General features: G+C 45.2%; 1 protein-coding gene and 3 pseudogenes across 3 annotated transcripts; 2 read left to right on the top strand and 2 right to left on the bottom strand.

Annotated features, from left to right (window-relative positions):
- The first annotated feature begins 38,899 nt into the window (after positions 1 to 38,899).
- Positions 38,900 to 41,229, top strand: LOC125533613 (uncharacterized; annotated as a pseudogene). Its single transcript, XR_015615153.1, has 3 exons — positions 38,900 to 39,243; positions 39,349 to 40,275; positions 40,519 to 41,229. The product of XR_015615153.1 is annotated as an uncharacterized LOC125533613 (transcript).
- Positions 41,230 to 41,564: 335 nt separating this feature from the next.
- Positions 41,565 to 41,946, bottom strand: LOC125537255 (glyceraldehyde-3-phosphate dehydrogenase A, chloroplastic pseudogene; annotated as a pseudogene).
- Positions 41,947 to 45,662: 3,716 nt separating this feature from the next.
- LOC125538675 (uncharacterized) lies at positions 45,663 to 62,036 on the top strand (annotated as a pseudogene). Its single transcript, XR_015616900.1, has 8 exons — positions 45,663 to 45,737; positions 45,841 to 45,876; positions 54,632 to 54,802; positions 59,311 to 59,397; positions 59,633 to 59,680; positions 59,761 to 59,806; positions 59,982 to 60,012; positions 60,844 to 62,036. The product of XR_015616900.1 is annotated as an uncharacterized LOC125538675 (transcript).
- LOC125538674 (glyceraldehyde-3-phosphate dehydrogenase A, chloroplastic) lies at positions 61,858 to 63,793 on the bottom strand. Its single transcript, XM_048701944.2, has 4 exons — positions 63,556 to 63,793; positions 63,345 to 63,452; positions 62,707 to 63,259; positions 61,858 to 62,619 (listed from the first exon to the last, which is right to left on the bottom strand). Exons 1-4 carry the CDS (start codon positions 63,595 to 63,597, stop codon positions 62,117 to 62,119), a joined length of 1,206 nt encoding a protein of 401 aa, XP_048557901.1. The 5' UTR covers positions 63,598 to 63,793; the 3' UTR covers positions 61,858 to 62,116.
- Between the last annotated feature and the right edge of the window lie 8,296 nt (positions 63,794 to 72,089).

Below are 72,089 nucleotides of genomic sequence, written 5' to 3'. Positions count from 1 at the left end.
TCGATGTGGGCGCGGGCGGCGGCGAGTGGGAGGCGGACACGTGGCAGCGGCGGCTGGGTCGGACACGTCCGGCCTGGTTCGGACATGTCCGGCGGCGCGGGGGAGACGGATCTAGGGGTTTCGGGGGAAGGAGACGTGAAATTTCGGAGGGGGCTATTTATAGGCATAGAGGGAGCTAGGAGTGTCCAAATGAGGTGCGGTTTTCGGCCACGCGATCGTGATCGAACGCTCTAGATGATGGAGAGGGTTAAGGTGGGTTTTGGGCCAAATTGGATGGGTGTTGGGCTGCAACACACACGAGGCCTTCTCGGTCCCTCGGTTAACCGTTGGAGCATCAAACGAAGTCCAAATGGTACGAAACTTGATAGGCGGTCTACCGGTGGTAAACCAAGGCCGCTTGGCAAGTCTCGGTCCAATCCGGAAATGTTTAACCCCCACACACGAAATAAAGGTAGAAATGACCACCGGAGGAGAACGGAGCGCCGGAATGCAAAACGGACAACGGGGAAAATGCTTGGATGCATGAGACGAACACATATGCAAATGCAACGCACATGATGACATGATATGAGATGCATGACAACGACAACAACACACGGAAACAAAAACCCGAAGCCGAGAAAATAAAATAACTTAGTGCCGGAAACGGCAAGAGTTGGATTACATATTAGGTAAATTACAACCGGGGTGTTACAACACTCCACCACTACGAAAGGATCTCATCCCGAGATCTAGGAATGGAAGAACGCCGGGTACTCAGAACAGAGGTGATCCTCGCGTTCCCAGGTGGCTTCACCGTCGGAATGGTGTGACCACTTGACTTTGAGGAATTTGAATGACTTATTGCGAGTCTTGCGTTCAGTCTCTTCAAGAATAGCAACGGGGTGCTCACGATAAGAGAGATCTTCTTGGAGATCAATTTCTTCGAAGTTGACGGTGCGGTCAGGAGTCTTAAAGCACTTGCGGAGCTGAGAGACATGGAACACGTCATGCACATTTGCAAAGTTTGAAGGAAGCTCGAGTTGATAGGCGAGATCGCCTCTCTTGCTGACGATCTTGAAAGGTCCCACGTATTTAGGGGCAAGCTTCCCTTTGATACTGAAGCGACGAGTACCTTTCATTGGAGAGACGTGGAGGTAAACATGATCTCCGATCTCGAAAGCCAAATCACGGTGCTTACTATCATAGTAGCTCTTCTGGCGTGATTGCGCTGCTTTGAGGTTATCTCAAATGACTTTGCACATTTCCTCTGCCTCTGTTATTAAGTCATTACCCAAAAGTTGACGTTCACCGGTTTCAGACCAGTTGAGAGGGGTACGGCACTTCCTGCCATAGAGAATTTCGAATGGGGCCTTGCCCGAACTGGCTTGAAAACTGTTGTTGTAGGAGAATTCGGCGTATGGAAGACAATCTTCCCACTTCATGCCGAAGGAGATCACACAAGCCCTAAGCATATCTTCAAGAATCTGATTGACACGCTCGACTTGACCGCTAGTTTGAGGATGGAAAGTTGTACTGAAGTGGATGTTGGTGCCCATGGCCTTCTGAAAAGACTCCCAAAACTTGGAGGTAAAGATGCTGCCACGGTCTGAAGAGATCACCTGTGGAATACCATGCAGCGAGACAATCCGAGAGGTATACAGCTCTGCCAATTGAGCTGCAGTGATTGACTCTTTGATAGGCAGAAAGTGAGCCACTTTAGTGAGTTTGTCGATGACAACGAATAGAGCATCATTGCCACGCTTGGACTTTGGAAACCCAGTAACGAAGTCCATCTCAATGTGGTCAAACTTCCATTCTGGAATGGCAAGAGGTTGGAGGAGACCATCTGGCCTTTGGTGTTCTGCCTTCACTCTTCTGCAGACATCACACTCATTCATGAATTGAGCAATCTCGCGCTTCATTCGAGTCCACCAATAAGCCTGCTTGAGGTCCTGATACATCTTCGTACTCCCAGGGTGGATGGATAGGAGTGAATTGTGAGCCTCATTCATGATCACTTTACGAAGGTCACCTTTGGGCACAACAATACGATCCTCGAAGAAGAGAGTATCCTTGTCATCAAGGCGGTAGCACTTGTACTTGGGTTGACTCTTGGCAATCCCAATCTTCACCTTCTTCACCATAGCATCAAGAAGTTGAGCCTCGCGAATCTGGTCTTCCAAGGTAGGAGAGACTTGAAGGTTGGCGAGGAAACCTTGAGGAACAACTTGCAGATTGAGTTTGTGGAAAGCTTCACAAAGCTTGGGTTGGTAAGGCTTGAGAATCAGACTATTGCAATAAGCCTTCCTGCTCAATGCGTCGGCAATCACATTGGCCTTGCCTGGAGTATACTCGATACTCGGATTATACTCTTGAATCATTTCGACCCAACGAGTCTGCCTGAGGTTGAGATTAGGCTGAGTGAAGATGTACTTGAGACTCTTGTGGTCAGTGAAAATGTCCACTTTTCTTTCCAATAAGAGATGTCTCCAAGTCAAAAGAGCATGCACGACTGCTGCCAACTCGAGGTCATGAGTGGGGTAGTTTTTCTCGTTGGGCTTCAACTGACGAGAGGTATAAGCCACAACTTTCTTCTCTTGCATCAACACTGCACCAAGACCTTGAAGAGAGGCATCGCAGAAGACCTCGAACGGTTTGGATTCATCAGGAGGAGTCAGAACTGGAGCAGTGACCAATTTCTCTTTTAAAGTGTTGAAAGCGATGTCACATTCCGGAGACCAAACGTACTTGACGTGCTTCTGGAGAAGGTTTGAAAGAGGCTTCGCGATCTTAGAAAAGTTCTCAACGAACCTTCGACAGTAGCTTGCGAGACCGAGGAAGCTACGGAGTTGCTTCACGTTCTGAGGTGGTTCCCAATTCACAATTGCAGACACCTTCTTAGGATTCACCGCAATGCCCTTGTCAGAGATGATATGCCCAAGATATAGAACCTCATCGAGCCAAAACTCGCACTTTGAGAACTTGGCGTAGAACTGGTGTTCCCTGAGCTTATCGAGTACCAAACGCAAATGCTTGGCATGATCTTCCTTGTTCTTCGAAAAGACCAGAATGTCGTCGAGATAGACCAAAACAAAGTCATTTGTGTAGGCGTTGAAGATGAAATTCATCATGCGAGAGAAAGTCGGAGGAGCGTTGACGAGGCCAAAAGACATGACAGTGTATTCATATGAACCATAGCTTGTCCTGAAAGTCGTCTTGGGAATATCTTGCTCACGGATTCGAATCTGGTGATAGCCCATATGGAGATCAAGCTTGGAGAATACTTGGGCACTTTTGATTTGTTCGAACAGCTTGTTGATGTTGGGAAGTGGGTACTTGTTCTTAATAGTCTTCTTGTTCAATGGACGGTAGTCAACACAAAGTCGGTCCGTTCCATCCTTCTTCTTCACAAAGAGTACTCCACAACCCCACGGAGAGGAACTAGGTCGGATGAGACCCATTCGCTCTTGAATATCGAGTTGCTTCTTCAGCTCCTTCAACTCTTCAGGTCCGAGCTTGTAGGGACGCTTGCAAACCGGTTCCGTGCCAGGCTCAAGATCGATGACGAATTCGACTAGCCGGTGCGGAGGCATTCCTGGAAGCTCTTCTGGAAAGACGTCTTGATATTCGCAAACGACTGGAATTTGTGAGATGGCATCCAGTTCACCCTTCTCATTGAGAGAAAATAGACGGATTGTATCGTCATTAGCGGCAAAGACAATTACATCCTCAGACGAATGGGTCAATTGAATCTGCTGGCAGCACAATCAAGCTGAGCCTTGTGCTTAGAAATCCAATCCATTCTGAGAATAAGATCAATATCCGAGTTACCAAGGACTATTGGAGAAGCCAGAAACTTGAAATCACCCATCATGATAGAAACATCCGGGACTATTGAAGTAGCCCTCATAGACTTAGCCGGAGAAACCACTCCCATAGGTTTACCCAACATTTGCGAAACGAAGTCATGCTTGGAAACAAATGATCTTGACATGAAACAATGCGATGCACCAGTGTCCAAAATAACTTTTGCGGGAAAAGAGTTAACTGGAAAGTTACCCATGATGACATCTAACGAGTCCTCTGCTTGAGCTGCATTCAGCAAGTTGACCTTGGCGTGCTTGGGGTTATGCATGACCACAGCTGTACTTGCCGATCTCATGGGAGGAGGAGGGCGACGCCTTTGATTGAAGCATTTGTTGGCATAGTGACCCTTCTGTTGGCACTTGTTGCACGTGACCTCTGAAAGCGGACGGTGATACGGAGCACTCGATCTTGGAGCTTGAGATGAAGTCTTGTTCTGAAAGCCAGGGTTGGGTGGGTGGGAAGATCCACTGCCACCATTGCTCTTCTATTGATACGGCTGACGGGACGGAGGAGGAGGAGGAAGCCAATACTTCTGCTGCTTGGCCACTTGAGTAGAGGAAGAAGGAGTAGCATCTCTGACTCGCTTCTTGGAAGCATCACACTTCAGTTGAGCAGCCTCTTGCTTCAATGCCATGTTGTAGAACTCATCGTACCTCAAGGGCTCAAAGTGAACAAGAGCTAGCTAGAATTCTTCTCTGAGACCACCCCTAAACTGGTATATCATGCTCTTCTCGTCAGGGACGTCCTGCTTAGCAAAACGGGCGAGCTTCTGAAACAACTTGTTGTAGTCATAGACAGACATAGAACCTTGCTTCAGGTTGCGGAATTCCTCACACTTGCTTTCAACCATGCTCTGAGGAATATGATGAGCTTTGAAGTCTTGACGGAATTCATCCCAGGTAATCACACGGCCTCCTCTGGAATCCTTATACTCCTGGAACCATTCTGCGGCTTGGTCTTTGAGTTGGAAGGAAGCGAACTTGACAAAGTCCTCAGGCCTGACGTTACTGCACTCGAAATGCTTGCACAAGTCCACAAGCGAATCGTCAGCATCAGTTGCCTCAACACAATTGCGAAAGGTCTTTGGCTGGTTAGCAAGGAACTGGTTGAGTGTAGCAAAGTGATTCTAATTGTTTCCTTGGTTGCCTTGGTTCGCTTGGTTGCACTCTTGAAGAATTTGCATGATCAACTGCGTGTTTGCATTGCTAGCAGCCATCACAGCTTGCCATGACTCCGGAGGAGGGGGAGGTGGTGGCGGATCCTGATTCTGATTTTGATTGTTGCTCTTAGCGGGAGCCATCCAGAAGAGGGTGACATCCGTTAGCACATTGACAGATAAAATAGAAGCTGAATCAAGCGGGTTGAAATTGCAACATATAGTCTTCACATCCGAACATAAGAACGAATGCATTCCACTTGAAATGGTCACATATCCATAAATTGAGAAGCCACTTAGAATTTAGGTAGAGGAATAAATCAACAAGGTACGGATCACGAACGAATACTCGGTAAAGATCACCCAATCTCAAACCAAATATCCGTGGAAGAAGAGCTAGAGCTACAAGAATTCCCACCTATGAAACTCCCGAACCTTTCCGGTTATGCAATCAGGTGTTGGGGATACAGGGGAAGCATAATATCTCACCCAAATATAGCAATTCCTACATCCAGCTGTATCCATCCTTCAACACATAACCGAGAAAACTTCAGAAACCATCTACCTCAACCTTCGAAAAGCATCCGTTATACAAGTTATGGCAATACTCCCGAACTCCCGCCCCAGTACTGAGTGGTGTCGAGGTTATCTCACCAACAACTGCATAAAAGAGATTTTCGATGTCGGCATACTAAACTCAGGTATTCCAGAACTGCAACGATAAAATTGTGAGGACAACACCTCGGAGCTCAACTCCCCGGGACACTGCCACAACCCCTAAATGACAGGAGGCACCAAGAACAATGTTCTCGTCACAAATCCATCGGAACGATTCCAAGATACCCGCGTGATCCTAAAAAAATTTAGTGAAATTTGAGAAGAGAAGAGTCAAAACTCTACGTCAGGATGCCTTACCAGAGTGATGAAGGGACTGAGGAGTAAAAAGAATTCCTAAACTCTCCGATATATAATTCCTAAATGACTCAAAACATTTTTCTAGACTCAACAACGGCTTCTAAAAACAATCAAGCAGTGGGGGCTCCTAAGGTCAGGGAAGGCTCTGATTACCAACTTGTAACATCCTTGATGCGGCTATATCTCCCACGTGTCGAAGCATGACTTAGAGGCATAACCGCATTGAAAGAAATGTCGCAAGTAAGGCAATCTTCACAACATCCCATGTAAATAGATAAAAAAGGGAAGGTACATAGTTGGCTTACACTCGCCACGTCAAACAAAGTACATAAATAGAATTACATCATCCAATCACTCATGGCCCGACTATGGTGCCTAAATAAAAGATCAACCCAACATGCAACACGGTCCCGATCGCCCCAACTGGGCACCACTACTGATCATCAGGGAAAGACACATAGTAACGACGGGAAGCTTCATCGAACTCCCACTTGAGCTCAAGCGCATCATCTGGAACGGAGTCATCGGGCCCTGCATCTGGTTTGGAAGTAATCTGTGAGCCACAGGGACTCAGCAATCTCGCACCCTCGCGATCAAGACTATTTGAGCTTATAGGTAAGGTAAGGTAATATGTGGAGCTGCAGCAAGCAACTAGCATATGTGGTGGCTAACCTGTTCACAAAAGAGAGCGAGAAGAGAAGGCAAAGCACGAACGAAGAACTAGAGAACAACCTACGACAAGCATTACTCCAACACCGTGTTCACTTCCCGGACTCCGCCGAGAAGAGACCATCACGGTAACACACACAGTTGATTCATTTTAATTAAGTTAAGGTTCAAGTTATCTACAACCGGACATTAACAAATTCCCATCTGCCCATAACCACAGGCACGGCTTTCAAAAGTTCAAATCCCTGCAGGGGAGTCCCAACTTAGCCCATGACAAGCTCTCACGGTCAACGAAGGATATACCTTCTCCCGAGGCATTCCGATCAGACTCGGCATCCCGGTTCTACAAGACAACTCCGACAATGGTAAAACAAGTCCAGCAACACCGCCCGAATGTGCCGACAAATCCCGATAGGAGCTGCACATATCTCGTTCTCAGGGCACACCGGATAAGCTAAGCGTATGGGAGCCAACGTAACCCAAGTTGCCAAGGGACGGCCCCGCACGGTGCTCTAGGTTGGACCAACGCTTAGAGAAGCACTGGCCCGGGGGTTTAAAATAAAGATGACCCTTGAGTCCGCGAAACCCAAGGGAAAAAGGCTAGGTGGCAAATGGTAAAACCAAGGTTGGGCATTGCTGGAGGAGTTTTATTCAAGGCGGACTGTCAAGGGGTTCCCATTATCACCCAACCGCGTAAGGAACGCAAAATCCGGGAACATAACACCGATATGACGAAAACTAGGGCGGCAAGAGTGGAACAAAACACTAGGCGAGAGGCCGAGCCTTCCACCCTTTACCAAGTATATAGATGCATTAAGATAACAAGATAATATACTGATAACCCAACAAGTAAACAATGTTCCAACAAGGAACGGTCTCCAATCTTCACCTGCAACTAGCAACACTATAAGAGGGGCTGAGCAAAGCGGTAACATAGCCAATCAATGGTTTGCTAGGACATGGTGGGTTAGAGGTTTGACATGGCAATTTGGGAGGCCTGATAAGCAAGTGGTAGGCATCGTAGCATAGGCATAGCAAAAGAGCGAGCATCTAGCAAAGCAAAGATAGAAGAGATTTCGAGGGTATGATCATCTTGCCTGCAAAGTTGTCAGAGTTGACTGGATCCTCGAAAGCAAACTCAATGGGATCCTCGTTAGCGAACTCGTCTCCCGGCTCTACCCAAGCAAGACAAACAAGCAAAAAGGACACAATCAACCACGTGCAAAACTCAAACAACATGATGCAAACATGGTATGCTATGCGGGATGCGATATGTGGTGCATATGCAAGATTTGACAAGGGATGAATGAACCTGGCCTCAACTTGGAAATACAAGAGTGCCACTAGAAAGATGAGGTGATTTTGGTTGAAATCGATATAAAGAACACCAGAATCGGAGACACGGTTTGGAAATGGCAAGCAAAACAAATATGGCACCGATCTGCGATAAACAGCAAGTAGCCATCTAAATGCAACAAGACAAACATGGTACAACACTCAAAATGGCAACAAAATACACGGCAGGGATCCACTCATAATTCTTAACAAAAGATGAACACTGAGCTACGGTCAATTCATCCATTAACAGGTTCAAACAAGCATGGCAAAAGTGCAATTGGTAAACAGATTTCAGACTTAGTGAAATTAACACTAGTCTGGAATTTCAGATCAGGTAGCACACTTTGGAGCATGAAAACTATATGCTACAGGAACTTAACATGGCAAAGTAAGGCATGGCATGGACCTACTCAAAGAGCTTAACAAAAGTCCCTTAGTGACCTTGAGCCAAAAGGGATCAGAAAAATACAATTGCAAGCATGTGAACATGGCAAAAACATAATCAGATCACAGACTTGGTGAAAAACTGGAGCATGCAAATCAGATATCAAGTAGGCATGTTTACGAGCTCGATGCACTCACTACAGAGCATGTCATGACAATATAAGCATACATCCATCAGGAATACACATTGTATAAGCTAGAAATGGCAAGAACAACAACATAGCATGCACGGATCAACTACAACATCCTCGGCAAAATCGCTAATAAGTAGACAATCTGCCCAGATTCACGAAATAGCAAAAGTAGAGCTCGATTGACTCAAGCTAGGGTGCTCCATAATTGCAAACAAAGACATGGATGGATAGAGCACTACAAGATTAACAAAACATCCTTACTGATCATCCTCAAAAGAGACATGGATCACTAGGAAACAACATGAACATATGGCATATTGATAAAAACAGATCAAGGACTTAGTGGAATTGCTAAGTCCCTGAAATCAACATTAACGAATGCACCACTTTGCAAGCTTGTGCTAGTCACCACACATATCACAAAAATACATGGATAGCACCTCTGGAATGATGGCAAAGCATATAACAAAACACATGTAGAGCTCAGGGGCATATCATGCACACATTAATCATGGCAAAAATGACAAATAGCTATTTGGTGTAGCAGATCTGACAATTAACTCAAATAGCACTCTTCCAACAGCATTTTGGGCATCAAGATGAACTCAAATAAAAATGATGCAATTAGCTGAAATGATGTACTCTCTGAGACAAACATTTTTATATGCTACATGCCCAAAACGGAGCTACGGATGCGGAGATATAGCAGGTCAAAGTATGCAAAATAATTTGGGTTTCGGGAGAAAGTCAACCGAGGCAAAGTTCCAGATCTGGATCTGGCACGGTTCCCGATGCACCTCGCTGGAGTTACTGTAGCAAGATCCACCAGAGTTGGAGGGGGCCGGCCGGTGAGGGAGGTCGAGGAGGAGACGCGGGCCTGGGTGGCCGCGGGCGGCGCCGGCGATGGCCGCGGCGGCGAGGGGCGGCGCGGCGGAGCAGCGCCTGAGCTCGCCGGAGCTCGGCCGGCGAACGGCGCCGGGGAAGATGGGCGCGGGGCGCTCGGGCGCGGCCGTGAGGAAGCTCGGGCCGCGGGGGCCGGCCTTGGGCCCCGGCGGGCCCGCGCAGGATGGCGGCGCGGTCGATGTGGGCGCGGGCGGCGGCGAGTGGGAGGCGGACACGTGGTGGTGGCGGCTGGGTCGGACACGTCCGGCCTGGTTCGGACGTGTCCGGCGGCGCGGGGGAGACAGATCTAGGGGTTTCGGGGGAAGAAGGAGACGTGAAATTTCGGAGGGGGCTATTTATAGGGATACAGGGAGCTAGGAGTGTCCAAATGAGGTGCGGTTTTCGGCCACGCGATCATGATCGAACGCTCTAGATGATGGAGAGGGTTAAGGTGGGTTTTGGGCCAAATTGGAAGGATGTTGGGCTGCAACACACACGAGGCCTTCTCGGTCCCTCGGTTAACCGTTGGAGCATCAAACGAAGTCCAAATGGTATGAAACATGACAGGCGGTCTACTGGTGGTAAACCAAGGCCGCTTGGTAAGTCTCGGTCCAATCCGGAAATGTTTAACCCCCACACACGAAACAAAGGTAGAAATGACCACCGGAGGAGAACGGAGCACCGGAATGCAAAACGGACAACGGGGAAAATGCTCGGATGCATGAGACGAACACATATGCAAATGCAATGCACATGATGACATGATATGAGATGCATGACAACGACAACAACACATGGAGACAAAAACCCAAACCCGAGAAAATAAAATAACTTAGTGCCGGAAACGGCAAGAGTTGGATTACATATTAGGTAAATTACAACTAGGGTGTTACAGATCCACTCCTGGATTACTTTGGTACCTCCCTGCTAGACTAATAGGAAGGCACACATCAGGTCTGGTACACAACATTGCATACATGATAGAGCCTATGGCTGAAGCATAGGGAACAATTTTGATTTTCTCTCTATCTTCTGAAGTGGTCGGGCATTGAGTCTTACTCAACTTCACACCTTGTAACACAGGCAAGAACCCCTTCTTAGCTTGATCCATTTTGAACTTCTTCAAAACTTTATCAAGGTATGTGCTTTGTGAAAGTCCAATTAAGCGTCTTGATCTATCTCTAGAGATCTTGATGCCCAATATATAAGCAGCTTCACCGAGGTCTTTCATTGAAAAACTCTTATTCAAGTATCCTTTTATATCATTTCCAATCAACAATATGCCATCCACATATAATATTAGAAATGCTACAGAGCTCCCTCTCACTTTCTTGTAAATACAGGCTTCTCCAAAAGTCTTTATAAAACCATATGCTTTGAACACACTATCAAAACGTTTATTCCAATTCCGAGAGGCTTGTACCAGTCCATAAATGGATCGCTGGAGCTTGCACACTTTGTTAGTAACCTTTGGATCGATAAAACCTTCAGGTTGCATCATATACAATTGTTCTTCCAGAAATCCATTCAGGAATGCAGTCTTTACATCCATTTTCCAAATTTCATAATCATAAAATGCGGCAATTGCTAACATGATTCAGGCAGACTTAAGCATCGCTACGGGTGAGAAGGTCTCATCGTAGTCAACTCCTTGAACTTGTCGAAAACCTTTCGCAACAAGTCTAGCTTTGTAGACAGTAACATTACCGTCAGCGTCAGTCTTCTTCTTGAAGATCCATTTATTCTCGATGGCTTGCCGATCATCGGGCAAGTCAGCCAAAGTCCACACTTTGTTCTCATACATGGATCCCATCTCAGATTTCATGGCCTCAAGCCATTTTGCAGAATCTAGGCTCATCATCGCTTCCTCATAGTTCGTAGGTTCGTCATGGTCAAGTAACATGACTTCCAGAACAGGATTACTATACCACTCTGGTGCGGATCTTGCTCTGGTTTACCTACGAGGTTCAGTAGTAACTTGATCTGAAGTTTCATGATCATCATCATTGTCTTCCTCACTAATTGGTGTAGGTGTCACAGGAACCGGTTTTTGTGATGAACTACTTTCCAATAAGGGAGCAGGTACAGTTACCTCATCAAGTTCTACTTTCCTCCCACTCACTTCTTTCGGGAGAAACTCCTTCTCTAGAAAGGATCCATTCTTAGCAACGAATGTCTTGCCTTTGGATCTATGATATAAGGTGTACCAAACAGTTCCCTTTGGGTATCCTATGAAGACACATTTCTCTGATTTGGATTCGAGCTTATCAGGTTGAAGCTTTTTCACATAAGCATCGCAACCCCAAACTTTAAGAAACGACAACTTTGGTTTCTTGCCAAACCGAGTTTGGTAATAAGCTAACCAGAGAGTTGGTCAGGTAAACTCGGTGGGACCGATTTGCTCTTTCGGTGAGACCGAAAAGTTACAAAAAGGAAACATAGAGTTTACACTGCAATCTCGGTGGGACCGATTCGCTCTTTCGGTGAGACCAAAAAGTTACGAAAGGGAAACAAAGAGTTTGCAATCCCATCTCGGTGAGACCGAGATCCCTATCGGTAGAACTGAATTGCTAGGGTTTGGCAGTGGCTTATGACAAGTGAAACTCGGTGGCGCCGGATAGAAAGAATCGGTAGGACCGAGTTTGGCTTAGGGTTTAGGTCATATGTGGATATGGGAAAGTAGTTGAGGGTTTTGGAGCATATCACTAAGCACATGAAGCAAAAGGCTCATTAAGCAACACCTCATCCCTCCTTGATAGTATTGGCTTTTCCTAAAGACTCAATGTGATCTTGGATCACTAAAATATAAAATGAAGAGTCTTGAGCTTTTGAGCTTGAGCCAATCCTTTGTCCTTAGCATTTTGAGGGTTCCACTTTCACATCCATGCCATGCCAATCATTGAGCTTTCCTGAAATAGTCATCTTGGAATAGCATTAGCTCAATGAGCTATATGTTGTTATGAATTACCAAAACCACCTAGGGATAGTTGCACTTTCAATCTCCCCCTTTTTGGTAATTGATGACAACATATAGATCAAAGCTTCGACAAATGATAATAAGCATGAAATATATCGTCGCTTTGAGAAGTATGTGACAAGTAAGAGCTCCCCCTAAATTTGTGCATATTTAAAATTTGCTTTGGACTGCAAATGCACAAAGAGTTAGAGTCATGGGTTACTCTTCCATGTCACATACATCTTGGTGGAGCGCTTAAAATGATAAGAATGAAATATATGCACTCATCACCAAGAATAGTGAATGATCACATAAGATAGATAAGGTGATAATATCAAGCAAACATTAAGTGTAGCTTATGATCAAACACATGATCATCAATGTCTCACGAGCAATGACATAGTATCTCACAGAAAAGCAAACAAAGTTCGAAAAACCACCAAATAAAACAAGAGAGAATAAAAGCAACACTCTCTCTCGAAGCCTATGATCTATACATTTTCTCCCCCTTTGGCAACAAGTTACCAAAAAGTTCCTAGAAAATGCATAGTGCTAAGTCGACACTCAGGCTTGATCTTCAGGTGGTGGTGGAGTCCGGAGCACTCCATGGACGAAGCCTTCTGTAGACGTGGTCGGAGTCGAGGCTGAAGTGGACGCTGGAGCTGGTGGAACTGAGTCTGTAGCTGGTGCAGACGCCTCTTCTTCTTCATCCTCATCAGAAGAATCTCTCCTCATGGAAGGCTTGCCAACAACTCTGGCAGTGGTAGTTCTGGCCCTCTTCTTTTTCTTGTCCTGGCCAATTTCTTCCTCTTCAGATTCCATAGTGAGTTTCATAGTTTCCTCAGGAACAGCCTTCCCAGGCTTGGAGGTAGGAACTCTCCTAGTAGGTGCCTTTTTGTGCATTCCTGGCTTGATGGCTGCAGCTGAGCCATACTCTTTCTTGAGCACAACTCTCTTGGAAGTTGCTTCCTCTTCTGCCACATAATCCTCATCTTCTGAGTCTGAGGTTCTCTTCTTTCTCTGTCTTGTGGCAGCTTTAGGCAGATTGCTAGGGGTGCTCCTGCTGCCATCATCTGAGGAACTTGAGGGACTAGTGCCCTCACTCATCTGCACTTGCTGCTCTGACAAGTTCTGGCTATCACTTTGGTCTGACATGATGCAAACTCTGACTGCAGACCTTGTGAATAGGTTATAGATGAGATAGAGTGGATAAGCATCACAAAATGCAGAGATTTTTGAAAAAGAATAATTCAAAAACTTAGTTTTAGTTTCCCACTGAAAGCATCTCGGATCTACCGATTTCTAAACTCGGTGATACCGAAGCAGTTTTGGCACCTAAACTAGTGAACTCGGTCAGACCGAGTCATAGTTCGGTGGCACCGAGACTGCTAGGGTTTCACAGAGTTCCAAAATCGGTCACACCGATAAGTAATTCTCGGTCAGACCGAGTCTCACTTGTGCAATGGCATAAGCCAAATCGGTGGGACCGAGTTTTTCAACTCGGTGGGTCCGAGATGGTTTCGGCGGAAACCTAACCCTAAAATTTTCGAATTAAACCTAATCTACGAGTTCATTGATTGGATAGAAGTTTAACAAACGTGGCAAGAATCATGATGATCACAATGTGCTAAGAATCGGATTGGGGAATAGCACAAAGATCGAGTCCATACCCTAGTTCGGCGGAGACTCGCTACGGCGGCAACGGCGGGGTTGAATTTCCGTTGACGGTGATGGAGACCAGCGACTGGAGGCGGCTGGCGGCGAGGAGACGATCCGGAGACCAAGTTGGCAGAGCAGGCTATCGCGCGGGCGAAGGGGTTCGGAGAAATTTCCAAATTTTTGCCCGTGACTATATATAGCCCGACCCTGTCGGTGTGACCGAGTGGAACAACTCGGTGGCACCGAGATGCAAAACTGTATACAGTTGTTGCAACTCAGTGTGACCGAATGGTTCAAATCGGTTGCACCGAGATTGAAAACCTAGATCAACTTAATGATCTCGGTAGGACCGAAAGTAGGGTATTGGTCAGACCGAGAATCATAAAGAGGTTTTGGAAGTTTAAGTCTATGACGAATCGGGGACTCCGAGCGCTCCTCACACAGAGTGGTTCAAATCTGACTTGATCAAATTTTGTGATGTAGCATGAATAGAGTTTGAGACGAGAAAAGCATAGATAGCTAGAGGAGGTTCTTAGGCATTCTTGTCCATCCACTTGGCAAAAGGAAATAAAACCAAACAATAAAAACAACAAGTGGATGTCCTCGAATGAGTAAAATATGCAACCAGCATGCTCACACAATAAGATGGCAAATGAAATATGTGACAAGGCATGCACAACCAATTCTAGCATCTATCAAGCAATTTGCGATGACAAGGTCATCTATATATGAGTATATTGACTTAGGAGTCAAGTGAGAACACTTGATCATAGGTCATAAGCTCAAGTGGGGTTACCACTTTTACATAAAGCATTGTTGTGTTCACATCTTTAGAGTTGCTTTAGCTCAAGTCTTAGAGTAAAGCTCCCCCTAGATGTGATATCCCCCCTTAGAGGGATGAACTAACCTCGGGTTTTGTCGATGATGACTTCATGTAGATGTTGAAGATGTGGATGCTCAATGTTGATGTAGATCACTTGGAGCTATCCATTTGAGTGAATTGCACTTTCAATACCTACATGGGTTAGTCCCACAAGGAACAAACAAGGATATCCATAGACATAGAGTGATGCAAACACAAGATGATGTCCATGAAAACTTTTAGGTTACCTTGTCCCTTGTCTTACCAACAAGAGGGTTTGTGACTCCTTGAACTAGTGCAAGATGTGGAAGTTGATTGCACTTGTTCTTGCCAAAATGATAAGAGTGAAGTATGTTGGCGGAGTCACCCTCAAGAACTCTCTAGTTCTTCTTCTTTTGGATCCACACCATCTTGATGGGAATCCTTGGAGTTGTAGTCGTACTTGATGAAGTGGAACTTGAAGTAGTCTTGGGAGTCCACTTGACTAAGGTCTTAGGAGCTTCTTCAAATGCATCAATTTCCTCTTGAAGCTTGTCCTTCCCTTTTTGCTTGTAGTCTTGTGGTGGAAGATCATCTTGAGCTTGTGTCCCCTTGAAAGAAGTATCATACTTCTCTTGTTGAGGAACAAACTTTGTCTTGGGGTATTGATCTTCTTCCCACTCAACTCCATTGGCATTGAACTTTCGTTCAAAACCAACACCTTGATTCTTCCGGTGCATTCCTTGCTTGCGCACAATTTCCTCGAATTGCTTACTCCCGGCAAGGCTTTTGTACACTCCTTTCTCTATAATTCCCTTAAATAAGCTATTTTCTTACTCAAGTGTAACTTGGCTAAGAGAATCATTAGTGGAATCAAGAGAACTACTAGAAGCAACAATATTGGATTTAGCATGATCATTGTTACTGCTAGAGGAAGAATCTTTCTTGTTCTTGTTACTAGACTTGACTTCAGGCATGTAAGTGGATAAGAGTAAATGCTTGGCAATGTAAGAAGAACTTTTCTTGCGGAGATCATCATTGATTGCTTTTAAGAACTTTTCAAAGCGTAATTTCTCATGAGCTCTTAAAAGTTCTCGATGATCTTCGAAGATAGTTTCATGAGATAACTTAAGAGTGTTTAGTTCTTTAGTTAGAGCCTAAATCTTCTCCTTATCATTGTCATTCGTTTTATCTTGATTAGCATGATTAATTGACGTTTCATCATAGTATTCATCACTAGAGTTGTCAACAAGCAAATCATCACCTAACAAGTCATCTTCATCACTATTGAATTCAACATACTCGGGGTGTGTTACCTTAGGACCTTTGGCCATGAAGCATCTTCCAATTCCTTCATTTGGTGAGTCAAATATGTCGTAGGAGTTGGTTGACACAAGTGCTAGACCGGCAACACCTTCATCTTGAGTATCTTCGGAGTCGGAGTGATAACTTCTCTCGGAGTGGCTGTCGGAGTCGGAGCCGGATACCCATTCACCAACATGAGCTTGATGTCTTCGTTTGGTGTAGCTCCTTGATGATTTTTCCTTCCTTTCCGAATCCTTGCTTCTCCGTGAGTATCTTCGTTCATAACGATCATCTCTACTCCTTCTCTCTCTTGGTGGTGATTCTTTGCTTCTTCTTTTTGGAGAATCTTCTCTTCTCTTGTAGGGAGCCGTACACTCATTGGAATAGTGTCCGAGTCTTCCACAACTGTAGCAGTTTCGCTCTCGACTAGAAGATCTTTTGTCATTGTAGGACCTTGACTTGAAGCTTCTATCTTTGCTTCTACTCTTGTAGAACTTGTTGAAGTTCTTCACCATTAAGCTCAATTCTTCATTGAAGTTTTGTTTCTCACTTGATGATGTAGGGGCTTCACATGAGGCTTTGTAGGCACCACTTGATTTGTTGTGCAGTTCCTCTTTATCCTTAAGTGACATCTCATGAGCAACAATTCTTCCAATCACCTCCGTTGGCTTGAGATCTTTGTAATTGGGCATCATTTGGATCAATGTGCACACGGTATCATATTTTCCATCCAAGGCTCTTAGAATCTTCTTGATGATGAATCTATCGGTCATATCTTCACTTCCTAAGCCGGCAATCTCATTTGTGATGAGAGCAAGCCTAGAGTACATTTCAGCGACACCTTCACCATCCTTCATTTTGAACTTGTCAAGTTGACTTTGAAGCACATCCAACTTGGATTCCTTGACGGAGTCGGTACCTTCGTGCATATCAATCAAAGTGTCCCAAATTTCCTTTGCATTCTCAAGACGGCTGATTTTGTTGAATTCTTCGGGGCACAATCCGTTGAAGAGAATATCACAAGCTTGAGCATTGTATTGGAACATCTTCAACTCATCCGCGGTAGCTTCACGGTTTGGTTCTTTCCCATCAAAGAAGTCACCTTGCAAACCAACACACACAATAGCCCAAACGGCGGAGTTATGTCCAAGAATATGCATTTTCATTTTATGCTTCCAACTAGCAAAATTAGTACCATCAAAGTAAGGACCTCTACGGTGATAATTTCCCTCGCTAGCCGCCATACTCTCCTAGGTTGTGAAACCAAGGCTATGACCACCAAAAGCTATGGAGATCAAAGCAAATGGAGACCAAGCTCTGATACCACTTGTAGGATCAAAAGTATGTCTAGAGGGGGGGTGATTAGACTACTTGACCAAATAAAAACTTAACCTTTTCCCAATTTTAGTTCTTGGCAGATTTTAGCTATTGTAGGACAAGTCAAGCAATCATCACACAATTCAAGAAAGCATGCAAAGAGTATATTGGCAGCGGAAAGTAAAGCATTCAACTTGCAAGAATGTAAAGGGAAGGGTTTGGAGAATTCAAACGCAATTGGAGACACGGATGTTTTTCCCGTGGTTCGGATAGGTGGTGCTATCCTACATCCACGTTGATGGAGACTTCAACCCACGAAGGGTAACGGTTGCGCGAGTCCACGGAGGGCTCCACCCATGAAGGGTAATGGTTGCGCGAGTCCACGGAGGGCTCCACCCATGAAGGGTCCACGAAGAAGCAACCACCCACGAAGGGTCCACGAAGAAGCAACCTTGTCTATCCCACCATGGCCATCGCCCACGAAGGACTTGCCTCACTAGCGGTAGATCTTCACGAAGTAGGCGATCTCCTTGCCCTTACAAACTCCTTGGTTCAACTCCACAATCTTGTCGGAGGCTCCCAAGTAACACCTAGCCAATCTAGGAGACACCACTCTCCAAGAAGTAACAAATGGTGTGTTGATGATGAACTCCTTGCTCTTGTGCTTCAAATGATAGTCTCCCCAACACTCAACTCTCTCTCTCTCATAGGATTTGGATTTTGTGGAAAGAATATTTGAGTGGAAAGCAACTTGGGGAAGGCTAGAGATCAAGATTCATATGGTAGGAATGGAATATCTTGGTCTCAACACATGAGTAGGTGGTTCTCTCTCAGAACATATGAGTTGGAATTGTGTATGTGTTCTGATGGCTCTCTCCACGAATGAAGAGGAGGTGGAGGGGTATATATAGCCTCCACACAAAATCCAACCGTTACACACAGTTTTCCAATCTCGGTGGGACCAAATCAACAAACTCGGTCGGACTGAAAAGGTAAACCTAGTGACCGTTAGAGATTTTCGGTGGGACTGACATGCAACTCGGTAGGACCGATATGGTTAGGGTTTGGGCATAACGTAATCTCGGTGAGACCGATTACACAAACTCGGTGAGACCGAGTTTGGTAATAAGCTAACCAGAGAGTTGGTCAGGTAAACTCGGTGGGACCGATTTGCTCTTTCGGTGAGACCGAAAAGTTACAAAAAGGAAACATAGAGTTTACACTGCAATCTCGGTGGGACCGATTCGCTCTTTCGGTGAGACCGAAAAGTTACGAAAGGGAAACAGAGAGTTTGCAATCCCATCTCGGTGAGACCGAGATCCCTATCGGTAGAACCGAATTGCTAGGGTTTGGCAGTGGCTTATGACAAGTGAAACTCGGTGGCGCCGGATAGAAAGAATCGGTAGGACCGAGTTTGGCTTAGGGTTTAGGTCATATGTGGATATGGGAAAGTAGTTGAGGGTTTTGGAGCATATCACTAAGCACATGAAGCAAAAGGCTCATTAAGCAACACCTCATCCCTCCTTGATAGTATTGGCTTTTCCTAAAGACTCAATGTGATCTTGGATCACTAAAATATAAAATGAAGAGTCTTGAGCTTTTGAGCTTGAGCCAATCCTTTGTCCTTAGCATTTTGAGGGTTCCACTTTCACATCCATGCCATGCCAATCATTGAGCTTTCCTGAAATAGTCATCTTGGAATAGCATTAGCTCAATGAGCTATATGTTGTTATGAATTACCAAAACCACCTAGGGATAGTTGCACTTTCAGGGTGGCGTGAGTTGTGAGACTATTCCGCATTGTTTCAAATGTAGACCAAACTCGTAGCTCAAATATTCTCCTCCACGATCAGATCGTAGAAACTTTATTTTCTTGTTACGATGATTTTCTACTTCAGTCTGAAATTCTTTGAACTTTTCAAATGTTTCAGACTTATGTTTCATTAAGTAGATATACCCATATCTACTCAAATCATCTGTGAAGGTGAGAAAATAATGATACCCGCCGCGAGCTTCCATATTCATCGGACCACATACATCAGTATGTATGATTTCCAATAAATCTGTTGCTCGCTCCATTGTTCCGGAGAATGGCATTCTAGTCATCTTGCCCATGAGGCATGGTTCGCAAGTACCAAGTGATTTATAATCAAGTGATTCCAGAAGTCCATCAGTATGGAGTTTCTTCATGCGCTTTACACCAATATGACCCAAACGGCAGTGCCACAAATAAGTTGCACTATCATTATTAACTCTGCATCTTTTGGCTTCAACATTATGAATATGTGTATCACTAATATCGAGATTCAACACAAATAGACCACTCTTCAAGGGTGCATGACCATAAAAGATATTACTCATATAAATAGAACAACCATTATTCTCAGATTTAAATGAATAACCATCTCGCATCAAACAAGATCCAGATATAATGTTCATGCTTAACGCTGGCACCAAATAACAATTATTTAGGTCTAAAACTAATCCCGAAGGTAGATGTAGAGGTAGCGTGCCGACGGCGATCACATCGACTTTGGAACCATTTCCCACACGCATCGTCACCTCGTCCTTAGCTAGTCTTCGCTTGATCCGTAGTTCCTGTTTCGAGTTGCAAATATTAGCAACAGAACCAGTATCAAATACCCAGGTGCTACTGCAAGCTCTAGTAAGGTACACATCAATAACATGTATATCACATATACCTTTGTTCACTTTGCCATCCTTCTTATCCGCCAAATACTTGGGGTAGTTACGCTTCCAGCGACCAGTCTGTTTGCAGTAGAAGCACTCAGTCTCAGGCTTAGGTCCAGACTTGGGTTTCTTCTCCTGAGCAGCAACTTGTTTGCCGTTCTTCTTGAAGTTCCCCTTCTTCTTCCCTTTACCCTTTTTCTTGAAACTGTTGGTCTTGTTGACCATCAACACTTGATGTTCTTTCTTGATTTCTACCTCCGCTGCCTTTAGCATTGCGAAGAGCTCGAGAATTGTCTTATTCATCCCTTGCATATTATAGTTCATCATGAAGCTCTTGTAGCTTGGTGGCAGTGATTGAAGAACTCTATCAATGACACTATCAACAGGAAGATTAACTCCCAATTGAGTCAAGTGGTTATGATACCCAGACATTTTGAGTATATGTTCACTGACAGAACTATTCTCCTCCATCTTGCAGTTGTAGAACTTATTGGAGACTTCATATCTCTCAATCCAGGCATTTGCTTGAAATATTAAATTCAACTCCTGGAACATCTCATATGCTCCATGACGTTCAAAACGACGTTGAAGTCCCGGTTCTAAGCCGTAAAGCATGGCACACTGAACTATCGAGTAGTCATCAACTTTACTCTACCAGATGTTCTTAACATCATCAGCAGCATCTGTAGCAGGCCTGGCACCCAGCGGTGCTTCTAGGACGTAATTCTTATGTGCAGCAATGAGGATAATCCTCAAGTTATGGACCCAGTCCGTGTAATTGCTACCATCATCTTTCAAATTTGCTTTCTCAAGGAACGCATTAAAATTCAACGGAACAACAACACGGTCCATCTATCTACAATAACATAGACAAGCAAAATACTATTAGGCACTAAGTTCATGATAAATTTAAGTTCAATTAATCATATTACTTAAGAACTCCCACTTAGATAGATATCCCTCTAATCATCTAAGTGATCACGTGATCCATATCAACTAAACCACAACCGATCATCACGTGAAATGGAGTAGTTTTTCAATGGTGAACATCACTATGTTGATCATATCTACTATATGATTCATGCTCGACCTTTCGGTCTCAGTGTTCCGAGGCCATATCTGCATATGCTAGGCTCGTCAAGTTTAACCTGAGTATTCTGCGTGTGTAAAACTGACTTACACCCGTTGTAGATGAACGTTGAGCTTATCACACCCGATCATCACGTGCTGTCTCGGCACGACAAACTTTGGCAACGGTGCATACTCAGGGAGAACACTTTTACCTTGAAATTTAGTGAGAGATCATCTTATAATGCTACCGTCAAACAAAGCAGAATAAGTCGCATAAAGGATAAACATCACATGCAATCAATATAAGTGATATGATATGGCCATCATCATCTTGTGCCTTTGATCTCCATCTCCAAAGCACCGTCATGATCACCATCGTCACCGGCGCGACACCTTGATCTCCATCGTAGCATCGTTGTCGTCTCCCCAACTATTGCTTCTACGACTATCGCTACCGCTTAGTGATAAAGTAAAGCAATTACAGGGTGATTGCATTGCATACAATAAAGCGACAACCATATGGCTCCTGCCAGTTGCCGATAATTTGTTACAAAACATGATCATCTCATACAATAAATATAGCATCATGTCTTGACCATATCACATCACAACATGCCCTACAAAAACAAGTTAGACGTCCTCTACTTTGTTGTTGCAAGTTTTACATGGCTGCTACAGGTTGAGCAAGAACCGTTCTTACCTACGCATCAAAACCACAATGATAGTTCGTCAAGTTAGTGTTCTTTTAACCTTCGCAAGGACCAGGCGTAGCCACACTCGGTTCAACTAAAGTTGGAGAAACTGACACCCGCCAGCCACCTATGTGCAAAGCACGTCGGTAGAACCAGTCTCGCGTAAGCGTACGCGTAATGTCGGTCCGGGCCGCTTCATCCAACAATACTGCCGAACCAATATGACATGCTGGTAAGCAGTATGACTTGTATCGCCCACAAATCAATTGTGTTCTACTCGTGCATATAACATCTACGCAATAACCTGGCTCTGGTACCACTGTTGGGGAACGCAGTAATTTCAAAAAAATTCCTACGCACACGCAAGATCATGGTGATGCATAGCAACAAGAGGGGAGAGTGTTGTCCACGTACCCTCATAGATCGTTAAGCGGAAGCATTATCACAACGTGGTTGATGTAGTCGTACGTCTTCACGATCGACCGATCCTCAGTATTGAACGTACGGCACCTCCGCGTTCAGCACACGTTCAGCCCGGTGACGTCCCACGAACTCACGATCTAGTAGAGCTTGGGGAAGAGTTTCGTCAGCACGACGGCGTGGTGACGATGTTGATGAAGCTACCGTCGCAGGGCTTCGCTTAAGCACCGCTACAGTATGACTGAGGTGGATTATGGTGGAGGGGGCACCTCACACGGCTGGGAGAGATCAATGATCAACTTGTGTCTAGAGGTGCCCCCCTGCCCCCGTATATAAAGGAGCAAGGGGGAGGCCGGCCGGCCCCTGTAGGCATGCCAGGAGGAGGAATCCTCCTCCTAGTAGGAGTAGGATTCCCCTCTTTCCTACTCCTACTAGGAGGGGGAAAGGAAGGGGAGAAGGAGAAGGAAAGGGGGCGCCGCCCCCCTCTCCTAGTCCAATTCAGACCAGAGGGGGAGGGGGTGCGCGGCCTGCCCTGGTCGACCCCTCTTTCTCTCCACTAGGGCCCAACAAGGCCCATTAACCCCCGGGGGGTTCCGGTAACCCCTCCGGCACTCCGATAAAATCCCGATTTCACCCGGAACTCTTCCGATGTCCAAATGTAGGCTTCCAATATATCAATCTTCATGTCTCAACCATTTAGAGACTCCTCGTCATGTCGGTGATCATATCCGGGACTCCGAACTACCTTCGGTACATCAAAACATATAAACTCATAATACCGATCGTCACAGAACTTTAAGCGTGCGGACCCTACGGATTCGAGAACTATGTAGACATGACCGAGACATGTCTCCGGCCAATAACCAATAGCGGAACCTAGATGCTCATAACAATATACGTTGTTCCCTTTGTCATCGGTATGTTACTTGCTCGAGATTCGATCGTCGGTATCTCAATACCTAGTTTAATCTCATTACCGGCAAGTCTCTTTACTCGTTCCGTAATGCACTATCCCACAATTAACTCTTTAGTTGCATTTCTTGCAAGGCTTATAGTGATGTGCATTACCGAGAGGGCCCAGAGATACCTCTCTGGCAATTGGAGTGACAAATCGTAATCTTGATCTATGCCAACTCAACAAGTACCATCGGAGACACCTGTAGAGCACCTTTATAATCACCCAGTTACATCGTGACGTTTGGTAGCACACAAAGTGTTCCTCCGGTAATCGGGAGTTACATAATCTCATAGTCATAGGAACGTTTATAAGTCATGAAGAAAGCAATAGCAGTAAACTAAAACGATCAAGTGCTAAGCTAACGGAATTGGTCAAGTCAATCACATCATTCTCCTAATGATGTGATCCCATTGATCAAATAATAACTCATGTCTATGGTTAGGAAACTTAACCATCTTTGATCAATGAGCTAGTCAAGTAGAGGCATACTAGTGACACTATGTTTGTCTATGTATTCACACATGTATTATTTTCTGGTTAATACAATTCTAGCATGAATAATAAACATTTATCATGAAATAAGGAAATAAATAATAAATTTATTATTGCCTCTAGGGCATATTTCCTTCCAGAACTTCTTCAGACGGCTCTAGAACAGCAGGAGGCGTATTCTTATAGTCAAGACAGGATTCATTCGACCCCTCGCCCAAGCAGGAGCCCGAGTTATAGCAGACATATAGATTCAGCAACCGTTTCAAGCAACGCCCAGCGCCATGACCAGCTGTGCGGGCATAACCCGTTTGAGCTCCTAACTTGATCGATCAGGACAGGATACGCTAGGAGGCTGAGCGGGCGGCTCAGCAGGCGGCTCAGCAGGCAGCTTACTAGTCTTTTCCAATTTATCCGACGACTTCTATTGAGGCAGGCGTGACCACAAGGACCGGAGGTATCCCTTGTTTGGTACCGGCTCTACGTAATGAGAGTTTGCCCAAGGATTTCAAGTGGCCTCGAAAGGTGCCTAATTACACAGCCGACTTGCAACCCAGAGCATGGTTGAAAGCTATGAGATGGCCATGGAGCTATTGGAGGTCAGTGACGCGGCAATGGCCAAGTACTTCACCATGATGTTGGATGGAGCGGCCCGCACTTGGTTGAAGGGGCTGCCGCCTAATTCCATTGGTTCATGGGTAGAGTTAAAGGCCCGGTTTATTCAGAACTTCAAAGACACATGCAAGCGACCCATGTCAATTTTGGATTTGACTAATTGCAAGCAAGAGGAAGGTGAGTCCACGACCCATTGGGTGCGCTGGGTCAAGGCCATAATACATTCATCTGATAAGATGGATGCCGGCTCTGCAGTCTTAATGTTGGAGAAGAATTGCCGTTTTACGCCTCTGAAACAGAAGCTGGGGCAGCTCAAGCGCGGTTGTAACAACATGGGCCAGCTAATGGCGGCTTTGGTCAAGTACGCTGACTTTGATAGTACCAAGGATCCCGAATCTGACGAGGATAAGACAGGGAAGGGAAAGAAGAATGGCAATACCAAGGGTCATCAGCATAACCCAGCGAATCAGGGAGGCAATAAACGTAAGGCTGGCGGTAGCCTGGAGTTTGTGGCTAACACCAATGCACAGGGTAACAATCAACGACGTAAGGGGAAACCACCTCCTCGGTCTGGCGGGTCAGGTCCTACTCTTGAACAGTTGCTCAATGAGCCCTGTCCAAGGCACGGTACTCGGCAGTAACCGGCCACTCACCTATGGAAGGACTGTACGATCATGAATAAGGATGGCAATTTTACCCATGGATATCTGATCCGAATGGATAGGGTTTGTATATTCTTTTGTGTCCATGGGCGGCGCCCAAACCCGACCCGATTGCTCGTGGGCAGGGCATGGATATAATCTTGCACCCATGGGTATACCCAAACCCGGCCCGATAGTATGACTTAATGGGAAAAAAATCTGCTATGCCTACCCCACAGTCACATGTCCCACTGCAATTTTACACTTTGTTATGTAAAATATGCAAAAGAAATTACACAATCCCCATCGTAACTTTTATTAGTTGACACTCAATCCCCTTAGTAACCTACTCCAATGCCCCTCCCCTTATTTTTATCTCCTTGTTAAATGGCTCGTCATTCTCGTCTGTTAGAAAAATATACTAAATGATCTTAGGTTGTTAGTGGACGTTGATTTACCATAAGTTGATGTTTACCATATGTTAAGACTAGCCTGCAACGAGGTGAAGAATAGAAGAGATTATGTTAACACTGTGTTATGTCTTATTTATATGCCTCGAGAGGAGCCAATGGATATCCAGTGGATATGGATATCCATCGGGTTTGGACATGGACACAATTTTTCACCCGTGGATTTTTTTCATGGGCGGGCAAAGACTGTCTTCATGGATATGGATATGGATTTGATATTGTTCAACCTGATCCAAACCCGACCTATTTCCATCCTTAATCATGAAGGCTTTCAAGAACTCTAACATGTTCGATGGAAACCATGGGCCGGGCAGTGGCGACGGTTTTCACGGCCCGAGCGGCGGTTCAAATTCCGGCTTTCAAGGCTCTCAAGGAGGTCAAGGTGGTTATAATCAGCAATCTGGCCAAGGAGGTCAGCAGCAGTAGCAATACGGTTATTAGAGCAATACAAAGCAGCTGAATAGTGGACAATATCATGTGTTCACACTACTAGGAAAAACCTTATACACAGAATCTTACCAGTAGCGTGTGTTAAAATGAGGCGCTACTGCTACTTAGCAGTACCGCGTTAGCTGTAGCGCCATATTAGTAGCGCAGCTGCCCGCACTACTGATAAGCATTTTACTCGTGCTACTACTAGGCTTTTCCCTAGTAGTGTCACCACCAGTTTGTGCAAACGAGATCAGAAGCTTCATAAAAGGGCTGTGAACGCCGTTGAGCCGGCAGTTCCTCCTTATTTGAGATGGTTGGAGCAGCCTATTCTATGGAGTAGGGAAGATCACCCTCCCCGGGTTGACAATCCGGGTCACTTGGCCTTGGTAGTGGCACCTCAGGTTGGTGGATATAAATTCACTAAAGTGCTCATGGACGGAGGCAGTAGCATCAACATCATGTATTATGAGACATTCCGTCTTATGGGGTTGACTGATAAGAGTCTTAATACATCCAACACCGTTTTCCATGGAGTGGTGCCTAGTAAATTGGCATACCCAGTGGGTAAGATTAAACTAGAAGTAGCCTTTGGAGATGAGCATGATTCTAGGGCTGAGAAGTTAACTTTTGAGGTGGTCAAAATCAAGATCCCATATCACGCCCTGTTTGGACGGCCGGCTTATGCCAAGTTCATGGCGCGGCCGTGTTATGTTTATCGGCAGCTCAAGATGTCGGGTTATAAGGGCACCATCACAGTGCATGGGAGTCGGAAGATAGCCTTGGAATGTGAGAAAGGTGATGCTGCTTACGCTGAATCTGTGTGTGCAACAGAGGAGTTGAAGTTCTATAAGGACAATGTTGACCCGGCGGACATGACGTCTTTGAAGAAGCCAACCATAGAACATGAGCCGGTGCTAAAGTTTAAATCAGCTGATGAAACCAAGCTTGTTGATTTTATCCCAGGCGACTCATCTAAGCAGTTCAGTATCAGCGCTAATCTGGATCCCAAATAGGAAAGCGCGCTCATTGAGTTCATCCGTGAGAACCGGGACATCTTTGCTTGGAAACCTTATGACATGTCGGGTGTACCGAGAGAAATCACTGAGCACACTCTCAATATTGATCCAAAGTTTAAGCCGGTCAAGCAGTTTCTTCGGCAGTTTAATGAGGAGAGGCGTAGGGCCATTGGTGAGGAAGTGGCACGGCTCTTGGCAGCCGGGTTCATTATTGAAGTTTTCCATCCAGAGTGGTTGGCTAACCCAGTGCTCATGCTTAAAAAGAATGGCACCTGGCGTATGTGTGTGGGTTACACGGACTTAAACAAGGCTTGTCCGGATGATCCTTTCTCTCTCCCTCGTATTGATCAAATCATTGATGCTACGGCGGGTTGTGAGCGTTTGAGCTTTTTCGATGCTTATTCTGGTTATCATCAGATCAAGATGGCAGTTAAGGACCAGGAGAAGACGGCTTTTATTACTCCGTTTGGAGCCTTCTGCTATGTGTCAATGCCTTTTGGGCTTAAGAGTGTCGAGGCGACTTATCAGTGATGTGTGCAGAACTGTCTACACAGTCAGATTGGGCGCAATGTTCATGCTTATGTGGACAACATTGTGGTGAAGTCCAGAGAGAAGGAGACCTTGATAGATGATCTGAATGAAACCTTTGATAACCTCTAGGTCTACAAGATGATGCTTAACCCGGCCAAGTGTGTTTTTGGAGTGCCAACGGGCAAGCTTTTGGGTTTTCTGGTTTCTAACAAAGGCATCGAGGCTAACCCGAGAAGATCAAGGCAATCACCTCTTTGGCTGAACCGGCATGTATCAATGATGTTCAGCGTTTGGCGGGTTGTATTGCTGCTTTAAGCCGGTTCATAAGCCGGTTATGTGAGAAGGCCATACCGCTGTATCAGATGATGAAAAAGAGAGACGACTTTATCTGGAGTGATGCTGCTAATGCTGCCTTTGAAGATTTGAAGAGACAGCTCAATGAGCCATCGGTCCTTGCTGCTCCTATTGATAAGGAGCCATTATTGTTATATGTGGCTGCTAACACACGTGCCATCAGTGTGGCCATCGTCATAGAGCGCAAGGAGGCGGTCAAGGAATATCCAGTTCAACGGACGGTTTACTATGTTAGTGAGGTGCTTATTGAGTCTAAGCAAAGGTATCCACATTGGCAGAAGCTCGTCTATGGGGTATTCATGGCAAGCCGTAAGCTTAAGCAATACTTCCAGGGTCATCCCATCACTATGGTTAGTTCTGCTCCTTTAGGAGATATCATTCAAAATAGAGAAGCCATAGGACGAGTCGCCAAGTGGGCCATTGAACTTGGGCCTCATGGTTTGAAGTATGTGACACACATCGCTATCAAGTCTCAAGCATTAGTGGACTTCATCAACGATTGAACAGAGCTAAAGATGCCTGAAGAGAAGCCGGACAATACATATTGGACTATTCATTTTGAAGGGTCCAGGCAATTGGAGGGCTCGGGGGCTGGAGTTGTTTTAGCTTCCCCTCGAGGTGACAAATTTTGTTATGTGCTACGGTTGATGTTTCCATGTACTAACAATGCAGCTGAGTATGAGGCCTTGCTCCATGGTCTTCGAATGGCTAAGGAGATGAACTTAAGCCGGGTAAGGTGCTTTGGCGACTCAGATTTGGTGGCTCAACAAGTATCAGGCAAGTGGGATACCAAAGATCCTCTCATGGCGGCTTATCGCCGTGAAGTTGATGCCATTGCTGGACATTTCAAGGGCTACCAAGTGGAGCGCATTGATCGCAGAAAGAATGAGGCGGCTGATGCTTTAAGCCGGCTGGGGTCTCAGCGTAAGCCGGTGCCACCTAACACTTTCTTAGATATTCTGCATAACCCTTCTGTCAAGTTACCCACAAAGGAAGACTTGGCTCTTCTAGACCCGGAGGCTCAGTTGGTGGCGGCTCTTCACGTCATCCCAGATTGGACAGTGCCATATTTGGCTTATATGACCCGGGGCGAGTTGCCTGAGGATGAAACCTTGGCTAGACAGATAACCCGGCGGTCTAAGTCAATGACAATTGCCAATGGTGAGTTGCATCATCGCAGTGTCACTGGGGCGTTTCAACGTTGTGTCTCTCCTGAGGAAGGTTAAGAAATTCTTCGTGAGATCCATGAAGGACATTGCGGCCATCACGCCGGTTCAAAGTCTCTTGTGGCCGAAGCTTTCCGTCATGGTTTTTATTGGCTGACGGCTCACGCTGATGCGGAAGATCTAGTCAGTAAATGTGATGGTTGCCAGAAGTTCTCACGACGGGCTCACGTGCCAGCTCAAGAATTGAGGATGATTCCAATTACTTGGCCATTTGCAGTCTGGGGGCTTTTGAAATGGTTGGGCGTTTCAAAAGGTCCAAAGATAAAAAGACACACCTTCTAGTGGCAGTTGATAAATTCACAAAGTGGGTTGAGGCAGAGCCGGTTAGTAAGTGTGACACAGCCATAGCGGTTCAATTCATGAAAAAGGTGATCTTTCGTTTTGGCTTTCCACACAGCATCATAACTGACAATGGTATTAATCTGTCCAAAGGCGCTATGGAGGAGTTCTGTCAACGTGAGCATATCCGGCTTGATGTTTCATCAGTAGCTCATCCCCAATCCAATGGTCAAGCAGAAAGAGCTAATCAGGAAATCTTGAAAGGCATCAAGCCCCGGCTTCTGGTTCCTTTACAGCGAACGCCGAGTTGTTGGGTGGAGGAGTTACCCTCTGTGATATGGAGCATCAATACTACTCCTAATAGGTCTATGGGTTATACGCCTTTCTTCATGGTTTACGGAGCAGAGGTGGTTCTACCAAGTGACATCCGTCATGACTCACCCCGCGTGGCGGCTTATGTTGAAGCTAATAACGAACAAGCCCATCAGGATGCACTTGACCTATTAGATGAAAAGCGTGACTTGGCAACAGCCCGCTCGGCGATTTACCAACAGGATTTGCGCCGTTATCACAGCCGCCGGGTTAAGTCCAGAACCTTTCAAGAAGGTGACTTGGTGCTCCGGCTCATCCAGGATCAAACTGATGCACACAAATTATCCCCACCTTGGGAAGGGCCTTTTGTGGTCAGCAAGAACTTGAACAACGGGTCATACTACCTCATTGATGTCCGAGAGCACAAAGACTCACGTAAATCAGAGGAGGAGACCCGCCGGCCGTGGAATATCGCTCATCTTCGGCCTTGCTATACTTGAGCCACCGGCTCTCATGATGTACATATTTTGACGATGTATATATTATGATAAGTAATAAAACAAGACCTCTGTCCTTTTCATCCTCAAAGTTCATATGTCTTCATTATTAAAATTTAAAACGACCAAAAGGGGGATGATCGTGTTCGAGTCCGGCTTTCCCTTTGGTCCGGCTCACGATCGTATTCGAATCTAGCCATTAAACCTCATGATCACTAGGGGGCTTCCTGTTCAAACATAGGTCGTATTCGAACCAAAGAGAACATAGCTGTCGGTACCCTCTTGATCGGCACAATGACAAACTCACTATGGGGTTTCTTGATCGTATTCGAATCATAGCTTAACCCCTTTTGGGTATGACTTTGATCGTATTCGAATTAGGGTCGTTAAAAACCTCTCAATGTCATTTGGGGGCTTCATGTTCAAACATATGTCGTATTCGAACCAAAGAGAACACAGCTGTTGGTACCCTCTTGATCGGCGCAACACCAAAGCCACTGGGGGCTACATGATCGTATTCGAATCCTAGCTTAACCCCTTTGGTCCGGTTTACTGATCGTATTCAAATCAGAAGCCTCAAATATGTCTTTTAATCTTTTGCTTAAGTTTTTTTGGAAACAATCTTTGTTTTTCGCTTGAGACTTTTTGTCCAGATCTAAGTATAAGTATGGTTTCAATTTAACCCGGCTTTGTTTTGGACGATAAGTCGCCAGGGTATGACAATCGTCATACATGTGGAAGCGTTGGCTTCTAAAATATTGGGTTATCACCCTTACTGTTCAGTTTACATGAATCGGCAGTGCAAATTCAAAATCACAGGTATGATATTGTCGTTCTGTTTCAAAGTTAAAATTCATAACAGGCTCATATGTGTCTTTTCTTTCAATATTAATGGTTGTATGTAAGATATTATGATCCACCCTGTGGTAAGCCACCAGCATAATTCAATATCATAAGAATGATATATTTCATGATTGGTTATTCTTGCATCCAGCCTTGGTTATAAAGCTATGTTGGTTTCCATGGTTGTGTATTGGGCGTTATGACCCGTCCGGCGATAAACCGCCAGGACAATTTTTTGCATGCAGGAACAGATTCAACACTACTGATATTTTAAGGGATGTCAAGCTTATCTTCACATAACGGATAAAATTGTTGTACGCATCCCAATATGCACGATGGCATAAGCAGAACATGAAGTTTTAAGCTAGCCTATTACAAGGCGCTTGGAGCCCAAAAGGATAACACTGTTTTTTACTCTCGCACATAGCAGATGATATACTAGAGCCGGTTTATGAATCCTGGCCGGGTTGACTAGATGGTTGTGACTCATCCCTTGTCAGTTTGTCATCCTCCACCATTTGGAAATTGGGTTTGGACCAATCAAAGCCATGAAGGGCGACAAACTCAGCCTCATCATCAAACAGACCAGACGGGTCAATTTCTGGGGCAAAAGTGTGTTTTGGAATCGGTGGAACTAAGTCCATCACTTTATATGAAGCGGTCGCCATCTTCTTATTTTCTGCATCAAAACCCGGCTGATACGTGGTGAGATTGGTTTCTTCAGCAATAATGGTGGCATGAGGACGAATCTCTTTCACACAGGCAGCAAAGTCTTCTTGGTCGAAAGGAGTTCCATCTTCCTTAAGGCTGGGGTACCCACTGGCTATGTCCGCCGGGTCTAACTTCGGTACCCAGGCTTTGGAGTGGCTTAACCAGTTACGGCTCCGGCTCTCGCGCAAGAACACTTGATTTCCTGGAACCTGGTGGGTAAGATGGACAGCTTCTTCAAGACATCACTCAATAAGTTTGGTTCTTGGTTTGCTGGGGAGATAATGGCAAGAGCCTATTGAGCTCTAGTATACAATTGCTCCACAAGTGTGTAAACCGCCTTGAGCTTTATCAGGGTGTCTTGACTCAAGTTGCTACTCCGGGGACCTGTCAAGTTTTCCCAAAAGTTAAGTAGGCGGCTTACATTATGGTGACAAATATAGACTTTGAGTAAATAATAAGGTGATTTACCAAAGATTGCAGAAACCATCTGAGACACATGGTTCTTTAAACCGGTGAGTTCAGCGATAACTTCTTTCAGAGCCGCCTCGGCCGTCTCGGCACGCTGCGTCAAGGCAGTCTTCTCATTGGCCCAAGCCTTTTTCTCTGCACTAAAGCTAGTCTTCAGTTTTTCTGCTTCAGATACACTCAATTGGAGTTTGGATTCAGTTTTCTTTGTTTCAGTCTCTTGAGTCGCCAGCCGGTTCTTGGCCTCAGACAATTGGGATTCCAGTTCTGCGGTTACAGCCTATATACAGCATAAGGTTGTTTAGTTTCATGGCGGCTTATGTAGATGATAGTTGCATGGTGGATTATAAAACAAGTCCCAAGTACTTTGCCAGAAATAACACTTGGCACTTGGGGGCTAATGTCTGTCGGCGTAATTTTTTCAAAGGAACTGGATTCTTTCCAGAAGTCCCAAGTGCTTTGCAAGCAAGACCACTTGGCACTTGGGGGCTAATGCATATTGCTGTTTTTACCACCGAAGGCAAATTGAAACACTAGCAGCATCCGGTTTGGTTGTAAACCGGGCGTCGAAAGGAATCTAAGGCTTATAAGTCTATTAAAAGTCTACAGATCATTCACTCCTATCATAATCAACAGACTTGGGGCTGCTAGGGTACATAACTTATATAAACCGGAGAACATACCTCATATTTTTGGTGCATCTGTTTGACCATTTCAATCTCTGAATCACGGCTGGAGTGGACTTGACTGAGATAGCCAGATAGTACTTCACCGATACTCAGATGGGCATAGTGGGAGACATCAAACCTCACTTTCTGCCTCTCCATGACTTCTTGTTTTGTGGAGTGTCTTGCTAGCACAGTTGGATTCCCCAGTTCAATAAATCTGGTGCCAGTGATTAAAACATCATCGTCGTGAATCTCTGGCGGGTTAGCTGAGCTTGATGGTTCAGTAGTGGATGGATTAAGAACGGTTTCGTCAACAGATGGCTCAGGTACATCTGATTGAACGTTGATAGCAGGGTCTTCCGGTGCTTTAGTTTGTTCCAGGACAAGAGTCGGCTGCGCCGGTTCAGCAGCTTTTGGATCCTTAGATGGTTTTGCCACCTTTGCTTTCTTGGGCTTTGCTTGTCCACTAAGAAATAATTTGATGAGTCAGTATAACGATGCAAGCATAAAGGTGCAGAAGAAGAATAACTATCTTTACCCGGGGTGGTCTTAAAAGTCGGCACCTGAGTTTGTGAAGAATCACCAGAGGAGGAACGAGCAATCTCCTGCAAAAGTGGAATTATAATTGAGTGACTTATAAAAGTAACTTGTTTATCAGAGTTAAGGTTTAAAAGAACCTCATTTTGGTGTTCCCGAGGGGTTTTTGGTAAGACGGAGGGTAACTCATCATCTCCATTGGCCCGGGTCTGACAGCGGCTCTCATGTTGCTGTTGTTTCAAAAGAAAATGAGGATCTAAATAAGCCAAGGGGTGTGAAAACCTTACTTTCCGGGTTACCCACCGAAGTTTCTGCCTTGGTAAAGGTTCTGAGTCAGAGGAAAAAATATTTACCTCTTCTTCAACTGCCTGGCTGGCCCCCGTGTCCTCCTGGTAATAGTCAGTGTCAATAAGGTTGTTAAAAAGCAGGCCAAGAGAGTCAAGGGCTACCTCCGACTCAGAGGTGTCATCCAGCTTGAGTAAGTCAGAAGCAGTTGTTTTCTTCCTAGACTTTCTGGCGATTTTCTTGGCCGCTAATGCAGCAGCTCTAGCTTTTTTGGCAGCCTCATGATCATATTTGGCCTTCCAAAAGTCAGACTTAGCCTGTAGAAAAATAACATGTTGAAACTCATGCAAATACTTAACTGTTGAGGAAAAAGGAGTCCAGAAGATTTACCTCTGGTGCGGGGTTAAGCTTGCAGAAAGGATTCAACCCTACTATGCTACAGTCTTCATATTTGCTGTTGACGAGGGTGGTTGACATTTCAACAATAGCTTCTTCGGTTAGACGCAAGGAACTATGACATCATGGATTGTCTGTTCCTCTGGTATAGTAGCACATCAAGTCAGATCGGCGGCTTAGAGGGATGATCCGCCATGCGATCCAGCAGCAGATCAAGTCAAGTCCAGTTAAGCCGTTTCCTAGCAAGGCTTGAACCTTTTTGATTTTTGGGGTAAGCTTCTTGCGTTCAGCGGCAGAAAGTTTGTCAGAGAGTAAATATTTAGCATTAAGAAGCTCAGCGCGATAACCCGGCATTGGATTTTCATCAGCCGGCGACGTATCCTTGCAGTAGAACCAGGTTTGGTTTCAATCCTTGCGATGGCTTGTCAAGACTACTAGAGGAAAGACAACATCCCGTCTGCGTTGAATCAAAATCCCGCCAAGTTCCAAGCTGGGACCGTTGGTGTACTCGTTCTGGCGGTTCAAGTAGAAGTATTCTCTGAAGAGTTCAACAGTAGGTTCTTCTTGAAGATAAACCTCGCAGAAAACTTGGAAACTGCAGATGTTTGATATGGAATTGGGTCCAAGGTCTTGTGGATGAAGCTTGAAAAAATGTAGAATGTCTCTAAAGAATTTTGAGCCGGGCGGCGAGAAACCCCGGTTCATATGATCAGTGAAGACGATGATCTCACCATCCTTTGGCTGAGGTCTCTCTTCGGCCGGGTCAGGGGCACGGTAAGACATGACACTCTTCTCTGGTAAGTATCTGACAGTGACAAAATCCTTTAGAGTATCCTTGATGACTGTGGAAGGGACCTAGTTGCAAGTTGTCATCGTCTTCGGTGGCATGGTGAAAAGACAATCTAAAAGGAAGTAATTTGCCGGCTCAAATTAGGTGGTGGAATTGCAAGATAATGATTGTAGTACAGATGTATAATGGCGGTTTAAATAAGGGCTAATGGTATATAAGGGGAAAATAAGCCGGCATGGTAAACCGCCATACCTAAAGATATTCAAGAGTTGCCAGCAACGAAAAATTGGCTAAGTACTGAGATAAACAAGTTTCACAGGCTGCAGCTATTATTTTGGATCAACGGCTGTTCAGGAAAAGGAAAATAAATCTAGACCTAAAAGTCGGTACAGATGAGTTCATGAGCTTGCACAAGGTTTTTTCTTCCAGGAAAGGGGATCTACTGATATCAAAAGTGGAAACAAACGACTACCACATTGGTTTAACGCCATTTCCATATCAAAGGAGCTCGTGGTACAGCCTGGAAGATGAACTATGATGAACTACGAAGAACACAGAGAAGCTCGCAAACTCTAGTGCGGATCTAAGGTAGGAGAAGGCAGAAACTTACCGCCGTAGATCTGCTATGGAGGATTGCCGCCGTTATCTGGATCGACTCAGGTTGATGCAGTAGCCGAGGTTGAGGAAGACGAGGTGCTCTGCGGCGGCGATGGAGCTCGAGCGGTAGAAGGGTTGCGAGGGAAAGAAGGAAGAAGGAGAAAAATGGGAGATGGCTTTCGGATCCTATTTATAAGGAAACAGAGAACGTGCAGGTGTGAAATACGAGGAAACCGAAAATATGGTCATCCAACTACCAGGACGCCTCAATTCTCGGGATAATCATTAAGATAAAGATCCGTTGAGATATATTAGATAAAGTGTGAAGTAATGGCAGATAACGTCATGGAGGGTTATCACAAATCCTAGAGATGACGTCATGGCGGGTTACAAATTTTCGCACGATAAGGAGCAAAAGATTTCCTATAAGTGTTGAAGATTGACATGAACCAGTTCAAATCAATCTGGGGCCTAATGTTGGGGATATGACTATTAGGTATGACCCGCCTAGGAGGGGCCGGGTTACACCTATGGCGATTCATGAAGCCCAAGTCAGCTCTGGAAGATGCGGTTCAGTTAAGGGCCCAAAACCCAAAGGTGACTCAAGGCCCGTAGAGATAAACCGACATATGTACATAACTTGTATTGTAAGGTAGGAATAATTAGAGACCGAGCCGGACACTATTTATGAGCCGGCCGGGACTCTATGAGCCGCTGGGCGTCAGCCTCTGTATATAAAGGGACGACCCGACGATGGTTCAGGACAAGTAACCACAGATCGGAAGCTAGGTCAAGCGGATTCGCTCCTTAGCAATCGAAACATAAGCAATACCACCTCAAACTGGATTAGGCCTTTACCTTCACCGCAAGGGGCCGAACCAGTATAAACCCTCGTGTCCTTTGTCCCGTTTTAACCCCTTTAAGCTTCCTAGTTGCAATGGCTCCACGCTTAAGTCCTTTCACTAGGACATCTGCCGTGACAATTCCACGACACTGGCCGAAGGCTTTACAAGGGCAATATCAGGGTCATGTTAAGAATCACACCACCATTCTTGAAGCAGTCGCATCATGGGATCTTTGGATTTGGCATGCCCGGGTCTCACACTGACATCAATGTGCCGCAACGATCGTCGTTGTTTGCGAGGCTAATTGAAGGAAAAGCTCCTCCTTGCCACTATACTGTCAATGGACATGAGTACAACATGAGCTACTATCTGGTTGATGGTATGTATCCTCCATGGGCTACCTTTGTCAGCACCATCTCAAACCTAGTTGGCTAGAAAAAGTCTCACTTTGCCCAAAGACAAGAAGCAGCTAGAAATGATGTTGAGAGGTCATTTGAAGTTCTTCAGTCCCATTTTGCAGTTGTTCATGGACCTGCAAAACAATGGGATCCGGAGACCTTGTGGGAGGTGATGACATGTTGTGTGATCATATACAACATGATCATCGAGGATGAGGGTGACAACGCTGCTGCAACTTTGGAATTTGAGAACATGAGTGGCTTATCCAACTTCCGGACGAGAATCCGACCACATTTGAGGAGTTTATTCAAATGCATCAACAAATTCGGCATCGACCAACTCACGAGCAGCTCAAGGAGGACCTGATTTAGCATCAGTGGGCGGTGAAAGGAGACAACAATGTTGGGATATAAAATATTTGAACTTTTTTAAGTTTAAACTAGTGCTGCATGCGGCCATTTGAACTTTCGTGCCCTTTGCATGTGGCTACTTGATCATGTCGACTGGGGGAAAAAATCTGAAAGCCCAGATGTATGTGGCTACGGTTACTATTTCCCGCATCCTACTAATGCGGTAAGGTTTTTTGCGGGTTACCGTTGGAGATGCCCTAAGCACCCAACCTGGGAGTCGGTTGTGGTGTTGGGTTTCCCATCCCCTTAATTTTTCATCTAAAAAGGTTGGTACCCTAAGTGTTGCTAAAACCTAATTTTACCAAAAAAAAGAATAACATTTTAATAATACTCATTTGAATTTGATTACAGTCTAAAGTTATTAAAAATATGCAAATATTTTCAATGTGTACATGGTTTTAAATGGGACTCTGTGCCATTTAGCGCAACGTGACCTCGTTTCGCTGGATGTGCTTCCCCCGTAAGAAAGGAAAACAATTCGCTGGATGTGGTTCCCCTAAAAAAGACAAATTGCGAATCAATCTGTAGTTGAGTTGGTTAGGTGGACAGTGGTATCCCCAACCCACCAGGGTTCAAATCCTGGTGCTCGCATTATTCCTGGATTTATTTTAGGATTTCCGGCGATGCGCTTTCAGTGGGAGGAGACGTTCCCGTCGATAACGAGGCGCCTACGGTGACTTCGTAAATCTCAAGATGATATGCCGGCTCAGTCTCTCGGAGGTGCTCATAGGGGTAGGGTGTGCGTGCGTGCGTTCATAGGGATGAGTGTATGCGCGTGTATATGAGCGCTTGTGTCTGTACTGATGCTCAAAAAAAAGACAATTCGCTGGCTGTGGTTCCCCTAAGAAAAAAATTAATTCGCTGGATAGCCGATCGTGGGGATCCGCAGGCGCCGCCCCTCCCCTGCGGCAACCACCTACCCCTTCCCTGCTCCTCTCCGCTCCCGCCTGCCACCACCACTCTACCCCGCCGCCATCCCCCGCGACAGCCCGCTGCCCTACACCTCCCGTCCTGCTCCGGCCACCACAACTCTCCTCCGTCGTCATCCCCTGCGACAGCCCCCTACCCCACACCTCCCGTCCGGCTCTGGCCACCACGATCTCCTGCGGCGGTCCCCTACCCCACACCTGCGACAGCCCCCTATCCAATACCTGCCGTTCGCCGCTGGCCACCACACCATCCCTTGCGACAACCCCCTATCCAATACCTGCCGTTCGCCGCTGGCCACCACACCATCCCTTGCGACAGCCCCCACTGCAACCCCTGCCATCTGCCGCCGGCCTCCATCACTCTCCTTCGTCGCCACCTCCACTGCCTGGGCTAATATGCCTGGCTGCGTTTCGGGCGAAATAATCTCGCGGGAGACGGACTTAATTTGCTTCTGTTCGTGCGGCAGGCGCAGTCTAAAAGGAGTAATTTTTTTCCGGAGGAGTCTGTCTGTTGAGAAGTTGTAATCAGGATCCTCTTCCTCTCCTCTAATAATCTCCTCCCTTTTGTAGGAATTGTGCAATCGGGGAAGAGAAAAGATAGGTCTAGGGCACATCTAGATGTGCTCTAGTTATTGCACATCTAAGTGAGTGAATCAAGCATAGAGGAAAGAAAAAAAGAAAAAGAAAAAGAAAATATCCACACGAATCGCAATGTAAGATCAATGACATAAGACTTAGATGTGCAATACTTATGGCACATCTAGATGTGCCTTAGCAAAACTGAAAAGATAAATTTCTGTTTGTGCGGCGAGGGCTGTCCAAAAGGAGGAATTTTTTCCGGGTCTGTTAAGGAGTTGTAATCAGGATCCTCCCCCTCTCCTTTAATATATCCTCCCTTCTGGACAAGAGCTGGCCTTAATAAATAGAGAGTCGGAGGAGTAGGAAGGGGCCCTCGTCGATCGAATAAGTTGGCATCCGTGATCTGATTTTTGCCGGCGATTAGTCTCCTTTGTTGCGCCGGCCTAAATAAGCAGAGGAGGAGTAGTAGGGGGGATTCGAATATGGGAGATTAGGCATCCGCCGCTTGTCGCAGATCCAATAAGGTCGATCCAAATAGTTCGGGCGTCTCATCATCAAGAACAGTTTTTTCAACAAGACCAGTTGATCTGATCAGCCATGATGAAGAAAAGACGTCACCGCAGAAACAATGTAAGTTTTGTTTCTGTTTTGTTTCTATTGTGCCTGATTGATATTTGTACTATGTACTAGTACAAACGAAAGGTTCTTCTAAAGACTGATTATTTGTTGTTCCAGGTAAATGCAACACAGAAAGCAACCCTCAACAAAGACGCTGCTAGCAGCGAAGAAGTCGGAGACAGGCTTAGCAAGCTGCCTAATGACATTCTACTCAACATTCTAGAGAGGGTGGACACGCTCGATGCAATAAGGACCTACATCCTCTCAAAGCGAATGATGAAGCTCTGCACCAAGCTCTCGCAGTTCTTCCTAAGTTGTAGTTCCATTCCAGGTCACAATGTTAGAACCAACAGTGAATATGTCAGAACCAACAGTGTTGTGGCTCATGTAACGGATAATATCTTGAGCACAAGGAGTCCGGAGATCACCATTAGCAAACTCAAAATCAGATTCATCTTGATGCAACCTGATTGTTACACAATTGGCAAATCTGCCGCCCGCACCATGGCAACACAGAAGGTTGGTGCAGCTGAGTTTGAGATCATAACAGAGAAAATTCATAAGAAGTGTTCTCCTGCCGATCTCCTCGATCATGCGAAGCAGTTCAATGATTTTTTCAGTGCTTGTCTGGATGCATTTGCTGGCCTCAAGCGCCTGTGGCTGCGCAATATGAGGTTTGGTGAACTGGACATACCCAACATCCTCACCACTTGCAAGCTCTTGGAGTCTTTGCATTTAACCAATTGCGACTCGGGGATGAATTCTCTGGTGCAACTAGAACATGCTAAACTTACTGAGCTCGAGGTCGAGTATGGGAAATTTGAGATAGTTGAGCTGACATGTCTACCAAAACTCCAACGGGTGAGCTATAAGGGCTGGTTCAACTCTCATAAAGGTCCCCTGTATTTTGGTTTTGTACCACAGCTTTCAAAGCTGAGGCTTACTAAAATTGGCACCCGACCAACTAGGACTCTTGAGTTAAGTCAGCTCCTTGGTAATGTTCCTTACATAGGCAACCTGCATCTGGATTTTCAAAGTGAAAAGGTACTAATTAGCCATTTGAATCATACCTGTCCATTCTCACTCTATATATGATGGTTATATGTAATACTCCCTCCGTTCCATATTAAGTGTCGCTGATTTAATACAAAGTTGTAATAAATCAGCTACACACAATATGGAACGGAGGGAGTAACAGTAGTAGCTTAAGTTGGTCTTCTCCACCAGTTGAGAATGTGATTTATATGCAACTTGCACTCAGTTTGTAAATTGTTTTTCCTTTCCCAGATTTGGGTTCTGCCAGAAAGCCCGAAGCTGCTCAGGCCTGTGCTCAGCCAACTACAGCAGGTGAATCTAGACAATCTTTCTGAAGGATGTGATTTAGCTTGGACAATGTTTATTATTGAAGCTGCACCGTCCCTAAAAGAGCTCTGCATCACAGTCTTGGATCATTGGTGCAATATGGTGATGAGAGACAAGGAGTTCCGGAAGAACAATGGTTTCTGTGAAAAGGCAGACGTGGAGTGGAAGCCACCCCCCTGATTTCAAGCACAAGAATCTGGTTAAGCTCACCATCTATGGCTTCCAACCTGACGACATCTTTGTGCGATTCATCAGGTGTGTCATGGAACATGCGGTTAATATGGCAGAGATATCTCTGCATGACAGGAAGAAGGTATGTCTGCGCTGTGGTGTCTTGGATCCTGAGATGAAGTACCCATCGAGGTATCCACGGAATGCTGATGAACGCACACATATCACTGAAGAATTGGGGAGGTCTTTGCCTGCTATGGTTCGCTTCTGGATGTAATTGACAAAAAGAGATGTACTACCTAGTATTAGTACTAGTTTGCAAATCGTCTGAACTATAATTCAGTAGTACTCTTGCTTTCCTTTGAATTGAAGCTATGTGAAGTGTTTGTCTAATGGAGAAAATATTTAGTAAATTTTCAGAGTATTTTGACATTTTTGGATTGGGATAAGCTCATAGATACTCCCTTCGTCCGGAAATACTTATCTGAGGAATGGATGTATTTAGATGTATTTTAGTTCTAGATAGACCATTTGTATTCATTTCTATGACAAGTATTTCCGACCAGAGGGAGTATGTGGCTGCATGAGGTTAAAATTGAGCGCTTGATGCGTTGGGACAAGTTGACATGCTCACTTAATCTTTATGCATACCAGTGTAGAAATAATAAGGGGATAATGCATTGCAATGATTTACGCGTTGTTGTATAAAATCAGAGAAAGAAAGAAGAAGCTGTTGGGAGCTCGACACTTTGAATTCCCGTTACAAAGAATCGATCATCTGTGACGATGGCTGGGGAAAATTTTGAGAGGAGTCACTTCACAGGGCAATGCCGCTGTCCGGCGTTTACTTCCATTGGTTGGCGACGGTGTCGGCGAGGTCGACGACCCTCTGGGAGTAACCCCACTCGTTGTCGTACCATGCGATGACCTTACCATGTCATCTCCCATGACCATGCTGAGCGACGCGTTGATGGTGGAGGACACGTCGGAGCACCTGAAATCAATGGAGACGAGCGGCTCATGGCCAACGTCGAGGATGGCATTGAGCTCGTTGGCCGCGCCATCGTGGAACGCCTGGTTCAGCTCCTCGTCGAGGGTGTTCTTGGAGACCTGCACCATGAGGTCGACCACGGACACTTTTGGGGGTGGGCACCCAGAGCGATACCGTTGAGGCCTTGACATGTTTGGCCATCTCCAGGACAGATTGTTGATCATGTCACCAGAGCACTAGTCATTTGGCCATCTCTAATCAGCCCATTGAACTTTCAATGCAAATTGGTTTCCTGCAGTTGCTTATCTGAACAAGACACATGTTAAGTCTTTTCTTAAGCTCTTCAAGGCTAACCTTGTGGTGCTCGAGTGTTGAAAGGCCTTGTATTCCATTCACATGCTGCCACTCTATTGATCTGTTTCATCATGTTCAAATTGTCCTCTGAACTGAAACCTGATGCACAGATAATCCAGCGGATCCATGGCTAATACCCCCTTTTAGTTCAGTTATTAAAACCAAACCAGCCATAAGCACTACAGCACGGACGGCATTACGAGGCATCCTAAAACGCCTCTGTAGGACGCAAAAATGCCTATGAATGTTTTTATTAGCGTTTCCCAAAAATGCTAGAATTGGTGGCGAAGGGAAAGGCCAATCGAGGCATTTTTCCATAACGCCTGCAAGATCTTGCATTTCCAGATTCGCCAGAAATGTTGTTCTCGGGCGTTTCCTTAAATTGCCACTAAAGCTTCAGACGGAGATCCTATTTTCTCTGCTATGGGATAAAAATACAGGTCCCCCCGTCCTGCGCACCCGTAACTTAACTGTACACGCCTACACGCACCCTACCTACCCCTTGAATACAATGTAATAGCGAGAGAGCATTCACCTGTTAATCTGCTTTCTGAAATGGTACCCATCTTTCCTCCTTTTAAGTACGTTCAACTGTTACTCGCTATCCGGTATGGGACTAAAAATTTAAGTTAAAATGTCACGCGAGCAAGCTTCAGACGGAGATCTTATTTTCTCTACTATGGGATAAAAATACAGGTCCCCCCCTCCTGCGCACCCGTAACTTAACTGTACACGCCTACACGCATTGTATTCCATTCACATGCTGCCACTTTGTTGATCTGTTCCATGATGTTCAAATTGTCCTCTGAACTGAAACCTGATGCACAGATAGTCCAGCAGATCCATGGCTAATACCCCCTTTTAGATCAGTTATTAAAACCAAACCAGCCATAAGCACTACAGCACGGACGACATTACGAGGCATTCTAAAACGCCTCTGTAGGACGCAAAAATGCCTCTGAATGTTTTTATTAGCGTTTCCCAAAAATGCTAGAATTGGTCGCGAAGGGAAAGGCCAATCGAGGCATTTTTCCATAACGCCTGCAAGATCTGGCATTTCCAGATTCGCCAAAAACGTTGTTCTCGAGCGTTTCCTTAAATTGCCACTAAAGCTTCAGACGGAGATCTTATTTTCTCTGCTATGGGATAAAAATACAGGTCCCCCTGTCCTGCGCACCCGTAACTTAACTGTACACGCCTACACGCACCCTACCTAACCCTTGAATACAATGTAATAGCGAGAGAGCATTCACCTGTTAATCTGCTTTCTGAAATGGTACCCATCTTTCCTCCTTTTAAGTACGTTCAACTGTTACTCGCTATCCGGTATGGGACTAAAAATTTAAGTTAAAATGTCGCACGAGCAAGCTTCAGGCGGAGATCCTATTTTCTCTGCTATGGGATAAAAATACAGGTCCCCCCGTCCTGTGCACCCGTAACTTAACTGTACACGCCTACACGCCTTGTATTCCATTCACATGCTGCCACTCTGTTGATTTGTTCCATCATGTTCAAATTGTCCTCTGAACTGAAACCTGATGCACAGATAGTCCAGCGGATCCATGGCTAATACCCCCTTTTAGTTCAGTTATTAAAACCAAAGCAGCCATAAGCACTATAGCACGGACGACATTACGAGGCATTCTAAAACGCCTCTGTAGGACGCAAAAATGCCTCTGAATGTTTTTATTAGCGTTTCCCAAAAATGCTAGAATTGGTCGCGAAGGGAAAGGACAATTGAGGCATTTTTCCATAACGCCTGCAAGATCTGGCATTTCCAGATTCGCCAGAAACGTTGTTCTCGGGCGTTTCCTTAAATTGCCACTAAAGCTTCAGACGGAGATCCTATTTTCTCTGCTATGAGATAAAAATATAGGTCCCCCCGTCCTGTGCACCCGTAACTTAACTGTACACGCCTACACGCACCCTACCTAACCCTTGAATACAATGTAATAGCGAGAGAGCATTCACCTGTTAATCTGCTTTCTGAAATGGTACCCATCTTTCCTCCTTTTAAGTACGTTCAACTGTTACTCGCTATCCGGTATGGGACTAAAAATTTAAGTTAAAATGTCGCGCGAGCAAGCTTCAGACGGAGATTCTATTTTCTCTGCTATGGGATAAAAATACAGGTCCCCCCGTCCTGCGCACCCGTAACTTAACTGTACACGCCTACACGCCTTGTATTCCATTCACATGCTGCCACTCTGTTGATCTGTTCCATCATGTTCAAATTGTCCTCTGAACTGAAACCTGATGCACAGATAGTCCAGCGGATCCATGGCTAATACCCCCTTTTAGTTCAGTTATTAAAACCAAACCAGCCATAAGAGTCAGCTAACCCTAAACCAAAACAAAACCATGGCTTCCCGCACGGCCGCACTAACCAGATGCACCATTGAATGAATGAAAACAAGAAGAAAACAACCATCTCTGTTGATTTTGAAATCCCCCAAAACCCTACTTAGAATAGAGTAATCAAGCACATAGTGGTTCACTTCTCACACAGAATCGGATGTGGTTACGAACCTGCACGTGTCGCCGGCTCCCAACGCTCAGTTAATGCCGCTGATCGCCGTCCGTCCCACGGCCGTCGTCGTCAGGGAGAGAACTGAGGGGGGCGCGAAGACAGAGGCTGGGTGGTTCGAAGGCTCGAAGCAGATGAAGGAGCTAGCTGGGTCGAACCGGTCTTGGTCCCACTCGTCAGGCGCCACATTGGCAAAACCACCCACGGCCACTTATAAGGCTGGTTGTAATGGGAGTATCATATACTCAATCCATATACTCGTATAATGCATATGGTACTGGTGTATAATACTAGCTCCCTTTGTTCCTAAATATTTGTCTTTTTAGAGATGTCAAATGAACTATCACATACGGATGTATATAGACATATTTTAGAGTGTAGATTTACTCATTTTGCTCCGTATGTAGTCACTTGTTGAAATGTCTAGAAAGACAAATATTTAGGAATGGAGGGAGTATCATATACTATTAATCCCTCTATTCATAAATATAAGACGTTTTAGAGACTTGTATGGTCAGTCTAGAACGTCTTATATTTGTGAACAGAGGAAGTATCATGTAGTACTTTATTTATTGCCATGTATGACACATACTCCTAGTAGCATAGCATTTATTATGATACGCTATCATGATATGATACTCAATACTCTCTTTCTCTATTTAATTCAATGACACCTCATCAAAATTGTCTATTCCCTCCGTTCCTAAATGTAAGTCTTTGTAGAGTTTCCAGTATGAACCACATTCGGATGCATATAGATGCATTTTAAGTGTAGATTCATTCATTTTGCTCCGTATGTAGTCCATCTAGTGGAATCTCTACAAAGACTTATATTTAGGAACGGATAGGAATGGAGGGAGTAGTTGGCATGCATGCATGATACTGGAGTATGATACATTACAACCAGCCTAAACTCGCTTGAATCGCGAACCCGCCCGACCCTCTCCGGCTCTCTCCCCCACCCCCGTCTTCTCCCACGCTCCAGAACCTTGTTTTGCTGTCTAGTCACAGGACTCCCTTGTCAAGATGGCCGGCGAGACCAGCACCAGGCACCCCCTCTTCGGCGGCGCCATCTCCACCGCCTTCCCCGCCCGGTTCCAGGTACCGCAACGCCCTTCTCCATCGCACACATCGCTTGCTCCTCCTCCTGCTGCTCCCGCTGACGCCGTTTCTGTTTAGTTTTGGTACTGTTTGGTTTGGTCAGGATGTGAGCAACATTCACGAGGTCCCCGACCACCAGGTTCGTCCGATTCCCCCTTACATGGTCTCGTTTGGAGCGCGCTGGTTGGTGTTGGGGATCGTAGCAGAAATTTAAAATTTTCTACGCATCACCAAGATCAATCTATGGAGTAATCTAGCAACAAGGGGAAGGAGAGTGCATCTACATACCCTTGTAGATCGCTAAGCGGAAGCGTTCAAGTGAACAGGGTTGATGGAGTCGTACTCGTCGTGATCCAAATCACCGATGATCCTAGCACCGAACGGACGGCACCTCCGCGTTCAACACACGTACGGAACGGAGACGTCTCCCACGCCTTGATCCAGCAAGGAGGAAGGAGAGGTTGAGGAAGAGAGTCCAACAGCAGCATGACGGCGTGGTGGTGATGGAGTGGCAGTTCTCCGGCAGGGCTTCGCCAAGCTCACGCGGAGGAGAAGAGGTATTGGAGGGGAGGGGCTGCGCCAGCAGGGGAAGAACTTCGTGTGTTGGCTGCCCCTTTGCCTCCACTATATATAGGGGGAGAGGGAGGGCTGCGCCCCCACCTAGGGTTTCCACCCTAGGGGTGGCGGCAGCCCCAATCCCCATCTTAGGGTGGCGGCCAAGTGGGGGGAGAGGAAGGCGCACCAGGCATGGGCCTTAGGGCCCATCTGCCCTTAGGGTTTGCCCCCTCTTCTCTCTAGGCGCATGGGACTTGGTGGGGAGGCGCCCCAGCCCACCTAGGGGCTGGTCCCTTCTCACACTTGGCCCATGTATGCCTCCGGGGCTGCTGGCCCCACCTGGTGGACCCCTGGACCCCTCCGGTGGTCCCGGTACACTACCGGTGATACCCGGAACACTTCCGGTGGCCAAAACCATACTTCCTATATATCAATCTTTACCTCCGGACCATTCCGGAACTCCTCATGACGTCCGGGATCTCATCCGGGACTCCGAACAACATTCGGTAACCGCGTACATACTTTCCCTATAACCCTAGCGTCATCGAACCTTAAGTGTGTAGACCCTACGGGTTCGGGAGTCATGCAGACATGGCCGAGACAACTCTCCTGTCAATAACCAACAGCGGGATCTGTATACCCATGTTGGCTCCTACATGTTCCACGATGATCTCATCGGATGAACCACGATGTCAAGGATTCAATCAATCCCGTATACAATTCCCTTTGTCTATCGGTACGATACTTGCCCGAGATTCGATCGTCGGTATCCCGATACCTTGTTCAATCTCGTTACCGGCAAGTCTCTTTACTCGTTCCGTAACACATCATCCCGTGATCAACTCCTTGGTCACATTGTGCACATTATGATGATGTCCTACCGAGTGGGCCCAGAGATACCTCTCCGTTTACACGGAGTGACAAATCCCAGTCTCGATTTGTGCCAACCCAACAGACACTTTCGGAGATACCTGTAGTGAACCTTTATAGCCACCCAGTTACGTTGTGACGTTTGGTACACCCAAAGCATTCCTACAGTATCCGGGAGTTGCACAATCTCATGGTCTAAGGAAATGATACTTGACATTAGAAAAGCTTTAGCATACGAACTACACGATCTTTGTGCTAGGCTTAGGATTGGGTCTTGTCCATCACATCATTCTCCTAATGATGTGATCCCGTTATCAACGACATCCAATGTCCATGGTAAGGAAACCGTAACCATCTATTGATCAACGAGCTAGTCAACTAGAGACTTAATAGGGACATGGTGTTGTCTATGTATCCACACATGTATCTGAGTTTCCTATCAATACAATTCTAGCATGGATAATAAACGATTATCATGAACAATGAAATATAATAATAATAACTAATTTATTATTGCCTCTAGGGCATATTTCCAACAGTCTCCCACTTGCACTAGAGTCAATAATCTAGTTCACATCGCCATGTGATTAACACTCACAGGTCACATCGCCATGTGACCAACATCCGAAGAGTTTAGTAGACTCAATAATCTAGTTCACATCACTATGTGATTAACACTCAATGAGTTCTAGGTTTGATCATGTTATGCTTGTGAGAGAGGTTGTAGTCAACGGGTCTTTCCATATTCAGATCCCTATGTATTTCGAAAACTTTATGTCAAATCATAGATGCTGCTACCACATTCCACTTGGAGCTATTCCAAATTGTTGCTCCATTATACGTATCCGATATCTCTACTCAGAGCTATCCGGATAGGTGTTAAGCTTGCATCGACGTAACTCTTTACGTCGAACTCTTTATCACCTCCATAACCGAGAAACATTTCCTTATTCCTCTAAGGATAATTTTGACCGCTATCTGGTGATCTACTCCTAGATCACCTTTGTACCCTCTTTCCAGACATGTGGCAAGGGACACATCAGGTGTGGTACTCAGCATGGCATACCGTATAGAGCCTATGACAAGAGCATAGGGGACGACCTTCATCCTTCCTCTTTCTTCTGTCGTGGTCAATCTTTGAGTCTTACTCAACTTCACACCTTACAACTCAAGTAAGAACCCCTTCTTTGACTGATCTATTTTGAACTCCTTCAAAAACATGTCAAGGTGTGCGTTCTTTGAAAGTATCATCAGGCGTCTTGATCTATCTCTATAGATCTTGATGCCCAATATGTAAGCATCTTTATCTAGGTCTTCCTTTGAAAATCACTCTTCAAACAACCATTTATGCTTTCCAGAAATTCTACATTATTTCGGATCAACAATATGTCATCCACATATACTTATCAGAAATGTTGAAGTGCTCCCACTCACTTTCTTGTAAATACAAGTTTCTAGCAAACATTGTATAAACCTAAAATCTTTGATCACTCCATAAAAGCATATATTCCGACTCCGAGATGCTTGCTCTAGTCCATAGAAGGATTGCTGGAGCCAGCATACCTTTTAGCATCCTTAGGATTGACAAAAACCTTTTATTGTATCACATACAACTTTTTCTTACGAAAACTGGTAAGAAAACTTGTTTTTGACATCCATCTGTCAGATTTCATAATCGAAAAATACAGCTAATGCTAACATGATTCCGACGGACTTAAGCATCGCTACGGGTAAGAAATTCTCATCGTAGTAAACTCCTTGAACTTGTGAAAAGACTCTTTCCCACAAGTCAAGCTTCATAGACGGTAACATTACCGTCCACGTCCGTCTTCTTCCTAAAGATCCATTTATCTCAATGGCTCGCTGATCATCGGGCAAGTCCACCAAAGTCCATACTTTGTTCTGATACATGGATCCTATCTCGGATTTCATGGCTTCTAACCATTTGTCGGAATACGGGCCCACCATCGCTTCTCCATAGATCGTAGGTTCATTGTTGTCTAACAACATGATATCTAAGACAGGATTACCGTACCACTCAGGAGTAGTACATATCCTTGTCGACCTACGAGGTTCGATAGCAAATTGATCCGAAGCTTCATGATCACTATCATTAACTTCCTATTCAACAGACGTAGGCGCCACAGAAAACATCTTTCTATGTTGCATCACTCTCTGGTTGAAGTAAAGGTTCGACAACCTCATGAAGTTCTATCTTCCTCCCACTCAATTCTTTCGAGAGAAACTCCTTCTCGAGAAAGGACCCTTTCTTAGTGACAAACAATTTGCCCTCGGATCTGAGATAGAAGGTGTACCCAACTGTCACCTTTGGGTATCCTATGAAGATGTGTTTGTCCGCTTTGGGTTGGAGCTTCTCCGACTGAAGCCTTAAGCATCGCAGCCCCAAACATTAAGAAACGACAACTTTGGTTTCTTGCCAAACCAATGTTCATATGGCGTCGTCTCAACAGACTTATATGGTGTCCTATCTAAAGTGAATGCAGCTGTCTCTAATGCATAACCTCAAAATAATAGCGGAAGATCGGTAAGAGACATCATAGATCGCACCATATCTCATAAGATTCGATTATGACATCCGGACACACCATTACCCTGTGGTGTTCCAGGTGGCTTCAACTGTGAAACGATTCCACGATGTCTTAAGTGTTTGCCAAACTCATAACTCAGAAATTCTCATTGATCAGATCGTAGGAATTTGATTTTCTTGTTATGATGATTCTTAACTTCACTCTGAAATTGCTTGAACTTTTCAAACGTTTCAGACTTGTGCTTAATTAAGTAAATATACCTATATCTACTCAAATCGTCAGTGAAGATGAGAAAATAGCGATATCCATCGCACGCTTCAATTCTCATTGGATCACACGCATCAGCATGTATGATTTCCAATAAGTCACTTGCCCATTTCATTGTACCTGAAAACGGGGTCTTAGTCATCCTTCCCATGAGGCATGGCTCGCATGTGTCAAGCGATTCAAAATCAAGTGACTCCAAACATCCATCGATATGGAGTTTCTTCATGCATCTTACGCCAATATGACTTAAGCGGCAGTGCCACAACAAAGTGGTACTATCATTATTAACTCTACATCTTTTGGCGTGAACATGTGTATTACCACGACCGAGATTTAATGAACCATTCACATAGGGTGCATGACCATGAAAGGTATTATTCATGTAAACAGAATAACCATTATTATCTAACTTAAATGAATAACCGTATTGCAATGAACATGATCTAATCATATTCATGCTCAACATAGACACCTGATAACATTTATCTAGGTTCAATACTAATCCCGAAGGCAGATGGAGCGTGCGATGGTGATCTCATCAACTTTGGAAACACTTCCAACACACATCGTCACCTCGTCCTTAGCCAGTCTGCGTTTAGTCCATAGCTTTTGTTTCAAGTCACCAATAATAGCAACTGAACCGGTATCCAATACCCAGGTGCTACCAGGAGTACTAGTGAGGTACACATTAATAACACGTATATACTTTGAAGTTGCCAGCCTTCTTATCTACCATGCATTTGGGGTAATTCCGCTACCAGTGACCGTTCCCCTTACAATAGAAGCACTTAGTCTCGGGTTCGGGTTCAACCTTGGGTTCCTTCACTGGAGCGGCAACTGGTTTGCCATCCATGAAGTTTCCCTTCTGGCCCTTGCCCTTCTTGAAACCAGTGGTCTTGTCAAACCATCAACACTTGATGCTCCTTCTTGATTTCTACCTTTTTCGGTCTTAAGCACCGCGAACAGCTCCGGGATCAACTCCATCCCTTCACGAAGATCTAGTAGCTTAGTGACCGTGGCTAGAGAATTCTATCAATCACTATCTTATCTGGAAGTTTAACTCCCACTTGATTTAAGTGATTGTTGCACCCAGACATTCTGAGCACATGCTCACTAGCTGAGCTATTCTCCTCCATCTTGTTGGCTAAAGAACTTGTCAGAGGTCTCACACCTCTCAACACGGGCATGAGCCTGAAATCCCAATTTCAGCTCTTGGAACATCTCATATGTTCTATGGCGTTCAAAACGTCATTGGAATCCCGATTCTAAGCCGTAAAGTATGGTGCACTAAACTATCAGGTAGTCATCAGAATGTGTCTGTCAGGTGTTCACAACATCCACAGACGACGTTGTAGGGGTTTGCACATCGAGCGGTGCATCAAAGACGTAAGCCTTCTGTGTAGCAGTGAGGACACTCCTCGGACTACGGACCTAGTCCGCATCATTGCTTACAATATCTTTCAACTTAATCTTTCTCTAGGAACGTATTGAAACAGGGAGCTACAACGTGAGCTATTTATCTACAACATATTTGCAAAGACAATTTAGACTATGTTCATGATAATTGAGTTCATCTAATCAAATTATTTAATGAACTCCCACTCAGATAGACATCCCTCTAGTCATCTAAGTGAAACATGATCCGAATCTACTAGGCCATGTCCGATCATCACGTGAGACGGACTAGTCATCAACGGTGAACATCTCATGTTGATCATATCTTCTATACGACTCATGTTCGACCTTTCGGTCTTCCGTGTTCCGAGGCCATGTCCGTACATGCTAGGCTCGTCAAGTCAACCTAAGTGTTTCGCATGTGTCCCGAGGCCATGTCTGTACATGCTAGGCTCGTCAACACCCGTTGTATTCGAACGTTAGAATCTATCACACCCGATCATCACATGGTGCTTCGAAACAACGAACCTTCGCAACAGTGCACAGTTAGGGGGAACACTTTTCTTGAAATTTTAGAGAGGGATCATCTTATTTAAGCTACCGTCGTTCTAAGCAAATAAGATGTAAAACATGATAAACATCACATGCAATCAAATAGTGACATGATATGGCCAATATCATTTTGCTCCTTTTGATCTCCATCTTCGGGGCTCCATGATCATCGTTGTCACCGGCATGACACCATGATCTCCATCATCATGATCTTCATCATCGTGTCTTCTTGAAGTTGTCTCGTCATCTATTACTTCTACTACTATGGCTAACGCTTTAGCAATAAAGTAAAGTAATTACATGACGTTTAAGTTGACACGCAGGTCATAAATAAATTAAGACAACTCCTATGGCTCCTACGGGTTGTCATACTCATCGACATGCAAGTCGTGATTCCTATTACAAGAACATGATCAATCTCATACATCACATATATCATTCATCACATCCTTTTGGCCATATCACATCACACGGCATATGCTGCAAAAACAAGTCAGACGTCCTCTAATTGTTGTTGCAAGTTTTTACATGGCTGCTATAGGTTTCTAGCAAGAACGTTTCTTACCTACGCGAAAACCACAACGTGATATGCCCATTTCTATTTACCCTTCATAAGGACCCTTTTCATCGAATCCGATCCGACTAAAGTGGGAGAGACAGACACCTGCTAGCCACCTTATGCAACTAGTGCATGTCAGTCGGTGGAACCAGTCTCACGTAAGAGTACGTGTAAGGTCGGTCCGGGCCGCTTCATCCCACGATGCCGCCGAATCAAGATAAGACTAGTAACGGCAAGTAAATTGACAATATCGACGCCCACAACTGCTTTGTGTTCTACTCGTGCATAGAAACTACGGATAGACCTAGCTCATGATGCCACTGTTGGGGATCGTAGCAGAAATTTAAAATTTTCTACGCATCACCAAGATCAATCTATGGAGTAATCTAGCAACGAGGGGAAGGAGAGTGCATCTACATACCCTTGTAGATTGCTAAGCGGAAGCTTTCAAGTGAACGGGGTTGATGGAGTCGTACTCGTCGTGATCCAAATCACCGATGATCCTAGCGCCGAACGGACGGCACCTCCGCGTTCAACACACGTACGGAACGGAGACGTCTCCCACGCCTTGATCCAGCAAGGAGGAAGGAGAGGTTGAGGAAGAGAGTCCAACAGCAGCATGACGGCGTGGTGGTGATGGAGTGGCAGTTCTCCGGCAGGGCTTCGCCAAGCTCACGCGAAGGAGAAGAGGTATTGGAGGGGAGGGGCTGCGCCAGCAGGGGAAGAACTTCGTGTGTTGGCTGCCCCTTTGCCTCCACTATATATAGGGGGAGAGGGAGGGCTGCGCCCCCACCTAGGGTTTCCACCCTAGGGGTGGCGGCAGCCCCAATCCCCATCTTAGGGTGGCGGCCAAGTGGGGGGAGAGGAAGGCGCACCAGGCATGGGCCTTAGGGCCCATCTGCCCTTAGGGTTTGCCCCCTCTTCTCTCTAGGCGCATGGGACTTGGTGGGGAGGCGCCCCAGCCCACCTAGGGGCTGGTCCCTTCTCACACTTGGCCCATGTATGCCTCCGGGGCTGCTGGCCCCACCTGGTGGACCCCTGGACCCCTCCGATGGTCCCGGTACACTACCGGTGATACCCGGAACACTTCCGGTGGCCAAAACCATACTTCCTATATATCAATCTTTACCTCCGGACCATTCCGGAACTCCTCATGACGTCCGGGATCTCATCCGGGACTCCGAACAACATTCGGTAACCGCGTACATACTTTCCCTATAACCCTAGCGTCATCGAACCTTAAGTGTGTAGACCCTACGGGTTCGGGAGTCATGCAGACATGGCCGAGACAACTCTCCTGTCAATAACCAACAGCGGGATCTGTATACCCATGTTGGCTCCTACATGTTCCACGATGATCTCATCGGATGAACCACGATGTCAAGGATTCAATCAATCCCGTATACAATTCCCTTTGTCTATCGGTACGATACTTGCCCGAGATTCGATCGTCGGTATCCCGATACCTTGTTCAATCTCGTTACCGGCAAGTCTCTTTACTCGTTCCGTAACACATCATCCCGTGATCAACTCATTGGTCACATTGTGCACATTATGATGATGTCCTACCGAGTGGGCCCAGAGATACCTCTCCGTTTACACGGAGTGACAAATCCCAGTCTCGATTTGTGCCAACCCAACAGACACTTTCGGAGATACCTATAGTGAACCTTTATAGCCACCCAGTTACGTTGTGACGTTTGGTACACCCAAAGCATTCCTACGGTATCCGGGAGTTGCACAATCTCATGGTCTAAGGAAATGATACTTGACATTAGAAAAGCTTTAGCATACGAACTACACGATCTTTGTGCTAGGCTTAGGATTAGGTCTTGTCCGTCACATCATTCTCCTAATGATGTGATCCCGTTATCAACGACATCCAATGTCCATGGTCAGGAAACCGTAACCATCTATTGATCAACGAGCTAGTCAACTAGAGGCTTACTAGGCACATGGTGTTGTCTATGTATCCACACATGTATCTGAGTTTCCTATCAATACAATTCTAGCATGGATAATAAACGATTATCATGAACAATGAAATATAATAATAATAACTAATTTATTATTGCCTCTAGGGCATATTTTCAACAGTTGGTTCGTTCCCTTACTGATCGATGTGTGTGGTTCTGCTGCGTAACTAGGAAGTTTTCGTCAATCCCGCCCGTGAAGAGAGCCTCATCTTCGAGCTGCTCGACCTCAAGGGCGAGGTGGAGGATGGCGGCAGCGCGCTCTGGTTCCTGCGCGATGTCGCCAACGAGCAAGATGCGGGTGATCTCTACTCCTAATGGAGGAGTCTGTACGTCGTTTCGTTCGTTCGCTCCATCTAACAAAGCCTCGACACCCTCACCGCTAATTCCTTCGTATCCCATCTGGCTCAAATATTGCGATTTGTTTCCATCTCTACTCCTAATGGAGGAGTCCGTACGTCGTTTTGTTCGTTCGCTCCATCTAACAAAGCCTCGACACCCTCACCGCTAATTCCGTCGTATCCCATCCGGCTCAAATATTGCGATTTGTTTCCATAAGTGTGGCAATCCTAAATTTCCTAAATCCCATCCCTTGCCATTTCCTTTTTTTTGAAACTCTAGCCACGATGCTCCATCTCAATCTCTCTCGCATCAGCAGAGATCCCCTCGTATCCCATCTGGCTCAACAATTACGATTTGTTTCCGGGTGTAGCGATCCCAACTTTTCTAAAGCCCACCCCTTCACATTTCTTTGTTTCTGAAACTCTAGCCATGATGATGCTCCATCTCTATCTCCCTCGCATCGGAGCAGACTGGTTCGATGCTCGTCGATGGCCGAGGATGGCAGCTATGGTGGCGAGGAGGTGGCAGCGAGGTGACAAGGCGGAGTGGCCGTGTAGCATGCGGTGAGGGAAAGTAGTCAAGGGCAGGCTCATCGGCATCCACCTCGACTTCGGCGGCGGCGAAAGAGGCTCACTACTTAAATTTCATGGTGCTGGTTGCCTTGCCAAGCTAGGCACGTGCCTGCGTTCGTGTTGCAGATCCTAGGGTGGAGCGTGCAGTAGGCCTCGCCCCGACGCTGCTCCGCCGGGTGGTTGGGCTGCTAGCGGCACAGTCTGGCGCGCGAACATTACATGAACGCATCAACCCAGTTGCTTCCGAATAGAAGCTTGGTGCACCTCATCGAGGCCTGTGGTCTGTCGCGGTCTCCCTGGCGTCCAGGACAGCGTCCATGGAGCACCTCGTCAAGGCATGTGTTCTGCCATGGTGGTGGTGCAAAGTCGGCGTGGTCAAGGTGACATAGGCCGTGTTGGACCCGACATATGGTGGTATTCCATCAACGGCAAGGTCAGCACTCTGCCTGATGTATCCTGTTGTACACCGCTTTTTCTGCAGTTCTATGACGTCAACGCGCTCCGCGAGCGGCAGTCGGCACTTTCTCCATGGCACAAAGGTGCTCGACGTGACCCAACAGAGATCCGAGCTTTGTGTTTGGCTCCCTCGCTCGATCACCCAACGCCGTCGGCAAGCACACCTTCCACGGACGGGACGACGGCCTAACGTGTCCGACAGTCTGGTTAATTCCGATGCACAGAAATCTCAGCGCATGCCGGTACACTGCTGCTGCTGCCCATGTCTCGGATCTGTCCCCGTCTGAGTTTGCCATCTCAATCTATTTACTTGGTGATGCTAGGGTTCAGATCTTAGGGGTAATTCGTTAACCATAACAAGCCAAGGGTATTTAGTGAATATTTTCTTTTAATCCGAATTACTCAAATACACACGTGAGTTAATTCGGCCATTAAGCGAGGGTTTCGTAAGGACTGGTACGAATCCGGGGAATGTATAGTTTGTGTTGTGAAGCTGGTTTATGTTGTAGAGCACTGTAGTCTGCCGTTTTCTGCAATTCATTTCACAGAGGAGTTTATAAATCTTACTCACTAATTGAATGTTCAATTCTGAAATCTAGACAACCAGCTGTACTGTGTAGTTCTGCAAGAACTATAGGTGCTAACTATGGCCATGGTGTGAAGTTTTGAATTGAACATTTAATTGTGATAACTTCATGTGAGGGTTATCAATTGCTTGCATGAAATAGTTTTGTAATTGTACCTTCGTTCTCATAAGTCCCTTACAGAACGGCGAATCAGTCGGTCTGATGGTAACCTGGGCTAGCGTTTTCGAGTGTAAATACTTATTGCGTAGGATTTGAGACCACATGCCCTCAGGCTCTGTTTTGCTCCGTTTGCGAGCTGTAAGACCTTTACGATGATACTTTCTGGATTTTTAATAAGAGGGACGCATGCATCATCATGATGCAGAGGCCGGGGCTACCTCCATTTCCAAAAAAAAACAGTTACAAGCTTGGGATCCTACTATACTATTCATATGGCGCTATGTATTTTGCTTTTTATGCAACATTGTTATACATTTCCTACCTCTATGTCTTATGCTAGAGATGTCTTACATGGTTTAATTTCCTTTTCTCTGTTTGAGAAATAATTGTAATCCTAGGTATCTTGATATAATGGCTTCTGAAGGCATACAAATCACACAACTTTCCTTGGACGCTGATCTATCAACACATATTCATCACCATATCACAATCTACAACACTGTAATCCGAGGTGCTGGTTTATTTCTAATACTCATATATCAGAGTGTGAGTTATTTTCCAAATAAATTTTTTCTGTGCAACATAAATATTTTATTATTATTCTATAGGAAAGTATATGACATTCCTTCCAAGAATTAATTGTTCTAATGATAGTAGAGGGCCTCCATGCACAGGGTAACGATTAAAGCTTTGGCCTTACACGGTAATTTTGGGAGCAATGCTAAGTTGCTAACTTATATTTTGCCATTATAGTTTGTTTTGTAGGCCTCATTTTTACCATATTGGCATAGGTTAATACACAATTACATTGTGGTCATATTATTTGAAATGCTTTTTTTGTTCGATAGAATTGTTTCAACCTTGCGACCATTCAAAGAAAATTATACTGTCACCCAGGCCAAAGAGGAGGGGCCATATGGGGAACACGCATCAACCACCAGGGATGAAACCCCATCGCGGCCGACGACCAGACAATCAACCAGAACATGACCAACTACCAATGTGGCAATGCCTCTCACCGGTTGGAGATGAGCGGACGGGAGAGGATGTGCAAGATCCGACAGAACACCACCAGATTTGGTAAGTAACTAAAAAACCAAGATAACAAGGAGCGGTATTTTATGGTTGGAAAGGCGGGGATCACTAATAGATCAATGTTTGTATTCTTGTTGCCATATGGGAAACACGCATCAACCACCAGGGATGAAACCCCATCGCGGCCGACGACCAGACAATCAGCCAGAACGTGACCAACTACCAATGCGGCAATGCCTCTCACCGGTCGGAAACGAGCAGACGGGAGAGGATGTGCAAGATCCGACAGAACACCACCAGATTTGGTAAGTAAGGTAAAAAACCAAGATAACAAGGAGCGGTATTTTAATGGTTGGAGAGGCGGGGATCACTAATAGATCAATGTTTGTATTCTTGTTGCGTTGGTGTTGAAGAACGAGAGATTTACCAACGACAAATAGTGTACGTATGTATCTTACTTTTCTTATCAACAACACAATGAAACGTTTGCATAATTTGAAGTTTTAACCCATGGCAATGCACGAGCATAAGCTAACAAACTAATGTCTACTTGAAAAACGATGTAAGCATTTAATGTATTGCAAGAAATTTGTGTGGACCTGTCTGCTGGAGTGGAGGCCCAGCCAGACTCTCTCAGTGTTGGCGCCTACTACTCGGAGCGGCGAGCGGCAGTTAGTGGATGGCGGAAGAGCCCTGTCGCCGTGCAGCTTGGAGGGGGAACGCGACGCCCTCGGCACCAGAAATCGGCCTAGGATGGCAGATCGATGGTGCGGCTCGCCTGTTGTTGGCACCGAAAATCGGCCTGGGATGGCCAGATCGACGGCACGGCTTGACGGCGGTCGGATCCGGCTGCTCACCCGGACACATGGCGGGGAGTGGAGAAGGCGGGCGAGATCTCGATGGAGGGGCTGGGAGGTGCCGATGAGCATGGAGGGGAGGAGGCAGGGACATGCCAGGGGGAAGATGTGGCAGCCAGGACATCGTGGCGGAGAGGGATGGCGGGGGCGACGTCATGACGGAGAGAAGGAGTGGGAGGGTGAGAGAGGGAGGGGTGCGTGCGGTGAGAGAGTGGTTGAGGTGGTACGCAGGGTAGGTAAGCTAAAAACTAGGTATGTGAAAATAATTTATTTTTCCTTATGTTTATTAATATAAAATATCATTTATATATGTTTATATATTTATATGTAATTTCGGATACCCATTTTTTGCAAATAAAATCAGTTGTGTTAGTCTCAAATTTGTTTTCATATACTATACAATATATACTTATATAATGTAGTATAAATTTTATTCCAGTTTTGTTTGTCGGAGATAAGAAGTGATGGATTTGGATGATGTTTTAAAAATATTAACTGCCATTAGCGTGTAAAATTTAACATGTGTTATGGCAGAATATTTTAGATGCCCGTGGCAACGCACGGGCATTCTACTAGTAACCTGGTAATGTCCTGGCTTCACTCTGTGAATAGCTTAGCCACTTGGCCCTATAAATTTCGATTCATTGCCATTAAACAACAGTTCTCCCTGCTTGGCTTTCTGTCCAAAACAACCGTATTCTTCTTTCGACAATAAAAGCAGCTGTACTCACGAATTCTTTGCCTGCTTCATGTGCATTGAATGGTCATGAACTCACGGTTGTTAAATTTCCGATCCAAGTGGATTTTACTCATGTTGGTAACTTACCTCTTTTTTTGTCGGTTAGGTGGTCGAGCACTCTGGGACAGTTGAGCTAGCTGGTCTGCGCTCCGGGGAAGCACCTGCAGTGGCTGGAACTGCAATTGGCAAGCTGGTAAGCAAACGTCCTGTGCCATATCCAGATTACCCTGCTCCTTGCCTTCAATCGACCTCCAGTTGATTAGTTTCCATCTGTGCTTCCCTGGATATGATACCTTTAATTGCACAAGTCAGCTCAGTCTCATAATTTGATATTTCTGTTCCTTGGCATTCATTATATGATGGCCACTTCACACCGGCAGTGAATAAAATTTACTTAAGGATCTCACGCTTGATTTCGGCATCTGTAGGCTGTTTCAAAAGGGAGGCAAGGCAGAGAAGCACAGAACATTGTTCGGGTGAGTACACCCATCCCTTGGAATTATGGTTCAACAGTTAATGTTTGCTTTTTCAACTGAGCATTGGGCTACCTTTGCAGCTTTACTTGGCAAACATACGTCTCAAGAATGCAGCAACTGATGTAGTTATCACCGCCAGTGGCGGAGCCAGGATTCGAGTATAGGGGGGGCCAAGTACATATATTGATCTAATCATCTCGTTGGTAATTACTCATCGCTACTACTAAAATTGTCGATCATTGGGGGGGGGGGGGGGGGGGGGGGGGGGCAGGCCCCTGCTCGTCCCCCCTGGCTCCGCCCCTGATCACCGCATACAAGCCGCTCGTGATAAAGTAAGCTTAGCAGATCACTATGACATACTTCCTCTGATTAATGAAATTTTATGAACCAATCTTTTATTAAAAAAATTACCTTCTCAAGTAGAAAGTCTTGTTCAGATTTATCATCATAGCTAGTACTATTTATCACCATTTATCAATCTTTGTATGACTTGATTATTATACAGTGCTTAGGAGAACTATGTATTATTTGGTATAATCTGAACTTGCATAAATCTGATCTATATCGACATGTTTGAATGACAATCCATAACTTCTTATGCAGTAGCAATTATGCTTACTAATCATGTGGGTTTTAAACTCCCTTGTCTCTGTCATCTTTATAATTCAGAATGACAATCCTGCCCTGCTCAATTTTTTTCAGTTCATTATCTAGGCTACACACGTTGAATAAAATTGTATTATCGTAGTAGTATGGTCAATGGCAGAACTAAAATATGAAACAAAAAACCTTCTCGGTTGATGAAACAGAAGCCTCTTTTGCTCAGGGCCTCATGTAGTTACTTCAGTTTTCTACCTAGGCTAGTCATGTTGAGTGCTATAATAGTACTATGGGGAGACCAAAATGCCAAAACTAGATTTTATACTTTTCAGCTGAAATGCAGATGAAACAGTGTAATGATGCATCACAAGTAATGTGGAGATAGTCGTATTAGATCTGAGTGAAAGCAAGTAAAATTAGTATGGACTTACATATCCAAGTTAACAACTAGCTAGGTACGATGCCTTGATTTTTATGCTCGGGTATTATGTTTGTGCTGCCCACTTCTACAATGTTACAGGCTGCCCCTTGAATGATATATTTTTCTGTCATTTTTATTTCAGTCCTTTGAGTGAAAGTGCCCAGGCAGTTGCAGCTGGACCAGCAGTACCCGCAGAACAAGCAGGATGCTTGCCAATGTCGGAGGTCTTCAGACTTGCAGTGATGAACTTCGATGTACATGATTGGAACCTTTTCAATGGCAGCGGTTGAAGCAGGGACGGTAAAAAGGTGTTCTGCAAAGGAATCAGGAATGTACTTTCCTTGAGCGAAAACTAGTATCTGAATTTTCCTTTAGAGTAGTTATTTTTTGTTGCTGAAAATGCTATCAGTCCAGCACTTAGCGTATGAAGTGTCATCCAAAGAACCCTGGTTGAAGTTCAATATATCATGTTAGCTTCTACTAGAATTTACTTGAATGGTTCTTAGTACTTGCTATTTCATCGATAAATACTGCATACAGTATGTCTTATCATGGGGCATTGAGTAGAGAGAGCTCAACTCTGAATTCTAAATATCTTGATTCTATCAAGTTAAACACGGGCCATTTGGGTATAGAGATTCGAGATGTTTTGATCCATCTGAATGCTTCAGAGTGGAAAGACACCCTCTGTGGTCTGTGCATTGTATGGTCTGCAATATCTATCCCTGATGAGTTCCATGTATTCTTGACCACTCACACACTGATTGGCACCAAGCATATAGGATGGCAAACATGTGAACCATGATGTCCAACGAAAATACGACCCACAAAAGTTGTGGGTCTACTCTCTAAGTAGTTCATGCCATCATCCACCTAGGCTCGGCGCGCAGATCGCAATCTCTTATCTTGTGAGTCAATTTGTGTGGACAACTCTGATAATGAGTTTTCGCACAAATGAAATAAAAACTCTGATAATGGGCTGCATGGTTGTGCTCCCTTTAATTTTGCAATTGTCATCAGAAGTTCAAACTTTTCATTTTATGGTAACTTTCGTGTATGGTTCAAACTTTTCTTCCTGAGTTGATCATGCATGTTTAGATAGCAGTAAAGGTCAAAACGATGGAAATGTTCGAAGAACAAGTTGAATTCTACATCAGAACCTGGCAAACGATAGTATATATTACAGATGCACAGCGTTGAGACTTCCTTTGCAGGAAGTCTATTATAATCCGTGTCTGGACACTGAAAAATCAGAGAAAGAAAAAAGAAGAACAAGAAAAGAAAGGAAAAAAAAGAAGCTGTTGGGAGCTCGATACTTCGAATTCTCATTACAAAGAATCGATCATCCGTGACGATGGCTGGGGAAAATTTCGAGAGGAGTCACTTCACAGGGCAATAATGCCGCCGTCCGGCGTTCACTTCCATTGGTCGGCGACGATGTCGGCGAGGTCGACGACCCTCTGGGAGTAACCCCACTCGTTGTCGTACCACGCGATGACCTTGACCATGTCGTCTCCCATGACCATGCTGAGCGACGCGTCGATGGTGGAGGACACGTCGGAGCACCTGAAGTCGACGGACACGAGCGGCTCGTCGCAGACGTCGAGGATGCCCTTGAGCTCGTTGGCGGCGGCGTCGCGGAACGCCTGGTTCACCTCCTCGGCGAGGGTCTTCTTGGAGACCTGCACCACGAGGTCGACGACGGACACGTTGGGGGTGGGCACCCGGAGCGCGATCCCGTTGAGCTTGCCCTTGAGGTTGGGCAGCACCAGCGCCACGGCCTTGGCCGCGCCGGTGGAGGTGGGCACGATGTTGAGCGCGGCGGCGCGGGCACGGCGCAGGTCGCGGTGGCTCGCGTCCAGCAGCCTCTGGTCGCCGGTGTAGGAGTGGGTTGTGGTCATGGTTCCCTTGATGATGCCTGCGCCATTGCCACCGCCATTTTTAGTTACTTAAAGAAGTTGATTCAGTTGAGGGAGAGAGACGGGACGGGGTGACGGGCACGTACCGAACTTTTGGTCGAGCACCTTGACGAAGGGGGCGAGGCAGTTGGTGGTGCAGGAGGCGTTGCTGATGATGGTGTCGGCGTGGGTGTAGAGGTCGGCGTTGACGCCGCAGACGTAGGTGGGGATGTCGCCCTTGCCGGGCGCGGTGATGAGCACCTTCTTGGCGCCGGCCTCGAGATGCTTGCCCGCGCCGGCGCGGTCGACGAAGACGCCGGTGCCCTCGATGACGAGGTCGATGCCCATCTCGCCCCACGGCAGGTTGGAGGGGTTGCGGTCGGACACCACCTTGATCACCTTGCCGTCCACGGAGATGGCGTTGTCGCCCACGGGCTTGACGTCCGCGTCGAAGATGCCCAGCGTGGAGTCGTACTTGAGGAGGTGGGACGCCTGCTTCACGCCTCCGGTGTCGTTGATGGCGATCACCTCCAGCGGCGAGCTGTCGCCGCGCCCGTGCCAGCACCGCAGGAAGTTGCGCCCGATGCGCCCGAACCCGTTGATCGCCACCTTGAGTTTGGCCTCCGTCGGCGCCTTGCGCGACCCGCCGCTGGTGCTCACCTGCAAGCACAGCGCCGCCGCGTCACGCACACACGCTCCCATGGCACGCGGCCAAGCAAGCTACATTCCGCCGATCATGTCATACCGCGTACGTCCTGAAGGAAACCGCGGACATGAAGTCGTCGGAGGTGGCATTCCGCCGGAGCGGCAGCGACGACGAGCTCCTCAGCCCGGAGAACTCCAGCATGCCCCCCTGGATCGAGTATTCGAGTTGGACGCAAATCACTTACAGAACCGTGCGTGACAAACAGGGAAGAACTGTAGGACGCAGGCATGGAATGGAACATGGGACATACCTGGAGTGGCGCCATGGCCGTGGAGAGCATGGGCGACGCCATGTCCAAAGGGTCTGATCAGATAGGGGGGAAGATCAAGGACGGTGAGGCGGGCGTGGCTGTATATACGGGTTAGGGGATTGGAGCTTGTGGTGCACGCGGGGTGGGAATTGAGATCGTGAGGCCCGGATTGGGCGAGAGATGAGATTTTGGATAGCCCAATGTATGGCTGCCAGTGCCCGCCATCGCGGCTCCCACACTTCGCTATTCCGGTCGATATGTGGCTTTTCGCTTCTTCATTCATGTGACCCTTCCTTCGTCATGTGCCTGATCGCATATGTTTTTTTCTTGTTCTTTTGTGATTATTTGTTGCAATGTACATACATCCTGTATTGTTGATGTAATGCTCGCTCGCTCGCTGGATATTGCGCGTTCCGTTCTGTGGACGTCGCGCAGAGCACCGTTTCGATCCGAGTTTCTGGGGTGACTCGACAAACGTTGAACGTTGTGAGCTGGCCATATGAAGATGTCAATAATGGGTCCTCAATATGGTTAGAAGGATAGTGGTATCCCCAGTCATCAGCGTTTGTGTGTGCATTTATATATAAACTTTTGTGTCTATTAAAAAAGGAAACTGAGGATTTTTGAATAGTGGCAGATGAAATAAAGCCATTTCATTCGCAAAAAAGGGTAAAGCCTTTTCACCTTTCCTTGCCCCTGTTTTCTGGCAGAGACACGAGGACGGGTGCCGACACCATCCTTTTCAGCTCTGTTTACAATATTTATTCGGAAGTACTTCATGGACAATGTTTGCTATATGACATTAGCACGACGGCTAATCCAACCGCCTACTGCTGTTTAGATTTGTCCATGGATGGTGCAATATTGCTTGTAGATCCATCTAAGATTTGATTCCCAATAAAAAATAGAATAGAAAAATATGGACAAAAAATAAATCCACTCGGTTTCAGACTTGGTACAACCCAAAAACATCATTCTTTTTGGGTTGCACAACCAAAAAATCATTCTGAAGGTCTACAGGAAGATAAAAAAGGGATTGTATCAAGAACTATTGTAGACCTTTACGAGTCTTACAACCAATTTGACTGGAAAGTCCAATGGCAAAAAGAAGGAGATTTGTTAGCTCACTATTTAGTACGAGTTGGTGAAATGAGGGAATCCATCAAAATAATTCAACAAGCTGTAGAAAAATCCCTGAAGGACCTTGATACGTCTCCAACGTATCTATAATTTTTGATTGTTTCATCTTGTTATATTATCATTCTTGGATGTTTTATAATCATTTTATATCTTTTTTGGTACTAATCTATTGACATAGTGTCAAGTGTCGGTTGCTGTTTTTTGCTTGTTTTTTACGTCGCAGAAAATCAATTTCAAACAGAGTCCAAACGTAGTGAAACTTTTTGAGGAATTTTTGTGGACCAGAAGACATCCAATGGGCCGGAGAAGCATCAGGGGGTGCCCTGAGGGGGGCACAACCCAATAGGGCGCGCCCAGGTGGGTCGTGCCCACCTCGATGGCCTCCCGCACCGCCTCTTTGCTCTATAAATACCCCAATATTTCAGAAACCCTAGGGGAGTCGACGAAAAATCAATTCCAACCGCCGCAAGTTTCAGAAACACTAGATCCAATCTAGACACCATCACGGAGGGGTTCATCATCCTCATTGGTGCCTCTCCGATGATGTGTGAGTAGTCTTTTGTAGACCTTTGGGTCTATAGTTAGTAGTCAGATGGCTTCCTCTCTGTCTTTTGATTCTCAATACAATGGTCTGTTGGAGATCCATATGATGTAACTCTTTTTGCGGTGTGTTTGTTGGGATCCAATGAACTTTGAGTTTATGATCAGATCTATGTTTTTATCCATGAGAGTTATTTGAGTCTTTTGATCTCTTATATGCACGATTACTTATAGCCTCGTATTTCTTCTCTGATATTTGGGTTTTGTTTGGCCAACTTGATCTATTTATCTTCCAATGGGAAGAGGTGCTTTGTGATGGGTTCGATCTTACGGTGCTTGATCCCAGTGACAGAAGGGGAACCGACACGTATGTATCATTGCTATTAAGGATAACAAGATGGGGTCTATTTCTACATAAATAGATCTTGTCTACATCATGTCATCATTCTTATTGCATTACTCTGTTTCTCCATGAACTTAATACACTAGATGCAAGCCGGATATCGGTCGATGTATGGAGTAATAGTAGTAGATGCAGGCAGGAGTCGGTCTACTAATGTTGGACATGATGCCTATATAATGATCATTGCCTGGATATTGTCATGATTATTTGAAGTTCTATCAATTGTCCAACAGTAATTTGTTTACCCACCGTTTGCTATTTTTCTCGAGAGAAGCCACTAGTAATACCTACGGCCCCCAAGTCTCTTCTTTATTATATTTGCCTCCGCGATCTATTTTATTTGCTTTTATTTTCAGATCTGTTAATCCAAAAATACAAAAATAACTTGCTGCAATTCTTATTTATTTATTTTGTCTCGAGTTCCCTTGAGATCTACTTATCGAATCTACTACAATTTTACCTATCTTTTTACCCGCGAGGGATTGACAATCCCTCTCTTACGTCGGGTTGCAAGTATTTATTCTTTGTGTGCAGGAGCTGTTTATGTGGTGTTGCGTGGTTCTCCTACTGGTTCGATAACCTTGGTCTCACCATTAAGGGAAATACCTACCGTTGTTGTGCTACATCATCCCTTCCTCTTTGGGAAAATACCGACGTAGTTCAAGCAAACATCAAAAAGAATTTCTGGCGCCGTTGCCAGGGAGACATCATCAACATCTACCAGGTTCCTAATCACAAATCTCATATCCTTGCAATTTACATTATTTGCCATTTGCCTCTCGTTTTCCTCTCCCCCACTTCACAAAAATTTGCCATTTTATTCACCCTCTTTTTCGTTCGCCATTTTCTCGTCAGATCTGTTTTTGTGTGCAATCTTGTTTGCTACTTCTTGTCGCTATGGATGGTTCTTCCACTATTGTGTGCACTCCCGAGAACGAAGTTCTTAACTTTAAACAAAGTGGAGGAGGGAATTTAAAAGATGCTTGGTATAGGATTTGCAATGCTCATAATAGATCTATCCGTAAGCAATCAACCGTTGTTCTTTTTCGTTGTTTTTATGTGGGCATCACCACTTGGTATAGATTCGTCCTTGATACGATTACCGGTGTAAATTTCTTGATGTGTCCCTCTCTTGATGCTTTCAATGCTACGGGAAATTTAGTGGGTTCACCACCGCTTATGGTTAATGAAACAACTTTGACTCTTGAGCATGTTATGGAAAGACTAGATGCTATTGAAAAGAAAATACTTACCAAACAAGATATTGAAAACTTGGATAAAAATGCATAATTTTGCTACTAAAATTGGGTCAAAAGGGGAGAAGTTTTTAAGTTGTTAAAAGAAAAGGGGACCGTAATTCATGAAAGAATTGAAGAAAGCCCGTCTCGGATTGATAAACTGGAAGAAATCTTTAGTAATCTAAGTACGACCTTTGTTCCGCTAAAACTATTGAAAAACTCCCGTAAAAGTTGGCAATATTACTCAAGTTACTAAGGACAAGGGTGCAACTTCTAGTAATAGCAGCAAAGAAGATCTTAAGATGATTAGTATTCACCTAGATTTTGTCGAAGTAATAAGAGACCCTTTGTGCAAGAATGAATTCCTTAAACTCGTTCCTAGGAGTATTGTCATTGAAATTTTTTATGCTAAATCCTTGAAAAATTCTAAGTGCTTGATTGAAGAGTTGGAAACCAAAGATGACAATACTTAGATCCTTGCATTATGCCTAGATAGGGGCATAAAACAATAACGCTTGTTGGGAGGCAACCCAATGAATAAAATTTATTTTTGTCCTTTTCTTTCTGTTCTTGAGTGTTTGCACAATCATGCTACTGTTATGATTGTGTTTTTTGTGTTTTAATTAGTGTTTATGCCAATTAAAGCCTTTAAGATCTTGTTGGGTGATAGTTGATTTGATGTTGCTGAAAAACAGAAACATTTGCATCCAGGAAAATAATTTTAATTTTTAACATAAACACGATAAAATACTGATTTTATTTGAAGAAGATTAATATACAGATTGCTCACGTTTTCCTAATTTTTCAGAATTTTTGGAGTTACAGAAGGATTCAAAATCTCTAGATTGCTACTGACTGTTTTGTTTTTGACAGATCTTGTTTGCTTTGCGTTGTGTGCTTGTTTTGATGATTCTATGGTTTTCTTTGAAGAGTTTTTGCCATAGAAAAGTTGGAATACAATAGATATAATGCAAAAATAAAATATGAATGGGTTTGCAACAATACTTATAGTAGTGATTTTCTTTCTTATACTAACGGATCTCACGAAGGTTTTGTTAAGTTTTGTTTGATTGAAGTTTTCAAGTTTTGGGTGACTTTACGATGAATGAAGGAATAAGGATTAGCAAAAGGATAAGCTTGGGAATGCCCATGGAACCCCAAGATAATATTCAAGAAGTATCAAGCAACTAAGCTTCGGGATGCCCCGAGTGGCATCCCCTCTTTCTTCTAACAACCATCGGTATTTTACTTGAAACTATATTTGTATTCGTCACATACTATAAGTTTTGCTTGGAGCGTCTTGTATGATATGAGTCTTTGCTTGGAGTGTCTTGTATGATATGAGTCTTTGCTTGTTTTGCTTTTTATTTTAAGTCATCTATCCTTGCTGGACACACCTATATGAGAGAGCCAAAATTATGCCATGACTTGTTAGAATTGCTCTCTACGCTTCACTTAAATATTTATTGTTGGGGACCGCAGTATTTCAAAAATTTTACCTACAATCACGCAAGATCTATCTAGGAGATGCATAACAACGAGAGGGGGAGAGTGTGTCTATGTACCCTCATAGACCGAAAGTGGAAGCATTTAGTAACGTGGTTGATCTAGTCGAACGTCTTTGCGATCCAACCGATCCAAGTACCGAACGTACGACACCTCCGTGATCTACACAAGTTCAGCTCGGTGAAGTCCCTCGAACTCTTGATCCAGTTGAGGCCGAGGGAGAGTTCCGTCAGCATGATGCATGGTGACGGTGATGATGAAGTTACTGACGCAGGGCTTCGCCTAAGCACTACGACAATATGACCGAGGTGTAAAACTGTGGAGGGGGGCACCGCACACGGCTAAAGATCAACTTGTGTGTCTATGGCGTGCCCCCTCCCACGTATATAAAGGAGGGAGGGAGGAGGAGGCCGGCCAAGGGTGGCGCGCCCAAGGGGGGGAGTCCTACTCCAAGTAGGATTCGCCCCCCGCCTTTCCTACTTCCACAAGGAGAAGGGGGGAAGGAGTAGGAGAAGAGAAGGAAAGGGGGGCCCGACCCCCTAGCCCTAGTCCAATTCGGTTTGGGCAAGGGGGGCGCGCGCCCCTCTTTGGCCTGCCTCCTCTCTTCCACCATTAGGCCCATGAGGCCCAATAACTCCCCCCCGGGGGGGTCGGTAACCCCCGGTACTCTGAAACGACCCGAACCATTCCAGTGTCCGGATGTAACCTTCCAATATATGAATCATTATGTATCGACCATTTCGAGACTCCTTGTCACATCCGTGATCTCATCCTAGACTTCGAACAACCTTCAGTCATCAAATCAAATAAACTCATAATACAAATCATCGTCGAACGTTAAGCGTGCGGACCCTACGGGTTCGAGAACTATGTAGACATGACCGAGACACATCTCCGGTCAATAACCAATAGCGGAACCTGGATGCTCATATTGGTTCCTACATATTCTACGAAGATCTTTATCAGTCAAACCGCATAACAACATATGTTGTTCCCTTTGTCATCGGTATGTTACTTGCCCGAGATTCGATCGTCGGTATCACCATACCTAATTCAATCTCGTCACCGGCAAGTCACTCGTTCTGTAATGCATTATCTCATGACTAACTCATTAGTCACATTGCTTGCAAGGCTCATAGTGATGTGCATTACCGAGAGGGCCCAGAGATACCTCTTCGATACACGGAATGACAAATCCTAATCTCGATCTATGCCAACTCAACAAACACCATCGAAGAAACCTATAGAGCATCTTTATAATCACTCAGTTACGTTGTGACATTTGATAGCGCACAAGGTGTTCCTCCGGTATTCGGGAGTTGCATAATCTCATAGTTATATGAACATGTATATGTCATGAAGAAAGCAATAGCATAAAAAGTAAACGATCATTATGCTAAGCTAACGGATGGGTCTTGTCCATCACATCATTCTCTAATGATGTGATCCCGTTCATCAAATGACAACACATGTCTATGGCTAGGAAACTTAACCATCTTTGATTAACGAGCTAGTCAAGTAGAGGCACACTAGGGACACTCTGTTGTCTATGTATTCACACATGTACTAAGTTTTCGGTTAATACAATTCTAGCACGAATAATAAAAATTTATCATGATATAAGGAAATATAAATAACAACTTTCTTATTGCCTCTAGGGCATATTTCCTTCAGTCTCCCACTTGCACTAGAGTCAATAATCTAGATTACATAGTAATGATTCTAACACCCGTGGAGTCTTGGTGCTGATCATGTTTTGCTCGTGAGAGAGGCTTAGTCAATGGGTCTGCAACATTCAGATCCGTATGTATCTTGCAAATATCTATGTATCCCTCCTTGACTTGATCACAGATGGAATTGAAGCGTCTCTTGATGTGCTTGGTTCTCTTGTGAAATCTGGATTCCTTTGCCAAGGCAATTGCACCAGTATTGTCACAAAAGATTTTCATTGGACCCGGTGCACTAGGTATTACACCTAGATCAGATATGAACTCCTTCATCCAGACTCCTTCATTTCCTGCTTCCGAAGCAGCTATGTATTCCGCTTCACACATAGATCCCGCCATGACACTCTGCTTAGAACTGCTCCAACTGACAGCTCCACCATTCAATAAAAATACATATCCAGTTTGTGACTTAGAGTCATCCGGATTAGTGTCAAAGTTTGCATCGACGTAACCATTTACGATGAGCTCTTTGTCACCTCCATAAACGAGAAACATATCCTTAGTCCTTTTTAGGTATTCCAGGATGTTCTTGACCGCAGTCTAGTGATCCACTCCCGGATTACTTTGGTACCTCCCTGCTAAACTAATAGCAAGGCACACATCAGGTCTGGTACACAACATTGCATACATGATAGAACCTATGGCTGAGGCATGGGGAATGACTTTCATTTTCTCTCTATCTTGTGCAGTGGTCGGGCATTGAGTCTGACTCAACTTCACACCTTGTAACACATGCAAGAACCCTTTCTTTGACTGATCCCTTTTGAACTTCTTCAAAACTTTATCAAGGTATGTGCTTTGTGAAAGTCCAATTAAGCATCTTGATCTATCTCTATAGATCTTGATGCCCAATATATAAGCAGCTTCACCGAGGTCTTTCATTGAAAAATTCTTATTCAAGTATCCTTTTATGCTATTCAGAAATTCAGTATCATTTCCGATCAACAATATGTCATCCACATATAATATCAGAAATGCTACAGAGCTCCCACTCACTTTCTTGTATATACATGCTTCTCCAAAAGTCTGTATAAAACCATATGCTTTGATCACACTATCAAAGCGTATATTCCAACTCCGAGAGGCTTGCACCAGTCCATGGATCGTTGGAGGTTGCACACTTTGTTAGCACCTTTAGGATCGACAAAACCTTTTGGTTGCATCATATACAACTCTTCTTTGAGATATCCATTAAGAATGCAGTTTTGACATCCATTTGCCAAATTTCATAATCATAAAATGCAGCAATTGCTAACATGATTCGGACAGACTTAAGCATTGCTACGGGTGAGAAGGTCTCATCGTAGTCAACTCCTTGAACTTGATGAAAACCTTTTGCAACAAGTCGAGCTTTGTATATAGTAATATTACCATCAGCGTTAGTTTTCTTCTTGAAGATCCATTTATTCTCTATGGCTTGTCGATCATCGAGCAAGTCAACCAAAGTCCACACTTTGTTCTCATACATGGATCCCATCTCAGACTTCATGGCCTCAAGCCATTTCGCGAAATCTGGGCTCATCATCGCTTCCTCATAGTTCGTAGGTTCGTCGTGGTCAAGTAACATGACCTCCAGAATAGGATTACCGTACCACTCTGGTGCGGATCTTACTCTGGTTGACCTACGAGGTTTGGTAGTAACTTGATCAGAAGTTTCATGATCATCATCATTGGCATCCTCACTAATTGGTGTAGGAATCACTGGAACTGATTTCTGTGATGAACTACTTTCCAATAAGGGAGAAGGTACAATTACCTCATGAAGTTCTACTTTACTCCCACTCACGTCTTTCGAGAGAAACTCCTTCTCTAGAAAGGATCCATTCTTAGCAACAAATATCTTGCCTTCAGATTTGTGATAGAAGGTGTACCCAACAGTCTCCTTTGGGTATCCTATGAAGACACATTTCTCCAATTTGGGTTCAAGCTTATCAGGTTGAAGCTTTTCATATAAGCATCGCAACCCCAAACTTTAAGAAA

This window comes from Triticum urartu, chromosome 2A, assembly GCF_056163025.1.
Source record: "Triticum urartu cultivar PI428250 chromosome 2A, HENAU_Tu73, whole genome shotgun sequence".
Lineage (NCBI taxonomy): Eukaryota > Viridiplantae > Streptophyta > Magnoliopsida > Poales > Poaceae > Triticum > Triticum urartu.
This window is presented reverse-complemented; position numbering and strand designations above follow the sequence as displayed.

Bases quoted from the DNA above. Each gene is read 5' to 3' on its own strand.
- LOC125538674 (XM_048701944.2), bottom strand. From the start codon at position 63,597: ATGGCGTCGCCCATGCTCTCCACGGCCATGGCGCCACTCCAG. The intron at 63,260-63,344 runs GTATGACATGAT...CTGTGCTTGCAG, and splicing joins TTTCCTTCAGGACGTACGCG to GTGAGCACCAGCGGCGGGTC. The intron at 62,620-62,706 runs GTACGTGCCCGT...GCAATGGCGCAG, and splicing joins GGTGCTCGACCAAAAGTTCG to GCATCATCAAGGGAACCATG.